Source organism: Petromyzon marinus, chromosome 10 (assembly GCF_048934315.1).
Source record: "Petromyzon marinus isolate PM22_M1 ecotype Great Lakes invasive population chromosome 10, UKy_Petmar_22M1.pri1.0, whole genome shotgun sequence".
NCBI classification, from domain to species: Eukaryota; Metazoa; Chordata; class Hyperoartia; order Petromyzontiformes; family Petromyzontidae; genus Petromyzon; species Petromyzon marinus.
Window position 1 is genome coordinate 3,968,436 of NC_133676.1, and position 71,791 is coordinate 4,040,226.

At 54.3% G+C, this 71,791-nt stretch overlaps 1 protein-coding gene and 2 non-coding genes across 3 annotated transcripts; 1 reads left to right on the plus strand and 2 right to left on the minus strand.

Annotated features, from left to right (window-relative positions):
* Positions 1 to 19,528: 19,528 nt before the first annotated feature.
* Positions 19,529 to 40,792, minus strand: LOC116941084 (uncharacterized). The gene is made up of 7 exons (XM_032951702.2): positions 40,536 to 40,792; positions 36,356 to 38,107; positions 33,867 to 33,996; positions 29,905 to 30,119; positions 24,056 to 24,264; positions 21,244 to 21,422; positions 19,529 to 20,410 (listed from the first exon to the last, which is right to left on the minus strand). Exons 2-7 carry the CDS (start codon positions 37,925 to 37,927, stop codon positions 20,172 to 20,174), a joined length of 2,544 nt encoding a protein of 847 aa, XP_032807593.2. The 5' UTR covers positions 37,928 to 38,107; positions 40,536 to 40,792; the 3' UTR covers positions 19,529 to 20,171.
* An 18,953-nt stretch (positions 40,793 to 59,745) lies between these two features.
* Positions 59,746 to 59,817, minus strand: TRNAA-CGC (transfer RNA alanine (anticodon CGC)). The gene has a single exon. It is a non-coding gene; the product is annotated as a tRNA-Ala (tRNA).
* Positions 59,818 to 60,771: 954 nt separating this feature from the next.
* Positions 60,772 to 60,843, plus strand: TRNAA-UGC (transfer RNA alanine (anticodon UGC)). Its single transcript has one exon. It is a non-coding gene; the product is annotated as a tRNA-Ala (tRNA).
* The last annotated feature ends 10,948 nt before the right edge of the window (positions 60,844 to 71,791 follow it).

A 71,791-nucleotide genomic window follows, 5' to 3' on the forward strand; every position in this document is an offset into this window, starting at 1 on the left:
GTCGCCGTTGTGCTCCGCGACGCGTCTGCGTCAATTACGTTCGCTCGCCGACGGAGAGAGGACAGGAGGCGTTTCCGGGTAATCGCTGTGAATCGACAGGCAGTCCGGCCGAAAGCTGCCGCCACAGACGGACTAGGGAGTGGCGGCGCGGGTTCAGTGGGGCACGCCGCGTGTGCACAAGCGGCGTGCACGCGTGAGCCTCGAGTCGGGTGGCGACGACTCGGCGCGGTGCGGAGTTGCGGCTCCGTCTGGGGAGAATCGCGGTTGCTGTGAAACAATCAACGAAACAATCAACGATACAATCAACAAAACAATCAACGAAACAATCAACGATATTCGTCATCTCGCCCACTCGGTTCCCTGTGTCGCGCGCGCGAGAACCGCGCGCGCGACACAGGCTTTAATGGGCAACGCTTCTCTCTGCCAGGCCATGCGCAACGCGTGATCGGACAAATGGAATATCGCGCACTCCACAATTAACCTTTGCCGCCGGGTATCGCACCTCGGCGCCGGCCATCCCCTTGCCTCCAGAACGCCACGCGGCTCCCTCGCCACGCCGCCCGCCCGCCCGCCCGCCACGGCACTGCGCGCCCCTGCGTTAATGATCCCAAGCGCCATCAATTGCCCAACGAATGCTCGTTAAGAGCCGCGTAATTGGTTAGAGAGAAAGAAAAAAAAACAACGTATATATAAAGCGGTCCAATTAATTCCCCCCCCCCCTCCCAACAGCACTTGTTATTCACATTAGCTAATCACGAGATGATTCGCTGACGTAAAGGTCCGCCGTTGCCCCGAGTTTAGGGGGGTGATTACCCCGGAAAGCGGCGCCGCCTTCGCCACGCGGGCACGGAGCGAGGCCTCGGAAGGACGCTCGAGTGTCATCCATCAGCGCGAAGTACAGGGGGTGGGGGAGTGGGGTGGTGGACGGGAGGAGGCGGGAGGGGGGGCCCCCCTCTTAATTGGGACGAGTAGCGCTGATTACGCCCCACGCGCAGTGGAGCCCGTTGTGTAATCAACAGTGGCGGGGTGCGGTCCGGGGAGAGTCGGGGTGGAGGGAGTTGCAGGCGGCTGTGGTGAGTGAGCCTCTTGCAACGTTCGCACGCGATAATCATTTACTTATTATTCCAGGAAAGCCACGATGAGTCGCATAACTCATTTTTTTTTCAGGAGGTCCTGCCGCTACGGGTTTTTTTTTTCCATTTTAAGATGTTTTTTAATTGAAAAATGTGTTGTTGTTTATTTTACATTTTAAGATGTTCTCAGTCAACGTGGGTGTTCGTACGATAAGTGGGAAGAAACCGGAGTAAGGGGCAACACTCTACCCCACCCCCCGTACAAATGGAAACAGATGGCGATTAGTCCGCTTGCTGTACCGCCCACGACCTGTGGACAGTGCCGGGCTACAGGGCACACGCGCGGCTACCACAGGCACCGTGTCTCTGGCCCCTGTTAGAATCGCGAGCCCGTGGTCTTTAAAAATCCAGGGTTCGATCCCGCATCCCGGGAGGGTGGAGATTTGCCTTGCGCACAACCGCGCGGCGGGAGAGAACTCCGCGCGCTAATGAAGAGGCCCAAGCCAACACCCCGTGGATCCTAACAGAACCCCCGCCCCCCCCACCGCCCCCAGGGAGGAGCCCACAAGCATTGGGCACGGATTCAGAGGTATCCCCTTGGGCCGCACGACAGCACCCCCCCCCTCCATCACAGCCCCCCCCCCCACCTGCCGGCGCAGCGTCCCTGGTGGAAGTGGCCCTCCTCGCCCTCCTCGCCCTCCTCGCCTCCCTCGCTGCTCACTGAGGTCGGAGCTCGCGGACAGCGGCGCTGATGGCGAGAGCCTCCCCCCACCCGCCCGGCGCCGCGTGTGTGTGTCTGTGTGTGTCTGTCTGTGTGTGTGTCTTTGTGTGTATGTCTTTGTGTGTGTCTGTCTTTGTGTGTGTCTGTCTTTGTGTGTGTCTGTCTTTGTGTGTGTCTGTCTTTGTGTGTGTCTGTCTTTGTGTGTGTGTCTGTCTTTGTGTGTGTGTCTGTCTTTGTGTGTGTGTCTGTCTTTGTGTGTGTGTCTGTCTTTGTGTGTGTCTGTCTTTGTGTGTGTGTCTGTCTTTGTGTGTGTGTCTGTCTTTGTGTGTGTCTGTCTTTGTGTGTGTGTCTGTCTTTGTGTGTGTCTGTCTTTGTGTGTGTGTGTCTTTGTGTGTGTGTGTGTGTCTGTGTGTGTCTGTCTGTGTGTCTGTGTGTGTCTGTCTGTGTGTGTGTGTGTGTCTGTGTTAGTGTCTGTCTATGTGTCTGTCTGTGTGTGTCTGTCTATGTGTCTGTCTGTGTGTGTGTCTGTGTGTGTGTGTGTGTGTCTGTGTGTGTCTGTCTGTGTGTCTGTGTGTGTCTGTCTGTGTGTGTGTGTGTCTGTGTTAGTGTCTGTCTATGTGTCTGTCTGTGTGTGTCTGTCTATGTGTCTGTCTGTGTGTGTGTCTGTGTGTGTCTGTGTGTGTGTCTGTGTGTGTGTCTGTGTGTGTGTGAGTGTGTGTGTCTGTGTGTGTGTCTGTGTGTGTCTGTGTTTGTGTCTGTGTGTGTGAGTGTGTGTGTCTTTGTGTGAGTGTGTGTGTCTTTGTGTGTGTGTGTCTTTGTGTGTGTGTGTCTTTGTGTGTGTGTCTGTCTGTGTGTGTGTGTCTGTGTGTGTGTGAGTGTGTGTCTGTGTGAGTGTCTGTCTATGTGTCTGTCTGTGTGTGTCTGTGTGTGTCTGTGTGTGTGTCTGTGTGTGTGTCTGAGGGGGCTAAACGGGCGCGTCACGGGCTAGAGAAGAGATGGAGTGATGTGGTACAGGAGGACGTGGAGCTGAGTGGACTTGTCGATGACTGGTACCAGTGGTGTCAAGATCGCCTCTGTGGAGGAGGCTCGTGAAGGATGCTACTGGGCAGTTGGAGGTAGTCGCCCTCCAACAACAACGGAGGGCGGAGGAGCGACGCTCACAACAACGAGCGGAGCGCCGGGTGGCTAAAGCACAGCAGGTTGGCACAGTAGGGGGCACAGATGGTGCATCAGCCAGTCATCTCAGTCAGTCGACCCGTGGCACCTGGATCTGCCCCATGACCTGCCAGCGGGCGTTCGACACTTCACGTGGCCTCAGGGTGCACATAGCCTGGCACAAGCGTCGTGGTGACGTCACCGCCACTTAGTGGCGAATGGCGGTTGTTCTTGTTGTTGTTGTGTGTGTGTCTGTCTGTGTGAGTGTGTCTATGTGTGTGTGTGTGTCTGTTTGTGTGTGTCTGTGTGTGTGTCTGTGTGTGTGTCTGTGTGAGTGTCTGAGTGTAGCCGTTAGCGTCCTGCGCTACGAACCCGGCGACTCGAATTCGATTCCCGCTCACGGCCACCACCAGCAGTGACGATTATCTGAACCGGTCCCGGGCCTCCCCTCGGTCGACTCGCCTCAAATGAGCTCCTGGTGCGGTGTGTGTAAACATCGCCACTGGGGAGACAAAGGCGGCCCGGCGTGGTGCTTGCCACCCATCCCCTCGTGTGCCGTGCTGGCCTTCATAGGCGCTGCTCCCTTACAGCACTTGCCCCAACAAGTATGTTCATGCTATAGGGAATGGATCTTTGTATAGTATTCCTTTGTCTACAAATATGAGGAGCGATGGCGCAGTGGTCAACGCATTTCGCCATGAGTCCGACGACGCGAGTTGGGTTCCTGCTCACGGCCTGGGTTGGCGATTATCTGAACCATTTCTGGGTCTCCGCTAGGTCGACTCAACCTTCAATATGTACCCGGTGCGTTGTGTAAGCATCGGCACTGGGGAAGCAAAGGCGACTGGGCGTCGTGCTGGACAATCTGCTCCCTCGTGCGCCGACCTTCACAAGTTCTCGCTAACAACACTTGCCGCCAACAGCCTGTGTAGCCTACACGGGGAAATCTGTGTTTTTGGCTGCGTCTATGTACACTTGTGTCTGTGTGTGTGCGCCTGCGCGCGTGTTAAAAAAGATAACATTTTAATAACATCTAAATCAATTTAACATCTATTTCGACCACGTAGTTCGTGAAGCCTTCAATAGCTGTACCGGAGGAATTTCCATCTGGTACAGATACAATGGGAGGCTGATCGATGCCCGGGTGCGGTCAAGGCATGGCTCCCTATTGCTCAACCACGTTATGTATGCCGATGATCTGGTAATTGCTGCTCACTCAGAGAAGTTAGATGCGCTGCTGCTGAACCTGAAGCTTGCCACTAACAGGTGGGGACTTACCATCAGCCCCACCAAAACTAAGCACCTGCCTTGGTATTTTGTACCATCGGACAGTCCACCACCACAACTCCCAATTTGTGATTGGGAGTTGTGGAGAGTCCCCATACCTGGGCAGTGTGCTCATGACCGGCTCCGGTTTGACAGCAAAGGTCTCACTCCGAATCAGTCGAGCGGCAATATCTTTTCATCGGTTGCGTAACGCTGTGTGGAAGCTACCTGGTCTGTCGCTCCACCCGACGCTTCAGGCCTTCTCGGCCAAATACATTCCCTCCCTTTTCTAAGCTTGTGAAACGTAGACTCCCCTAAATGGAACATCTTCGCCAGTTAGAAACATTTAGGCTGGCCTGCCTACGATCCATCCTGTGTTTAACCAGGCTGGATTGTGTGAGGAGCTCACATATCCTTGAAAGATCTGGACAAAATCCCATCGGTGAGCTCTTCCAGCAGGCAAGGCGCGTTGACTGGGTCATAGTGCCTGCATGCCCAGCCACCGCATGCCTAAACAGCTTTTGTTCGGCCGAATCGAGGGGGCTAAACGGGCGCGGCACGGGCTAGAAAAGAGATGGAGTGATTTGTAACAGGAGGATGTGGAGCTGAGTGGACTTGCCGATGACTGGTACCAGCGGTGTCAAGATCCGCCTCTGTTCGAGGAGGCTCGTGAAGGACGCTCATGGGCAGTTGGAGGCAGTCGCCCTCCAACAACAACGGAGGGAGGAGGAGCGACGCTCACAACAACGAGCGGAGCGTCGGGTGGCTAAAGCACAGCAAGTTTGCACAGTAGGAGGCACAGGTGGTGCATTAGCCAGTCATCTCGGTCATCTCAGTCAGTCAACCTGTGGCACCTGGGTCTGCCCCGTGACCTCCTGCCAGCGGGCGTTCGACACTTCACGTGGCCTCAAGGTGCACATAGCCTGGCACAAGCGTCGTGGTGACGTCACAACCACTATGTGACGAATGGCTGTTGTTGTTGTGCGCGCGTGGTATTTTGTGCGATAGCTAAGTGCTTAGGAGAGCGGTAGCGCTCACGCCCAACAAACAACAGTGACGATTATCCAAACCGGTCCTAGGCCTCCCCTAGGTCGACTCAGCCTCAAATGAGGTGTGTAAACATCACCATTGGGGAGACAAAGGCGGCCGGGCGTGTTGTTGGGCACCCATCCCCTTTGTGTGCCGTTCCGACCTTCGTAAGTGTTCGCTAACAGCGTTTGCCCCAACAGTATGTTAAGGCTATACGGGGGATCTTTGTCTTTGTGTATATATGTCCAGATGTGTGCGCATATTTACATGTATGTAGGTCAGTGTGTGTATTTAAAATAGTATATTTTGGGGAGCGGTAGTGTAGCGGTTAGCGCGCTGCGCTACGAACCTGGTGACCCGGGTTCGATTCCCCCTCACGGCCAAAATCAGTGACGATTATTTGAACCGATCCTGGGCCTCCCCTAGGTCGACTCAGCCTCAAATGAGTACCTGGTGCGATGTGTAAACATCGCCACTAGGGAGACAAAGGCGGCCGGGCGTGGTGTTGGCCACCCACCCCCTCGTGTGCCGTGCCGTCCTTTGTAGGTGCTCGCTAACAGCACTTGCCCCTACAGTCTGCTAAGGCTATATGGGGGATCTTTGTCTTGTGTCTGTCTGTGTGTGTGTGTCTGTCTGTGTGTGTCTGTCTGTGTGTGTCTGTGTGTGTGTGTCTGTGTGTGTGTCTGGGTGCAATTCCGTCGTGGACAGTGCTGTGGGGGGAGGGCCAATTCCGATTGGCTCCTCCCCTCATGGCGTCTGTGAGCACCACAGGGGATAAACGGGGGCTCTGGACGGGTGCGAGGGGCTGTGAACCCCTCCACCTTCAAAAATTTACCACTAAACCACGACTGAAATATGTAACTAATAAGCTTGTGCCGGAGGCCCCGGGGGGACCGGCGTCTATGACGTCTCCTGGCCAAACCCCAATTGGCGGAGCCAGGAGATTGAATCTCTACCCTCGGGGCTCCTCCAGAAACAACGAAAAGCCACTTCGTGTTGCCACGTGGAATGTTCAAACGCTCACTGCGGAGGAGAGGCTGCCACTCCTCTGTCGGGAGCTGGACCGGTACCGCCTGGATCTCTGTGGCATTCAGGAGGTCCAGTGGACCGGTTCTGGCTCCTGCCACCATGAGGGGTGGACAGTCCTCTTCTCGGGGCAGCAGACTGCCAAACAACAGGGTGTGGCTCTTCTTTTGAACAAAAGAATGAAGGGGGTGTGGGAGCGTGGCGGTGAGGTGTGGGAAGCTGTAGGCCCCAGGCTACTTTGGGCTCGCCTTCACATCAATCGGAGGCGAGGAATGGTAGTCGTGGTTACTTATGCCCCCACCGAAGGCAAACATCCGTGGAGGGATGCAGGCAAAGCCGATGAGTCAGGTGCCTTCTATGACCTCCTGTCACAGGTGCTGGCTAAAGTGGCCCCTGGGTGACTTCAATGCCCGAGTTGGTCATGATGCTGGCACATGGTCTGGAGTGATTGGAGGGCATGGGCCAGATCAGCTCAATAATAACGGTCGGAGGCTGCTAGATTTTTGTGCAGCCCATGGGCTTGTAATTACCAACACGCTGTTACGGCATCGGCGCATCCACACAACATCATGGATGCATGCCGGGTCCAAGCAAGAACATCTGCTGGACTACACAGTGATGGACCAGCGGATGCGAGCCCATGTCCTTAACACCAGGACCTACCGTGGAGCTGATCTGCCCTCTGACCATCGACTAGTCATCTGCAAGATGCGCCTGCCATTCTTCCATTCCGGTGGTGGGTGTATACCCGGGACCCCATTCCAACCTAACGTGGCCTGGTCTCCGTTATCTAATGAAAGTTGCAAGCGAGAATTTCATCATCGCTTGCGGCTGGGGTTGGCATCGTCCCCCACTCCTCCTGATGTCGAGGGTAAATGGGCGAGGTTTAGGACTGTGACTCATGCAGCTGCAATGGCTGCTTTGGGTACGCGGTCCAGACCTCCCCAGAGACCCTGGCTGACAGAGGAGGTGTTCAGAGAAAAAGCGACAGGCCCACTGTCATCGGCTACAGAATCCCACGTCAGAGAATGAGGAGGCTTACCGCAGCCTTCGCTCGGAGGTTCGGAGAGCCGTGAGGCGCTGCAAGGATGGGTGGTGGTCACGGGTTGCTGAGAAGATGGAGTCTGCCTCAGTGGCCCGCCATCACAAATCTCTATTTAACTCCATCAAAAAAGTAACCTGCAGCGCCACACCTATTACCATTATTTGGGGAAAAAACGGTGGTCCAATCTCCAACCCCCAGGAACAGGTTCACAGATTTGCTGAGCATTTCTGTGAGATCCGGGGGGAGGGGAAATCCCTCAGCCAGGAAAACATCGTGGCACAAAGTGGGGATGACCCTGCTGAGGCTGCAGTGCCTCAAATATTGGAAGAAGTCACCCCCTGTGAGTGGCTGACTGAGGTGCCATCTGTTGAGGAAGTACTGAAGGCGATCCGCAGTCTGAGACCAGGAAAGGCACCGGGTAGAGATGATCTCCCAAGCGAAATGTTGAGGGAGGGTGGCGTTTGTGCACAGACTGCCCGATATGACATCATAACAACAGTCTGGACCAATGGACGGGTTCCGCAGGATTGGAAGGATGCCCTGGCCGTCCCCCTCTTCAAGAAGGGGGACTGCACAGAGTGTAACAACTACAGGGGCATCTCACTCTTCAGTGTGCCGGGAAAGGTCCTGGCAAGGATTATTAAACATCGCCTTGCCAGGCACGCTGGTAAGAGGCTTGCAGAGTCCCAATGCAGTTTCAGGAAAGGGCGGTCCTGCACAAATGCCATATTTTCTGTCAGTCTGCTACAGCAGAGGTTTAGGGAATTCCAACAAGACCTACATCTCTGATTATTGACCTGGTCAAGGCCTATGATACCATCAGTAGGCCTGGGCTCTGGGTTGTTCTTCGTGCTTTTGGAGTCCCTGACCCTCTGCTCACGATCATTAAGGACCTTCATGATGGTGAGCGGGCCCAGGTAAAACAACGTGGTCGGTAGTCAGAGTCATTCCCTGTACACTTTGGGGTGCGACAGGGATGTCCTCTGGCTCCCACATTATTTAACATCTATTTTGACCACGTAGTTCGTGAAGGCTTCCATAGCCGTACCGGGGGAATCTCCATTTGGTACAGATATAATGGGAGGCTGATTGATTCCCGGGTGCGGTCAATGGATGGCTCCCTATTGCTCAACCACGTTATGTATGCCGATGATTTGGTAATAGCTGCTAATTCACAGGAGGAGTTGGAGACGCTGCTGCTGAGACTGGAGTGTGCCACTAAGAGATGGGGCCTTACCATCAGCCCCACCAAAACTAAGCATCTGCCTGGGTTTTTTGTACCATCGGACACTCCACCCCCACAACTCCCAATCGGTGATGGGGCAGTTGTGGAGAGAGTGGAGAGTTTCCCATACCTGGGCAGTCTGATTATGACTGGCTCCAGTTTAACAGCATAGGTCTCACTCCAAATCAGTCGAGTGGCAATATCTTTTCATCGGTTGCGTAACGCTGTGTGGAAGCTACCTGGTCTGTCGCTCCGCACTAAGCTTCAGGTCTTCTCGGCCACGGTCATTCCCTCCCTTTTCTACGCTTGCGAAACGAGGACCCCCCTAATGGAACATCTTTGCAGGTTAGAAACATTTAGGCTAGTCTGCCTACGATCCATCCTGAGTTTAACCAAGCTGGTTGTGTGAGGAGCTCACAAATCTTTGAAAGATCTGGGCAAGGTCCCATCGGTGAGCTCCTCCAGCAGGCAAGGCTGCGTTGGCTGGGTCATGTAGCCCACATGCCCAGCCACCGCATGCCAAAACAGCTTTGGTTTGGCCGGATCGAGGGGGCTAAACGGGCGCGGCACGGGCTAGAGAAGAGATGGAGTGATTTGAAACAGGAGGATGTGGAGCTGAGTGGACTTGCCGATGACTGGTACCAGCGGCGTCAAGATCGCCCTCTGATCGAGGAGGCTCGTGAAGGATGCTCATGGGCAGTTGGAGGCAGTCGCCCTCCAACAACAACGGAGGGAGGAGGAGCGACGCTCACAACAACGAGCGGAGCGTCGGGTGGCTAAAGCACAGCAAGTTGGCACAGTAGGAGGCACAGTAGGGGGCACAGGTGGTGCATTAGCCAGTCATCTCGGTCATCTCAGTCAACCTGTGGCACCTGGGTCTGCCCCGTGACCTCCTGCCAGCGGGCGTTCGACACTTCACGTGGCTTCAAGGTGCACATAGCCTGGCACAAGCATCGTGGTGACGTCACAACCACTATGTGACGAATGGCTGTTGTTGTGCGCGCGTGGTATTTTGTGCGATAGCTAAGTGCTTAGGAGAGCGGTAGCGCTCACGTCCAACAAACAACAGTGACGATTATCTGAACCGGTCCTAGGCCTCCCCTAGGTCGACTCAGCCTCAAATGAGGTGTGTAAACATCACCATTGATGAGACAAAGGCGGCCGGGTGTGTTGTTGGGCACCCACCCGGCCTTCGTAAGTGTTCGCTAGCAGCGCTTGCCCCAACAGTATGTTAAGGCTATACGGGGGATCTTTGTCTTTGTGTATATAATTCCAGATGTGTGCGCATATTTACATGTTTGTAGGTCAGTGTGTGTATTTAAAATAGCATATTTTTTGCATACTCGATAACCGCGAAAGCCTTCGTGTTAAACCTCGATAACCGTTTCGTAAAAAAAACTCCGGGAAACCGGTAAAAACCGGTTAAATAAACATAAAATGTCGTGATGTAATAATAGTCAGCACACTGGCCTTGCCGACCAGAGGTCTCAGCTGTGATTCGATCTCCCGCCGCGGCACTCTGAACAACGAGGCAACTTTCTTAAATCCCTCCGCCTGTGTCCACACCCAGCGGTGGAAAACGACCGCAGCCAGAGTCGCCGCGGTGGGGCAAAGTGGAGGTACGCCTACACCGATAATCACCGAGCTCCAGCCTCTTGCTGGAGCTCCCTCCAGCAAGAGGCCCTCCCGGCAATAAACGAGGACAAATTTACCCGCGCGGTGACTTGAACCGCCGTGCCGTTTGTACGTCGGCGCGCGCGCGCAAAGTCAGCGCATTAATTATACAAAATTCCATTACAAATTCCTCACTTCCAGAACCGTTAACCAATTCTGAAAACGGTTACCGGTTCAGCAGTTGTCGTTCGACAACCCGAGCTCGTGAATGCGCCCGTGCGCAGCTCCACGTTCGCGTCCGCCTCCTCCCTCCCACCCCAGCGCCCTCCCCCCCCCCCCCCGCGGGCCCCTCCCCCCTCGTAACAGACGCCGAGGATTCCCGGGATAAAAACTCAACTCCTGTCCCGGCGGGCACTGCGTTGCGACCCCGAGAGACGGCGAGAATTGGCCACTGATAATAATACGGCTGCTGCTGATGATGCTGCTGCTGATGATGCTGATGATGGTGACGATCTGGCGTCTGTATCTAGGTCCAGTAACGCGTGCTTCCTCGCACGCGTAGATTTTCTCCCGGTGCTCCAGACGTCGTCACACATGTAAGCACACCTATTAATTCATCTTAATATGTAAAGGACAGCAGAGCTTGGAGTTTAGGGCGTGGTTGCTACTCGTCTGTGGTTCCCTGCTCACGCCTCTCTCTCTCTCTGCGAGATTGAGGAGTGGATCATGCGCGGGGTTCCGAGTTTAGATGGCCATTATGTTCGTACAAGATACGCAGTCTCGATAATAAAATGATGATAAACGCCTTCTGTGCACATCTGTAGACTGACTATGCAATGCCCATTTGGCTTTATTTTCTGAATGACTAATTACTCTATTAGTTTTGCCATTGCGTGAGCGCGTTTGCTGCGACACATGGCAATGGGTGTAACGTGTGCGCGCAGATGTGTCCACGTGTAGATGTATCTGCGGGGAGCGGTGGCGCAGTGGTTACGACCCAGGTCTGAGTATCTGGTATCTGGTGTGATGTGTAAACATCAGACAAAAAGCCCCGAGAGACCGCCTCCCCTACCTAGCTCGTCATGTAAACTGAATCTCACAATCGCTGAGTAGGAATCACAGACACGGGCAGGATGGCTGCCAGGCGATGAGCCGACGCCAACAACAATTTGCTCTGCAGTTCTATACGCATTAAGATGTTTTCAGCCAATTCGTGAGCTGCTTACGCGCGGCGGGTGTGGCGGGGTACATGCGTTGCTCACTTCGCGTCTCCACCTCTGTGTGTGTCGTCTGCCCGATAAATATTTAATTAAGCAGCCACCCTCACCGCCGCTGGCTCTGAGAGAGAGACGCATTGACGGCGCGCCGTTAATTAGCCTGAGCCCAGGTCCCCCGGACCCACCACCCCCCCCCCCCCTGCTTACCTGGGGCGCGTTCATTAGCAGCGCGCCACACGCCACGTGCTATGCACAACAGCCCCAAGTATCTCGTACAGAGAACGCGTTGCGTGTGCAGTCTACATAGTGCTGTCAGCATGTGAAGAAAGCCGATCGTGTGAACAGCGCCATCACCCACCCGACTTTGTCTCCCTTAAGGTTCTGACATTGCTCGTCACTGATGTTAGCCGTGGCTGAGAATCGAACTCTGGTCGGGTTTGCTACGTTGTGCGCTAATCACAGCCTCACACGGGTGTGTTGGGGCAAGTGTTGTTAGCGAGGAGCAAGCAGCGCATATGAAGGCTGGCACGGCGCACGAGGGAATGGGTGGCCAACACCACGCCCGGCCGTCTTTGTCTCCCCAGTGATGTTGTTTACACACCACGCGGACCTAGTGAAGGACAGCTAATTGTCGCGAACTGGGTTCGAACTGGGGTCGCCGGGTTCGTAGCGCAGCGCGCTAACCACTACATTGCCGCTCTCCACACACACACACAAAGACAAAGATCCCTCGTGTAGCCTGTAACAGACTGTTGGGGCAAGTGCTGTTAGCGAGCACCTATGAAAGCCGGCGCGGCACACTATGGGGTGGGTGGCCAACACCACGCCCGACCGCCTTTATCTCCCCAGTCAGACCGCACCAGGTACTCATTTGAGGCTGAGTCAGCCTAGGGGAGGCCCAGGACCTGTTCACGTAATCGTCACTGGTGTTGGCCCTGAGCGGGAATCGAACCTGGGTCGCCAGGTTCGTAGCGCACACTACAGCTCCCCACACACACTCACATACACACACACTCACACACTCTCACATACACGCAACACACACACACACACTCTCACATACACGCAACACACACACTCACACACTCTCACATACACGCAACACACACTCTCACATACACGCAACACACACACACTCTCACACACACGCAACACACACACTCACACACTCTCACATACACGCAACACACACACTCTCACATACACGCACACTCGCACACTCTCACATACACGCAACACACACACTCACACACTCTCACATACACACACACTCACACACTCTCACATACACACACACTCACACACTCTCACATACACACACACTCACACACTCTCACATACACGCAACACTCACACACTCTCACACGCAACACACACGTGAGTGAAACGCGACTCATGTCACTCGCACGCCTCTACCTACACAGCGTCTGGTGACGCTGCCGCTGCTGCTGCGTTGGCAGCGATGCACAACAAGCAGGATCAACAACAACGGACACAACACACTCGGCTATAAAAACCCTGCGGCCTTCAAGAGGAAGAAACACAAGCGATGTATTTATCATTGACGACGTTTCAGGTAACGGCCCTTCCTCAAAGCGCACGCGTTACTGCACGCGCTATGACTTGCGCACGGCGCGCGAGACTGCCGAAGGGGAATTACGAAAAGCCGCAACGGCGGCCACGAGACCAATGCCGATGGGAAAGATTGGTCGGGGATGCGGGCAGGGCGATGGATTTCTGCTCGCCGGACGGCACGGGCAGCCGCGCTCTTGTTCGTCAGCCTCCCTGCACGACAGCGCCCACCGACCGAACTTCCCACGATGTGACGGGGATGAGGAGCGCCAATTTGCCGGAACCGTCGCCCGCGCCACAGTCGCTCGTTTCAAGGCCTGCAGAGTCATCGACCGACGTGTTGATGATGCGCGTCTTCGCTATGTGTGTGTCTTGTCAATTGTATGAAAGACGCCACGAGTAACTTCGTTAAAATAATACTAAGTAAGTTTTATGATTATAATAATAATTAAAAAAACAAATTTACTGTCAATGGGCGTAGAAAATTTGAGCTCGACATTTCGGCCGACCGGCCTCTTTCGGGAGACATCGAGGATTTTGTAGGGAGAGAGAAACTACTCTTTGGTTCTTTCGGTAAAGTCACGTCGAAAGAAAATAAGTTTAATAATAGAATACGACGTTTCGATTGCTACACAAGCAATCGTCATCAGGTAGAACTAAATCTGAGAGAGAGACAAAACACAGACACGGAGACACACAGGCACACAAGCAGAGAGAGACACACAGAGAGAGACACACACAACATAGACACACAGACAGACACACAAGCAGAGAGAGACACACACAGAGACAAACAGAGAGAGACACACAACATAGACACACAGACAGACACACAAGCAGAGAGAGACACACAGAGATACACAGCGAGAGACACACAACATAGACACACAGACACACAAGCACAGAGAGACAACACAGGGACACACAGAAAGAGACACACAAAATAGACACACAGACAGACACACAAGCAGAGAGAGACAACAGAGAGAGAGAGACACACAACATAGACACACAGACAGACACACAAGCAGAGAGAGACAACACAGGGACACACAGAAAGAGACACACAACATAGACACATAGAGACACACAAGCAATGAGAGACAACACAGAGACAGAGAGAGAGAGAGACACACAACTTAGACACACAGACAGACACACAACCAGAGAAAGAGCACAGAGACACACACAGAGAGAGAGACACACAACATAGACACACAGACAGACACACAAGCAGAGAGATACAACACAGAGCCACACAGAGAGAGACACACAACATAGACACACAGACAGACACACAAGCAGACAGAGACAACACAGAGACACACACACACAGACACACAACATAGACACACAGACAGACACACAAGCAGAGAGAGACAACACAGAGACACACACAGAGAGAGACACACAACATAGACACAGACAGACACACAAGCAGAGAGAGACAACACAGAGACACACACAGAGAGAGACACACACAGAGAGAGACACAGAACATAGACACACAGACAGACACATAAGCAGAGAGAGAGAGACTCACACAGAGACACAGAGAGAGAGAGAGACACACAACATAGACACACAGACAGACACACAAGCAGATAAAGATAGCACAGAGACACAGAGAGAGAGACACACAACATAGACACACAGACAGACACACACAGAGAGACAACACAGAGAGACAACACAGAGACACACAGAGAGAGACAACACAGAGACACACAGAGAGAGACAACACAGAGAGACAACACAGAGACGCACAGAGAGAGACAACACAGAGACACACAGAGAGAGACAACACAGAGACACAGAGAGAGACAACACAGAGACACACACACAGAGAGAGACAACACAACATAGACACACAGACAGACACACAAGCATAGAAAGACAACACAGAGACACAGAGAGAGAGAGAGACACACAAGCAAAGAGAGACAGCACAGAGACACACACATAGAGAGACAACACAGAGACATACATAGAGAGACAACACAGAGACACACAGAGAGAAAGACACAGAACATAGACACACAGACACACAAGCAGATAGACAACACAGAGACGCACAGAGAGAGACACACAACATAGACACAGACAGACACACAAGCAGAGAGTGACAACACAGAGACACACACACAGATAGACACAGAAAGAGAGACACAGAACATAGACACACAGACAGAGACATAAGCAGAGAGAGAGACTCACACAGAGACACAGAGAGAGAGACACAACATAGACACACAGACAGACACACAAGCAGATACAGATAGCACAGAGACACAGAGAGAGACACACAACATAGACACACAGACAGACACACAAGTAGAGAGAGACAGCACAGAGACACACAGAGAGAGAGGCAACACAGAGAGACAACACAGAGACACACAGAGAGAGACAACACAGAGACACACAGAGAGAAAGACACACAACATAGACACACAGACACACAAGCAGAGAGAGACAACACAGAGACACACAGAGAGAGACACACAACATAGACACACAGACAGACACACAAGCAGAGAGAGACACACAGAGAGATAGACACACAACATAGACACACAACATAGACACACAAGCAGAGAGAGACAGCACAGAGACACAGAGAGAGAGACAACACAGAGACACAGAGAGAGAGACACACACAACATAGATACACAGACAGACACACAAGCAGAGAGACACAACACAGAGACACACAGAGAGAGAGAGACACACAAGCAGAGAGAGACAGCACAGAGACACACACATAGAGAGACAACACAGAGAAACAACACAGAGACACACAGAGAGAGACAACACAGAGACACACATAGAGAGACAACACAGAGACACACAGAGAGAAAGACACACAACATAGACACACAGACAGACACACAAGCAGAGAGAGACACACAACATAGACATACAGACAGACACACAAGCAGAGAGAGACTACACAAAGAGACACAACATAGACACACAGACAGACACACAAGCAGAGAGAAACACACAGAGAGAGACACACACAACATAGACACACAGACAGACACACAGAGAGAGAGACACACAACATAGACACACAGACAGACACAAGCAGAGAGAGACAGCACAGAGACACACAGAGAGAGACAACACAGAGACACACACACAGAGAGACAACACAGAGATACACAGAGATAGACAACACAGAGACACACACATAGATATACAACACAGCGACACATCAAGAGAGACAACACAGCGACACACAGAGAGAGACAAACCAAAGAGTAATTCCTGCAGTCACGAAAGCTTCAAATCGAGAGAGAAACCATCTTTGTTTTTTACTCCGATCTTGTGGCGAGAACGATCGAGGTTGGGTTTGTGTTGATGTTGTTGATAACAACCCCAATCGGCATTGGTGGTAGGGGTGTGGGCAAGGGAGATGATGGGGTGGTGGAGGGAGGGAGAGTGGAGCGATGTCAGATCGCGTGGGAGGCGATATCCATCTCGGCGAGGTGGAGCTGATGTGAAGGGAAAGTGTTTCAGCTCCGAGTCACCACCGTGTTCTGCCCGTGGTAACAGCGGCACGCGGCTCGTTTGACTCACCGCTCCGCCTCGAGATACCGCGGCTGCGAGTTGGAGGTGCAACTCGGTGGAGGGGGGGGGGGGGTGATCGCGACCCCCAGGGATACATTCAGGGGAAGGGGCCTTGCATGACATTTTTTGTATATGTCCACTATTGGTAGCGGGCTTTTGTTTCACGTTCTTGTGTGTGTGTGTGCGGGGACCATCAGTGTGTGTGTGTGTGGCCATCAGTGTGTGTGTGTGTGGGAACCATCAGTGTGTGTGTGTGAACCATCAGTGTGTGTGTGTGGCCATCAGTGTGTGTGAACCATCAGTGTGTGTGTGTGGCCATCAGTGTGTGTGTGTGAACCATCAGTGTGTGTGTGCGGGGACCATCAGTGTGTGTGTGTGTGAACCATCAGTGTGTGTGTGTGTGAACCATCAGTGTGTGCGTGAACCATCAGTGTGTGTGTGTGAACCATCAGTGTGTGTGTGTGTGTGCGGGGACCACCAGTGTGTGTGTGTGGGGCCATCAGTGTGTGTGTGTGGGAACCATCACTGTGTGAGTGTGAACCATCAGTGTGTGTGTGTGGGGACCATCAGTGTGTGTGTGTGTGAGTGTGAACCATCAGTGTGTGTGTGTGTGAACCATCAGTGTGTGTGTGTGGGGACCATCAGTGTGTGTGTGTGAACCATCAGTGTGTGTGTGTGTGGGAACCATCAGTGTGTGTGTGTGTGTGGGAACCATCAGTGTGTGTGTGTGGGAACCATCAGTGTGTGTGTGTGTGGGAACCATCAGTGTGTGTGTGTGAACCATCAATGTGTGTGTGTGTGAACCATCAGTGTGTGTGTGGGAACCATCAGTGTGTGTGTGTGTGAACCATCAGTGTGTGTGTGTGTGAACCATCAATGTGTGTGTGTGAACCATCAGTGTGTGTGTGTGTGAACCATCAGTGTGTGTGTGGGAACCATCAGTGTGTGTGTGTGAACCATCAGTGTGTGTGTGTGAACCATCAGTGTGTGTGTGTGTGTGAACCATCAGTGTGTGTGTGGGAACCATCAGTGTGTGTGTGTGTGAACCATCAATGTGTGTGTGTGAACCATCAGTGTGTGTGTGTGTGAACCATCAGTGTGTGTGTGGGAACCATCAGTGTGTGTGTGTGAACCATCAGTGTGTGTGTGTGAACCATCAGTGTGTGTGTGTGTGTGAACCATCAGTGTGTGTGTGTGTGAACCATCAGTGTGTGTGTGTGTGAACCATCAGTGTGTGTGTGTGTGAACCATCAGTGTGTGTGTGTGAACCATCAGTGTGTGTGTGTGTGAACCATCAGTGTGTGTGTGTGTGAACCATCAGTGTGTGTGTGTGTGTGAACCACCAGTGTGTGTGTGTGTGTGAACCATCAGTGTGTGTGTGTGAACCATCAGTGTGTGTGTGTGTGTGAACCATCAGTGTGTGTGTGTGTGGGGACCATCAGTGTGTGTGTGGGGACCATCAATGTGTGTGTGTGTGTGGGGACCATCAGTGTGTGTGTGTGTGGGGACCATCAGTGTGTGTGTGTGGGGACCATCAGTGTGTGTGTGTGAACCATCAGTGTGTGTGTGTGTGAACCATCAGTGTGTGTGTGTGTGAACCATCAGTGTGTGTGTGGGGACCATCAGTGTGTGTGTGTGAACCATCAGTGTGTGTGTGAACCATCAATGTGTGTGTGAACCATCAGTGTGTGTGTGTGAACCATCAGTGTGTGTGTGTGTGCGGGGACCATCAGTGTGTGTGTGTGGGGCCATCAGTGTGTGTGTGTGAACCATCAGTGTGTGTGTGAACCATCAGTGTGTGTGTGTGTGAACCATCAGTGTGTGTGTGGGAACCATCATGTCACGATCCGTGCCCGCAGGCCCGTGAGTCACTCAGCGGAAGGGGGGCCCCGTTTGTTTATTTATTTATTTATACTCGCGACCGTCCGTCCCTCCATGTGGACGCGACGTCCAGCCAGCCACCCAGCCAGCAAAACGTTCCTTTATAACATACAGCCGTGATAGTCCGTCTGGCGTAACCCCCTTTGGGGGGCCATGCCCACAGGGCGGGGGGGGGGGTGGGGGGGGGTTAATAAATAAATAAATAGCCCCAATCCGCCAAGACGCGAATCGCGGCTCTAAAAAACAGTCTCGGAATCGACTCTGAGCATCATAACAAGGCACTGGAATGTTATATCTTTGAGAATAAATATTTATCTGTGTGTGTGACACCTGTACAATTATACACGCATGACTACACCACACGTATTCCCTGCCCCCTCCGCCCCAGTAAAACCCGCCACGTCATTTACGTCGCTGTAGTAACAGCACGTGCGGCTAACGCTTGCTCAACGTGTGTATATATATTACTATATATCTCGAAGTGTCGTTAATTCCTTAGATAGTAATCCTACTCGTATACAATATATTATATTCATTATGCAAACGAACTCGAAAGGGGTGTTAACATCAGCTCGCGTTGAACAGCAGCGTGACCAGTACGTCTGCGTGCGGTTCTAAACAGGTGACATCACCACCACCATCATCATCATCACCGTCATCATCATCGTCATTATCACTGATGGACCTGACTGCCCGAGACCACGCGGCACCCGTCGGTGTAGTTGAGCAGCCGGATTCTCGGCCGTACAAAAAAATCAAAAATAAACCCATCGCCGAAGTCCCCGCCGCTTTCGTTGCCATCGATTTCACCTCCGTTCGTGGTGAAGGCGACGACAGCGGCACATCTTTCTTTTTTCCACTCAAAACCGGACGAAAATGCCACTTTCGCCAACAACGCGGAGGCCAAGGGCACGGTTCTCGTGAAAGGGCGGCGTATAAATGGGGTAGGAAGGGAGGAGGCCGGCGGGGGACGCGGAACGTCGGCACCCTGCCTCTCTCCACGCCCCAGCAGGCCGTTGTGGCGGTGAGAATGAGGCCGGGCGGCCGACGTGAGAATGGCATGGGGTCTCCAGTCGGGCTGGACTGGGACCTGCCCCCTCCCCCCACCTCGCCCCTCCCCTCCCCGAGGGACCCCCAAAGCCCCATCTAAAAAAAAAAGCGCAGGGTGGTCGCAGGGAGAGTGAGCGAGCGAGCGAGCGTGGGCGACTTCTTTCTATAAGCGCACGGTGTCGCGATACGAAGACCAGCAGCCTCTCCATCACCATCGTAATTGGACGGAGAGTCGCATGTGAGGCGCAGCCGGAAGCAAACCCATCCATCCAGCCCTCTTCAAAAGGACAGGGCGTGGAGCCTAGCGACGAGGCCCGGGACGCCTCGCTCTGAAAGGTCACGGTGTCTCTGGTGGGGGCACTACCGAAGAACCCAACCCTTGCAACCCATCATGTAAAAGGGCGGAGTGTCTCTCGTGGATCCAGTGCCGGCCGTATCGCGGTTGGTATGGGCCCTGGAGTGCAATGAATGGAAATTGGACCATACCCTGAAATAATCTTCGTAGCCCGGCGACTGCGCTCCTGTGGCGCAGCTGCACCGCCTGCGCACTCAGCAACAGCTACGCCACGCTGGGTGTGTCACACCCTCACCTCACCCTCCTTCAACGAGCAGGGTTGTTGCGAGTGGAGCGCCGGTGTAGAGACCCACTCCTGTACAAGGGCAGGGGTGTTTGTTTGTTTGTTTTTGACGACCGGGCCAAAAAAACAAATCACGGCGTCGTCTAAAAGGGCAGCGTGTCGCGGAAGAGTCTCTCGACGACGGGCGGCGCGGGCACGAGCTCCTCGAGCTTGAGGTAGAAGAGCCTCTGCAGGCCCTGCGTGCAGAGCGCGCGCAGCTCCGCGGGAGCCCCCGCGAGGCGCGCGTGCACGGGGCTCCCCGCGCCCACGTGCTCGCGCGCGCTCTGCTGCACGCGCCGCCGCAGCTCCGCCACGCGCTTCGGCTCCCGCAGCTCGCGCCGGTCTGGGGGTGGGGAGGGGGGTAAAGGCGGGGCATAGGGAGATGAGGGGGGAGGTGTTGGTGATGGAGGAGCGAGGGATGAAGGGGCCGTGGGGGGGAGCGAGACGGTGGGGGGGGGGCGTCGTGGTGGGTGGCGGGAGGGATTGGGAGAGGGAGGGAGAGGCGGGGTATGCAGAGGAGAAGGGTCGCGGTTCACAGGGAGGATGAGAGAGAAGAGTTACATTGGGGGGAGAGGTTGGGGGGGGGGGGGGTGGAGCGTGGGGGCAGGGCCACCGAGGAAGAAGGGAAGGGTTGAGCAGGGAGATCGAGCGGTCCTCGAGCCATAGGTAGAAGACAGACAGTGGCATGGAAGGTGAAGATGGAGGGGTCGGTTCGTGGGATCGGGCAAATAAAGCTATGGCGTAGAGAGCTTGCTGGAGACTTCAATGGACATTGAACCCTTTACATGTTCGGGTTACAATCGACCAGAACGTCACTTCTAAGTGTTGGCGTCGCAGGACGTTAATTGGTGTTACCGCAGTCTGGTGCTCTGTTACGACGGGGAGTTAATGACGCGGTGAGTTTCCCAGGTGTAGCGTCTAGGCTGGAGCAGTCACGTGATTAGTAGCCATAGTGAGATGAACACGGGATGTGGTGTGCCGGGTGTGGGACATATTTTCCGGGTCGCCGACCCAGACCTATCCGGATGAAATGAAGCTGCGATCTTTGGTTTACTAGGCTCTGGCTCAATCGCACACGTGAATGTGAAGCTGGACATTACATTCATTATCACATCATCATCATCTTCCCCCGTACCCGACAACCCGGGCCGAAGCGACCGCACGGCCACCGCTCACCCGTGAGCAGCACCGTCATCTCGAGGCAGGCGAATGCCGTGGCGTCGATCTGCAGGGACTGCAGGGACGAGGAGAATTCCAGGATGGGCTCCATCCACTCCCCGAAGGCGCGCAGGCACTGGGAAGGGTGCAGCACCTGCCCCGCGCAGAACACCATGCGGCCCTCTCGGGGTCGCGACCTGCACCAAAGACAAAGATCCCCCGTGTAGTCTTAACAGACTGTAGGGGCAAGTGTTGTTAGCGAGCACCTTTAAAGGCCGGCACGGCACACGAGGGGGTGGGTGGCCAACACCACGCCCGGCCGCCTTTGTCTCCCTAGCGGCGATGTTTACACACCGCACCAGGTACTCATTTGAGGCTGAGTCGACCTAGGGGAGGCCCGGGACCGGTTCAGATAATCGTCACTGGTGTTGGCCGTGAGCGGGAATCGAACCCGGGTTGCCGGGTTCATAGCGCAGCGCGCTAACCGCTACTCTACCGCTCACCACCACCACCACACACCACACACCACAACGCGGCACCACGGTCATCACAACCCATCTCCTTCAACTACACGGGTGGGATTGTCCGCTAGTGCACAGATGTCCCGCTCCTGCCAAGTGGCCCCGTGAGCTTCTGTGAAGCCCCAAGACGATGAAACGCGTTGCCTCTGACAATGAGACAATGAGAATCTGTAGAGCTACTTAAATCTGCCCTGAAAAATCACCTCTTCAAAATTGCATTTTTCGCATATTTTGGTCGGTTACGCTGCTGGCCCTGTATTATTTCTCTGCTGTCCATGCACGGCACATTGGGATCCTTGGACGAAATGCACCTTAAACAATGTACATTTTTTTATTTATTAGGATGTATTATTATTATTTATTGACAGCGTTGTTGGTCATAACGTACTTCATTCCTTCCCTCTTCTGGGTCAGGGCGCGCAGCTCACCAACTTGGAAAAATGTCACCAGCTTCAAATTCTTCTCGACGAGGAACATTATGGGGGGGGGGGGGGTCGACTCAACCCATCATTCTTCCGGGGTCCATGAAGAGGTCAGCAGTGATTGTCCTGGATGAACTCGCCTCCGCCATGGGAATGTGAATTCCCACCCCCCCCCCCAAAAAAACAATTGTCTCAGGGCCCTAAACAGGCATAGAACGTCTCCCGCATGCCCGCTTGAGTGGGGATCCATCCGGAGTCGTGCCACGTGAGGAGGGGGAAACAGAAGCCCCTGAGCGCGGCCTGCGCCTCCAGTCACGGATCGCACGTGGCCGCCTCGCACCGGGGACACGCGCGGACCCCAGCGCTGTGGAGGTGCGGTTGGTGGACCAGGCTGTGAGCCGACACAAGCGTGGGACGGAGAACGCAGTGGGGAGATGTTTACTCCCTCGCCTGGTATACGGGAAGTCGTGGGTTCGATCCCGACCCTGACGCCTCTATATTTGGAGTTTGCGGTGTCTCTCTCCCCCGTGGTCGCGTGGATTTTTTTGTCTGGGTCCTCCGGTTTTTCCCCTCCACATTTGGATTCAACGTCACGCCTTTAGAGTACGCGGCTACTTTATTTTTCCACGTAATAAGCCACTTCGTTGAGCTATCATTTTTGATAGCCAGCTCGCTTCTGAAAACAGAGCTATGAAACTCAGCGGTCCTTACCTGATAAAATAAAACAAAGTTTAATTTCACTAGGTGTTTTCCTGCCGATAACAATTGCCTCGTGAGCGATATCTTGTCGAGTTTCGGAGCTTTCTCGGCGTGCCCCCTCTTGTCACGCCTCCTCTAAAACGTGGGCATCCAATACGGACTTGCCCCCAAACGTCCCCGAGCAATGCAGACCATCCCGAGGGACGCGGGGTGGGGGGGGGTGGTCTTCGAGACGCGGCGGTCGATGCTCACGCGGCCGAAGGAACGCAAGCAAGCACGATGAGCACGTGGCCTCGCCGCCGACTCCGCTGCGTGGCTGCCGCACCACGGCGCGGGACTGTGGAGTCACGTGCTCGGCCGGCGGGGGGCGACGTCATCCGACGTCATCCGACGTCTCGTCGCGCGCGCCCACGAGGCCATCTCGCGACGCCGCGGGTCGCACCCCCACCCGCCCCCCCCCCAATTCAAGGCTTAGCGACTCGTCGGATCATCGGTCGAAGTAATGAAGGGTGCTTCCATTTTCTGTAACACTTATATGGGACGATCGATTTTAATAGAACAGGAGCGGATAATACCCCGTCACGTGATAACAAATGTACGTTCGCAGTTTCAAAAAGTCAAAGAGTCTCACACTTCTTCGCCATCATTGTCAACATCTTCCCCAGGTGGACTCCGGAGCCCGGTGGCGCATTTCCTGTCGTATTGTTGCAAATTCTCCGAAGTGTTACACCAATATTTTGAAGCACCCTTCATTCTTCGAATCGTGGGTGCAAGAGCGAGCCGCGGTGTTTACGAGATAACAAAACGCAACGATTTGAAGCGTTAGGTTGGTTGCGAGTGTTTAAGCTTCGGATTAGCGAAACGAACTCGGCAGCATAATCCGGAGGGCAAACTCGGCAGAGGCGACAGAGCAGGAGCGGACGAAGGCGCGTCCACTCCACCGCCACACACACAGGGAGAGGAGGAGGAGGAGGGGGGGGGGGGGTCACGCAGGTCATTCTGCCCCACTAGGGGACCTTGCCGGCCTCATACCATCTCGGTGAAGAAGCGAGGAAAACTCCAAACGAGTCCAAAAAATAATAATAATAATCAATCCTCGTTTCTAATCGTGACCTAAACCATAATCGCGTTCTTACCGCACGCTCCAAGTATTGTTTACCCTCCCTCCCCCTCCCCTCCCTCGCTCACCTGTAGGCGAGGCGGAGGACGAAGAGCTCGAGGATAGCGGCGTCGAGGAGGATGTCCTGGTCGGGTCTGGCGAGACTCGGGATGCCCGGGAGACGCGAGGCCCACGCGCGGCTCGCCTCCGCCGAGGTGGCGAGCAGCTCGTAGAAGACGCGCACGTGGTCAGCCTCGGCGGCCGGGCCCCCGGGGTCGTGCTCGCCCGCGGGGCTGTACTGCTCCCGGCACACGAACGGAGGACAAGCGTCCAGACGAGACGCGGATGCGCGAGATACATTCACGAGGCTTTGCAGATGCCGGTGGTGTATCGATGCAGATCGATGCGCGCGGTAGGCACGCTCCGACTCGCGCACGGATACGGACGCACGCGCGTGCGTAGGTGCACGTGAGAGATGAAGAGTATCACATACGACATGTATACACACAGACACACACACATCACACACACAGACATACACAGGGACATGAACAGAGTCACATGCAACATGTATACACACAGACACACACATCACACACACAGACATACACAGGGAGATGAACAGAGTCACATGCAACATGTATACACACAGACACACACACATCACACACACAGACATACACGGGGAGATGAACAGAGTCACATGCAACATGTATACACACAGACACACACACATCACACAGAGACATACACAGGGACATGAAGAGAGTCACATACGACATGTATACACACAGACACATATACTTAAGCAGATACAAAAAATACTCAACATACTCGTCAACAACACTGCTTTAAAAGAAATGCATATAACCTGCGACGTTTCGGTCAATAGACCTTTTTCGTGGCACAAAAACCATACAGATGATTACAAATATATACACACACCAACAAAGATCCCCCGTATAACTTTAACAGACTGTTAGGGCAAGTGATATTAGTGAGCACCTATGAAGGCCGGCTCAGCACGCGAGGGGGTGGGTGGCCAACACCACGCCCGGCCGCCTTTGTCTCCCCAATGGCGATGTTTACACATCGCACCAGGTACTTATTTGAGTCTGAGCCGATCTAGGTGAGGCCCTAGGACTGGTACAATATAATCGTCACTGGTGTTGGTCGTGAGCGGGAATCGAACTCAGGTCGCCGGGTTCGTAGCGCAGCACGCTAACCGCTACACTACCGCTCCCCAGACATACACACGCACACACTCACATACAAAGCCAAGACAAAGATCTCTCCTATAGCCTTCAGAGACTGTTGGGGCAAGTGCTGTTAGCGAGCACCTATGAAGGCCGCAACGGTACACGAGGAGGTGGGTGACCAGCACCACGCTCGGCCGCCTTTGTCTTCCTCGTGGCGATGTTTACACAGCGTACCAGGTACTCATTTGAGGCTGATTCGACCTAGGTGTTGGCTCTGAGCGGGAATCGAACTCGGGCCGCCAGGTTCGTAGTGCAGCGCGCTAACCGCTACACTACCGCTCCCCACAACACTCGCATACACACACTCACGCACACTCAGATACACACACACACACATTGAGAGCGGCACGTGTCTCTATTGGGCAATGCTCCGGACTCCAGCCCAGGTCCGCTTGGTACTCGACGAAAGACATGGGTGCAAAGTCGCGGGAAACTGCACGAGGAGACCACTCGAGTTGATTTAGGAAGTCACAATTTCAAACTCAAATTAAAACTAATTTCCCTAAAACTGCTTTTGCCTTTCGTCTGTTTTCCTTCCCCCGGCATCTCCGACTAGCATGGTTGGCTACGTACGGTGCGACAGAAGTTCAACATATATACAGGAATACTCGGAAGGTAAGCCGAAGGTGGACAGAGGAGACGAAAGAAGGAGGGAGACGAAACGCCGCGGTTATTTGGAGAGGGGGAACGCGACAGTTGTATCCACGCCACTGTTTTATTTTCACTCATTTAGGCCAATCTATCCTTAGGCTGCCCGCGGCCACATATGAAGAATATTCATGAATCGGTTCGCCTCGCGTCTCCGAATGCGCCGCGTTCTATACAAATGCCCAATTCGAGGGCTCCGAGGATTGTACAATAACGGCAGCGGATGTGAGGACTTGCTGTCAGGGTCTAAATGCGGCCACATTTCAAGACGCTGCGCGGAACCAGTGGGAATGTTTACGGCAGGGCGAGATGCAGGCGATCAGTCGGAGAGCGAGGGGACAGAGGAAGATATTGAACCGAAAACTAAACTATTTGTTTTTTTTTCATTTTACCAGCCCACTGAGCTGTATAGCTCTTTTTTCAGAAGCGACCTGGCCGCAAATGGCAGCTCAACGAAGTGGCTTGTCACCGTGTGGACATTTAAAGCGGCAAAGTAAGCGAAAAGCGTGTTTCCAAATGTGGAGGGAAACACCGGAGGACCTGGAGCACAATCCACGCGACCACTGGGAGAACGTACAGGCGTCAGGATCGGGACCGAACGCCACGACTTTCTGTACACCAGAAGAGGCCGTGAACATCTTGCCGCCTTCACAGGGGCAAGGAGCCGACAGCACGGAGGGCAGGAAGGGGCGGGGGAGTTCCAGACTCTGAGCAGCAGAGGAGAAAGAGCGACCTCCCATTCAGATAAATGTTGAGCGCGGGGCTTTCGACGGAACTAATTGGGTGCCGTTAGCGAATATGACGCTGAGGAGGTGTAAATCGTTGCGACTCTCCGTCAAGATCGCCATCCTACCCGCCTCGTTCCCGGGATGATGGCAGACCAAAAATAATAGATTTTACTTAACGAGGGGGTCATCCACGTCCCGAAAACCAGTTCTGGTGAATGTTGTTGAGAAATGTAAGATGGCTACATTCTGGCGAATTGCCCGATGATGCTGGATGTATTTACCAGCGAAACGTCGTACTCAAACTGTAAATGTTGTGGATTCACTCTTCAACACACCGGTGGGCTAAAGTAGTGAATTATTTGTCTTTTGTCAACGTGACACTTTTTTTTGCTGATTGGCCGTGTCGGGTGGTGGAGGGTTACGACACATTTATAAATAACGCGATCTAACCCCAAAAACCTTTATTATGAATAATATTGGTCGCGAAAGCCTACGTGTTAAACTGGCTACAGAGACGGCGCTGACGATTGCTGGGTTTGGGGAGAGCGGATATCAACGGGGGCCGAGAGCAAACAGGTCGGTGAAGGAGAGAAGGGAAACGAGAATTGTCTAGGAAGGAGGTGGAGAGTCGGACGGGGGGGGGGGAGGCATCATCACAAGAATCCTCTATTCACCACCACCAACGCCATAATTATCCAACCGCCTGAGTCCTCACCGTCATCACGTAGCCAAGTCACCGCCAGTGACGCCATTGCCATCGTCATCATGTAACTACCGTCAGGGTCATTATCATCGCGATCGAGTCCGCGGGAGCTGAGTGAGCGCCTTTGTCTTCCGCAATTATACGCGGCGAGCGTTTCGATCCCTTACGTCAGCCCCCCCCCCCCCCCCCCCCCCAGAACGCGCTATCGTTGTGCGCTGCTGGCGGAACATTCGGTGCCTTCGAGAGTCCTTCGAAATGTCAGACGTCGGTCGCCTCCCACTCGACGTCCGTCTCTCACGAGCTCCATCTCGTCCTCCCCCCCCCCCCCGAGAGTCCGAGCCAATCGTGGCGAACGTCACCTCGATGAAGCCTCTTAGTCGCGCAGCGCTGCGCTATGATTACACCCACAGTCAACTCGAGTTGAATTCCCGGCCACGGCTACGGCGGCGCTCAGTGGCGGCGAGTGATACAGGGACCGGCTCTGCCTCCACCCCCCAACCGCCCCTCCCCCGCATGGTCAGGATCTGTATTTATTCTGGAGGAATCCGATGAGCTATGAAAGTTATTTTTTCACAGATGTCCACCATGGTCGGCCTGACACCCCTCCGCCCCGACCCTTCCGTTCAGGCTCGGGGTAAAAGTTTGTAAACTTCGAGTGAACGCAAAATGTTCATTTGACTTTCAGGTGACCTTGCTGCGGCCCATAGTTTCAAACGTCAGTCCAGTGACGTCGCTAAATTGGCATTAATTTATGGCACTTTAAATGTTTCTTTTTTATTTTCAAGTGATTATTGACGTTTTAAAAACCTCTTCCTCGGAGCCAGCGGCACATGGTCCTGGTGCGGGTTGGTGATTGGGCGGTTCGGGGCCTTGTCGGGGAAGGTCGGGAGGCAGAACCCGACGAAGAGATCATCGCTCGCCCCACTGGGCGATAACCGTGGCGACGACAGCCCGAGGTGTGTCGGATATCTGCTTCGCCTACGACGCGTTTAGATTCTTCGGCGCTCGCGTATTTTTATTTGTTTCTAATCGCAAATACGTCGTCCAAATGTCAACCCTCGATAGGCGGGGGGCAGCGTCGCGGCGTCCGTCTCGGGCGCCTGGGGCCGCGTGCGCTGTCACCCCGGGGCTGCGCGTGGGCGGTGCGATGGTGTCACGTCGAGAGTTTGCCCGGCCGAAATCTTGCGAGTAGAGAGATACAAGCAACGCGATTTGTGGTGGTGGTGGAGGTTGCGCGAGAGAACGAGCATGCACCGGTACCCGTTTGGCGGCGCTCGAGTGCTGGTGGTGGTGCTGCTGCTGGTGGTGGTGGTTGTGCTCGCTCACAACACTTGCCCCCAAAAAGTATGTTAGGGCTACACGGGGGATCTTTGTATTTGTGAAGCGGCGGTGGGGCAGCGGTCCGTGAATTGCGCGTTACGATCCCACCGACCTCGGTTCGATTCCAGGCCACGGGAGTGATCAGTTCGGCACGCCGTATTTGAACCATTTCCTGGGCCTTCTGCCTAGCTTGACTCGCCATTGACTGGAGAGACAAAGGCGGTCGGGCGTGGTTCTCGCAGCAGCAGGAACATGCGTCGCTGGTTCTAGCTCTCGCTACATCTCGAACCCGGAGACCCCAGTTCGAATCCTGTAAAATCAACATTCGCAACAAATATCTAAACGGGTCCTGGGCCTCCGCTAGGTGGACTCAGCCATCAAATGAGTACTTCGTGCGGTGTGCAAACATCAGCACTGGGTGAGTTAAAGGCTACCAGCCGTGGCGGATCACCCACCTCCTCGGGTGCGTGGCGGTCTTAATGATGTATGAGTGACTATACGAGGAACCGAGAATTTAGTGGCGGTTGGGGATATGAGGTCAAGGCCCCAATAAACGTGTGGAGTGATTGTAGGGAATAACAAAAGCAGCGTGATGGTTTTGACGTGCAGTCGACCGCGCAGTCGTGGTAGCGGTGGACTAATACGCGGGCTGACTGCTTTGACTCGGGGTGGTTTCAGCGGCCGAAGAGGCCGAGCGGGATGACGCTCCGCGCGCGAGAGGGAGAGCACCACGCGTCGGCGTCTTGAACGGAATTCCAAGGTTGATATATACAAAAAATAACACACACACACACACAACGACTCAACGGCTCGCGACTGAGCACTCCGAGCGAGGCGCCGCGAGTCTTTAAGTAACGAGAGGTGTTTTAAAAGTTGTTAGAAAGTAAAGAAGAACGAGTCATAGCCGTTCTCGCTCGGCTCGACCCTCGTTACGTGATCGCTGTTGGGATCATCGTGATATAACCACTGACGCTGACTCCGTCACAGCGGCATAGCCACCATCATCATTATCGTCAATCATCTTACCACCATCATCATGTCATAACCACCACATTCATCATGATTTTCGTCAACTAACCATCGACGTCATCAATATCATTATAAATCATCATTTGCACCAACATCGTCATCTGACCACATCCATCGTCGTCACCATCATACCACCCAGATTACGTCAATCATCTACTCACCGACATCACCATCACGTCATAACTAAGGACATCATCAAGATCACCGTCATCAAGTTCACCATCATCACCAGCGTCGTTGTCGCCGCTCACCATGGAGTAGTCGAGGTGCGCGGCTGCCGGCCACGAGTCGTGGTGAGCCCTCGCCACGCCGCACAGCAGAGCGTTCCCTCCCGAGCCGTGCTGCTGTCCGTGCTGCTGCCCTTCCCCGGGGCTGCCCACTCTGCCGAGTGCCCGCCCTGCCCCCGCGCCCTTGGGCTTGGAGGGGAGGCGGCCTCGCCTGCCCTTAAGGCTGTCGGTGCGAACCACTGCGCGCGCGCACGGAAGAGAAACGCAGACTCCGCCTGAGCGCGAGCGGGCGACCATTGCACGCGGACCCCATGGATTGTTTCAGAATCACGGTGTGGTTGCTGGGCACGGGGCCGCCGCCACCACCACCACCACCACCCAAACAAAAATAACAACCTCAAAACGCCAAAGCGGGCAGCAACGAACAGGACCGCTAAAAGTTCCAATGAGTAAGAGCGAACACGTGTTTTCTTGAAGTGAGCAGAGATTCATATTCTTAGCTCTTTCGGTAAAGTCACGTTGAAGGGAAACAATAAAAAATATATAAAACAATATATTTTATTATTTTATATATATAACAATATATATTTTATTATTTTATTGTTTCCCTTCAGCGTGACTTTACCGAAAGAGCTAAGAATATGAATTACTGCAGTCACGAAAGCTTTAAATCAAAATTTAAGCAGAGATTATCGTCAGAACGTAGGGATACACAACGGCGTGCTGGCGGAAAGCAGATTAGAATTACAAATAATAATACAAATTAATAAGAGGAGGTGTTCGCCCATTCTGTCAGTTTAACGCCGAAAACAGGTGGGAAAAATCTTGAATAACAAACAAATGCAAGTGAATTGCCAAATCGATCCCGTAACGATGGAAAGATCCGATAAAGCGACACGAGTCTCGTCGACTCAGCGCAGACGTCGTCATGCGCGATGATTCCGTTTCAAATGTAAACTGGGAGGTGGACCCACGCGAGTGGAGAAACTCCGAAAGGTCCCGCCGAGGGAATGTTGTCTTCCACGTGACTACTCGTGGACGTATTGAGAGACGAACCGTGACAGCCACGAAGCGAATCGCGATGTGAGATGATCGGCGGTTGTGAAAGTGGAAATTTTACTCCACGCGTCGGTCGTTAAAACACAAAGCAATGCGAGGGACATTTCACGAATCACATCGCCGACTTTGTTGACATGGGGCTAACCGCTCCGTATTCGCAAGTAAGCGGCAATCAGCGCATCAGTTTTGTTATTTGCTTTCGAAAATTGGCCACGCGTAACCGCGATTAACACGCGGCGCCGAGTGATGGTTACTACAAAGATTCCCCGTGTAGCCTTAATAGACTGCAGGGGCAAGTGCTGTTAGCGAGCACCTATGAAGGTCGTCACGGCACACGACGAGGTGGGTGGCCGGCACCACGCCCGACCGCCTTTGTCTCCCGAATGGCGATGTTTACACACCAGGTATTCATTTGAGACTGAGTCGACCTAGGGGAGGCCCAGCATCCGCACAGACAGTGATCGGGAATTGAACTCGAGTCGCCGGTTCGTAGCGCAGCGCACTAACCACTACACTACCGCTCCCCATAATGGTAACTACTGGCAAAACCACACAAAGACAAAGATCCCCCGTATAGCCTTAACAGACTGTAGGAGCAAGTGCTATTAGCGAGCACCTATGAAGGCCGGAACGGTACACGAGGGGGTAGGTGGCCAGCACCACGCCCGATCGCTTTTGTCTCCCCAGTGGCGATGTTTACACACCTCACCAGGTACTCATTTGAAGCTGAGTCGACCTAGGGGAGGCCCAGGACCGGTTCAAACAATCGTCACTGGCGTTGGCCGTGAGGGAGAATCGAACCCGGGTCGCCGAGTTCATAGCGCAGCGCGCTAACCGCTACACTACCGCAAACACACACAGACACACACAAATACACACACAGACACACACAAATACACAGACACACACAAACGCACACAGACACACAAATACACACAGACACACAAATACACAAACACAGACACACACAGACACAGACACAAATACACACACAGACACACACAGACACACACAGACACAAATACACACACAGACACGCACAAATAGACAGACACACACAGACACACACAAACACACACAGACACACACTGACACAAATACACACACACAGACACACAGACACACACAGACACACACAAACACACAGACACACACTGACACAAATACACACATGCACGCACGCGCGCGCGCTGCTTATCTTGAATCTCTACAGCCAGGTTTTGTGTCTCGCGCTCTCCGACACGAGGCAAACAATTCATTATTAGTGCAGAGGGGAACGTTACGGCGAGGAGTGACGCCGCAGCGACGTGGCCGCGAGAGTGATAGTGCCACTGGTTGCATGTTCTTTTGTTGTTGTTGTTGTTATTGTTGTTGTTATTGTTGTTGTTATTGTTGTTGTTATTGTTGTTATTGTTGTTGCAACGAACGAACTTTGTCACTCGCAGGACACAAGTCCAGGGGGTGTGTAACGACGACGATGAGGGAGCTCATTGATTATTTTGCGCTGCGGTTATATTCCCAGCAACACCTGGCCGATCTCGTTGGTTCATTTACAAAAAAAGTTATCCGAACTCAACTTAAACCCCGTTGAAGCGGGGGGGGGGGGTGGGGGGGGGCAGCGTCGCTGCGTCCGCCTCGCGTGGACCTGCACGGCGCAAGGGGAACGCGGCGCGCTGCTGTCACGAGCCGGTTAGGGGCGCTTACAGCTGAAGGCACGCACGCCTTATATACGTGAGTAACACGCGTTACATCCGTGAGTAACACGCGTTACATCCGTGAGTAACACGCGTTACATCCGTGAGTAACACGCGTTACATCCGTGAGTAACACGCGTTACATCCGTGAGTAACACGCACTACATCCGTGAGTAACACGCGTTACATCCGTGAGTAACACGCGTTACATCCGTGAGTAACACGCGTTACATCCGTGAGTAACACGCGTTACATCCGTGAGTAACACGCGTTACATCCGTGAGTAACACGCGTTACATCCGGGAGTATCACGCGTTACATCCGGGAGTAACACGCGCTACATCCGTGAGTAACACGCGCTACATCCGTGGGTAACACGCGTTACATCCGTGAGTAACACGCGTTACATCCGTGAGTAACACGCGTTACATCCGTGAGTAACACGCGTTACATCCGTGAGTAACACGCGCTACATCCGTGAGTAACACGCGTTACATCCGTGAGTAACACGCGTTACATCCGTGAGTAACACGCGTTACATCCGTGAGTAACACGCGTTACATCCGTGAGTAACACGCGCTACATCCGTGAGTAACACGCGTTACATCCGGGAGTAACACGCGTTACATCCGTGAGTAACACGCGTTACATCCGTGAGTAACACGCGTTACATCCGTGAGTAACACGCGTTACATCCGTGAGTAACACGCGTTACATCCGTGAGTAAAACGCGTTACATCCGGGAGTAACACGCGTTACATCCGTGAGTAACACACGTTACATCCGTGAGTAACACGCGTTACATTCGTGAGTAACACGCGTTACATCCGCCCGCGAACACGAGACGTTTCGTTTTCGCGTGAACACCGCCAGCCACTGTGCGAATGCGTGTGGCTTGGAGTCGGCGCCGTGTTGGAGATATTTAACGCGGCGTAGACGACGCCCGTTCACGTGAGGAGCGAACTCCGTGCGTCCTAAGCCCCCCTTCCCCCCTCCTGTGCTACCGCGTGCCCAAACACGTGCAGGCAATACTCGTGTCTCCAGCCGCTCGTGCCCCCCAAATGTCCGTGCGGAGGGATGTTCGTGTGCTTCGCGTGGCCCCAGCGTGCCCCCCCCCCCCACACACACATACACGCGTCTAGAGCCCGTGGCACCCCCGCTCCCCCCGTGCCCCCCCCCCACACACGCGCCTAGAGCCCGTGGCACCTCCGCTCCCCACCGTGCGCCACGCACCTTCTCGGATCATGCCCACGCTGAGGCACTTCTGGAAGCGGCAGAACTGGCAGCGGTTGCGCCTCCGTTTGTCGACGGGGCAGCTCCGGCTGGCGAGGCACACGTACTTGGCGTTCTTCTGCACCGTGCGCTGCGCGACACGGGACGCGGGACACGACACGGGACAACGACGCGAGTTGAGCGGTGCGCAATAAGCTGATGCAAGGGAGGAGCGGTGGCGCAATGGTTAGCGCAACTCTCATGTGTGCGATTTCCTGGCCACGGCTTCATACATCGGTGGCGATTGATGTTCGAACCGGTCCAGCCCGTCCGCCCCTCCACCACCCTCCCCCCAGCCTTCCGTGACCCCAACCCGCGCTGAGGCTAGCGGTGGTGAAGCATGGGCAGGCAAATCCCATGGACGCCTTCGTGGCGCGGGGATGATTTAATCCAGCAGTGGATTGATACAACGGCCGTCGAATTATGATAGTGATATTATGAGTGATATGTGTTGATGTGCATCGGTGAAGCGACACCAGAAACCGTCTTGCGGCTGCCTTTGCTCATGCACATCCAAATCTGCTTGTGTCTTGTTGTTGAATCAATAGAAATATGAAACTTGTCACAAACGTGGCCCAGTCTAAGTTCATAATGAAAAAAAAAGAACAGTTTTTCTTTTAATATGTTTTCCCTAATGATAGTTCCACCATGAATCAGGCCTCGGCGGTTCACCGCTTCTTCTCGGAGGCCGCGGTTAGCGTCGCCTCGTTTCGCGTCGCTTTACCTCTCGTGCTCGACACGAGACAATGAGCGATCTCCAGCACCAATGAACCTGGCAATTCGCCTGCCGGTATACAATTCGGCGCGGCTGTTTACTGGTTCCGTGTGCATATATATACGTATACGTGAGGCTGACTTACAGACGCGACCACGCGAGGGGCTGATGTGGTCAGAAGCGCGCGCGGACGTCTTTGTCTCCCCCATTGCTCGCACTGTGGTACTCGGAGTTTACGGGACGTCGGGTTACTTTCAGATTGCGCTTTCGAAGATGCCACTCTGGGTGCGCGTCGTGCCTAGCAATCGAACCCCGGTTATCGGGATCGTAGCGCAGCGGGCCAACAGCTGTGACACCAACAAATGCACACAGCTAAGACAAATATCTCTCAGACTGTTGGGGAAAGCGCTGTGGGCGAGGGGGTGGGTGGCCAACACCACTCACCCGGCCGCCTCTGTCTCTCCAGGTACTCATTTAAGGCTGGGTCGACCGCTGGCATCAATCCCACACACACGCACACACTCGGGGGAGTACGGGGGTGATTTTGTGATAAATCTTGCTCGAAGTTATCAAGTGAGGACACGCGAACGTAACTCGCAAGTGTAATTAACCCTCTGTGGATCGCATTCAATCGAATTGTTTACGCTTTAGCGGCCACTGGCTTGTTCGCTAAGTAGGCTGTAAGAGAAACAATGCGATTGTTATGTTTATGTCAGAGAAAACGAAAAACAACGTTTCTTGCGACTCCTCTGTACCAGGACAAACCATTCTGTCTAAATGAATGTACGAGGTCTGTGGCAGCGTGTTGTACACTACCCCAGACTCCTGAGTTCAATACCCGGCCTCGAATCACAAGTGACCTGGGTCTTCTCTCCTAAGTCTAGACTTGGAACGTACACCACTGTGTAGTGTGTGGTCATCAGCACAGGAGAGACAAAGGCGGCCGGGCGTGGTGCTCACCACACCATGCTCTTGTGTGCCTTACTTCGTGTCCGCTTACACAACTTGACCCAGCAGTCCCCTAAGATTAATGCAACGACAGTTTGGATTTATGTAGGGTCCAAATGCGCCTGAAAATCGCAAGACGCTGTTCAGATAAACGTGGAATATCTGAATCGGTCCCGGGCCTCCCCTAGGTTGACTCAGCCTGAAATTAGTATTTGGCTCGGTGTGTAAATATTACTACTGGGGAGACAAAGGCGGTTGGGCGTGATATTGGCCACACAACACCCACGTGTACCGTCCCGGGCTTAATAGGTGCTCGCTTACAGCACTTTCGCCTACAATCTGTTCAGGCTATACGGGAAGCTTTGTCTGTATTTTGAATGTGCGTATTCGTGATCTTGCGTGTTGCGTTCATGCGTTTAATGTGTGTTAGTGAGCACCTATGAAGGATCGAAAGGTACACGAGAGGGTGAGTGGCCAGCACCACACCCGACCGCCTTTGTCTCCACAGTAAGAATGTTTACACACAGCACAAGGTACTCATTTAAGGCCGAGTCGACCTAGGGGAGGCCCACGACCGGTTCAGATATTCGTCGCTGGTGTTGACCGCGAGCGAGAATCGAACTCGGGTGTCCGGCTCCGTAGCGCAGAGCGCGCAAACCGCTCCCCTTGCCCTAAAAAAAAAACCTCAGCAAATTCTATCAGGGGGGATCTTTGTCTTTGTGCTGCGCGCGCTTCCTGCACGCGACCACCACCACCCCACCCCCTGCGCCGCCGCCCACGCGCTCACCTTGAAGAAGCCCTTGCACCCCTCACACGTGCGCACCCCGTAGTGCTGGCACGCCGCGTTATCCCCGCACACGGCGCACATTCCCTCGCTGGGCGGCGGAGACGTGGGCGTCGGGAAGCGCCGCGCGGCGAAGCGGCCCGGCGAGTCGACGTCTTCGTAGCGCTGAGACATCAGCTGCTGCTGCTGCTGATGTTGGTGCTGCTGCTGCTGCTGCTGCGAAGCTTGTGATTGTGGCCCCAGACCCCGCGGGTAGTCGGTGGGAGACGGAGCGAGCGGCATCCCACCCACCCCGTGGACCCCACCTCTGCCCATGCCCGAGTCCGAACGCTGCGCTCTGCTCGTCATGGCGAGGTCGAAGTTGTCGCCGCCGGACATGACGGCGGGCAGGGGACCACCCGCGAACGACATCGCCATCTCCCTGCCGACGCCCACGTCGCTCGTGCCCTCCGCGTACCCTGCGTGAGCCGCTCTCGCCCCGGCCCGCGACGCATCCCCGCCCGGGGACCCCCGGCTGAGCCGCTGCTGCTGCTGCTGGGAGTTGAGGGAGTCGGAGAAGGTCGAGTACCCGGGACCGGGCGAGGAGGACGAGGCGACCTGAAGACCGCGGTGCGCGTCCGGGTCACCCGGGACCGCGAACCCTGGCTGTAGGGGTTCTGCCGAGGGGAACCCGGCACGGGGCTCGCCCGCCGGAGCTCGGTGGAAGCAGCCGACGTAGCTGGAGAAGCGGGGACCTCCATCCGCGCTCGGCGGCGCGTCCCGCCCGGGCAGGTAGAACTTGTAGGGCACAGGGGACGAGGAGGATGGAGGCTGCAAGGATTTGTACTTGGAAGCGGGCAGCGCCTTCACGCCGAGCTCCGTGAGGCTGGTGATGGTGTAGTCTCTCGGGAAGGGCAGCGCGCCCAGGGCTGCCCCCACATCCCATGTTCTCTGCAGCAGCTGCGGATGCTGCTGCTGCTCCTGTTGCATGTCGGTGTAAGCGGCCGGCGGGGTGTGCGGCGGAGACGCTTTGAAGTATTCCCGCGCCCCAGCGGCTCCGTTGAGCTGCTGCTGATGCTCCTGGTGCTGCTGCTGCTGTTGCTGCTGGTGGTGCTCGTGACTCGGGTGTGGGTACGCTGCGCCGTGCAGCAGGCAGGACATCATGGGCTGCACCTCTGCCTTCACGGGTGCGGGCTGCCGCTGGTCTGTATTCTCTTCGTCCTGTTGCGCGTTCTGGTACTCATGCTGCTGCTGCTGGTGGTGCTGGTGATGATGATTCTGGTGCTGGTGGTGCTGGTGGAACGCGCATGAGTCGGAGGGCTTTCCCCCGTAGCCCGGGTCGGCGTTCGCGAGTTCCATGTTAAAGCGGACAAACTCTGGGGTGCCTAGACGGGGGCTCAGGTCCAACGGCTGCAACTCGAGAGCCTGGCCTTGTGCGTGCACGCAGGCTTGATAGGACAAGGACGATGACGATGATGATGAGGAGGATGATGATGATGAAGAGGATGAGGCCGCGCGGCGCTCTGGAACCTGCATGAGACGCGAGGAGGAGAGCGCACTTTGCATCAGGTGCAGCTCAGGGCATGCAGCGCTCATGGTTGGGAAAGGGGGTCCAGGTCCCCCTTCGTCCCCCTCGAGTCCGCGTCCTCTCGTCCCGAGACACACCCCTGCGATGTCTTCCGTTGGAGCTGGCAGCTGGGGCTCGTCGTGTGTGGGGGGGGGGGGTGGGTGCGAGGGAGCTGCACGGGGCTCAGAGTAGAGCAGGGAGACACGAGGCTGGGAAGACAAAGGCGGACGCCGCGGTTACTCCACCACGCTGAACTCTTTTACTTGAATATGTCCACGCGATTTTGCGTGCGTTTTACATCGGCCGTCGAACTCGAAATTATTCTAGGGAGCGTGATTCTGTCAGCCTGTAATTCGAAATGTTTCGTAAAAATGTTTCGTCACCTTCGTCGTTGCAGACAATATGATGATAACACCAATAATAAGGCGAACGATTATAATAACGTTACACCCCTTTGTCCACTCGCATCTGGACCAAGGCGTCCTCAGGACCGGCACACAGTCGACACTGGGATCCGTTCGTCAACTCGGCTCTTCGTTACTGGGATCCACACGAGCAGGCGCCCGCATCGAGAGCTGCTACGCTGCTCCTGATCAGCCCGTGTGCTCACCTCAGCGGCTGGACCGCGCTCGAACACAACAACGGCAGATGCGCGCACACGTTCCATAAATTGCAGATCAAAGAATCGCCCAACTGCGACTGTGGAGAAGTCCATTCCATCAAGCACATCACCGACGAATGCCACATCCACGCACACCCCGGCGGTGTCTGTGAAATCCACACTACGTCAACCACCTCCTTGGACTGGATGAGGAATCTTTGCATTCATTTATGACGATGATTAAGAAGAAAATAAAAATTGTTGCTTTTCACCAATGCCATGCGAAAGAAGACGAAGCGGCTCGTGTGTACAACGCACCCTACGACCATTTCCCTCGATGCTCATCCTTTATCATCATATTATTATGATTATGATCACGACTACAACCTATACTTTAGTATCACATCAACCGTTGCCGTTAACAAACAAACAAACAACAAAATCCATCTCATCTCCATCGAGTCCCATAATTCACTCGCCCGTGCCTCTCTCTCGCGGGCAGCATTGAACGCACCGTGGGCACGGCGACACGGCACGGTACCGTCTCGCGGCACGGAGACCGCGCGAGCTTCCACTCGTGGGCGAGAGAGTGCGGGAGTCTCCGGAGACGTCATTGGAGGCACCGGTCTCACGCCGGCCTTCACGCGTCGCACGCCGGCGAGCGCCGTGCCTGTCTCGCCTCTGTCGGGGTTTTTTTTTTTCAGAACCAAACTTCGGTTGTTTCTCGTTGGCGTGCGTGCGTGTGGGGGGGGGGGGGGGGGGGTGAGCGGTGGTGCAGCGGTTAGCGCGCTGCGCTATAAAACCCGGCCACCCGAGTTCGATTCCCGTTGGCGAATATCTCAGGCCTCCCCTCGGTCGACTCAGCCTCAATTGAGTACCTGGTGCGGTGTGTAAACATCGCCACTCGGGAGACAAAGGCGGACCGCGCGTGGTGCTGACCACCCACCTCCTCGTGCGCTTTGGCGGTTTTCATAGGTGCTTGCTAACAGCACTCGCCCCAACAGTCTGTTAAGGCTACCGGGGGGTCTTTGTGTGCGTGTGTATGTGCGTGTGCGTGCGTGCATTGTCCGGCAAATTTGCTCCTATTCACGGTTACAGATAACAATCAGTGGCAAGTGTGATCTGATCCTGAGCCCCCCCCCCCCCAAGTCGACTCAACCTTCAATGAGAACCAACTTAGTTGCGGCGCGTAAATATCAGCACGGGGTGGGGTGGAGGTGAGTTTCTTTCGGACTGCTTTTTGTGTTTAGTTTGTTGTCCTTCCCCGGCACCTCCGATTAGCACGGTCGGCTACGTACGGTGCGTAAGAAGTCCAACATGACATCTCTGTTTAGTCCTGATCGACAGTAATAGGTGCTCGCAAACAGCACTTGCCGTGGCAGTCGCGGAGAGAGAGGTACATTTGAGAAATATACGCCTGTCATTTCTGGTATTCTCTCTGAGACTCGATATCACTCATTAAAGTAAATGCGATTATCGTGTAATAATATAAGCAACACTCCGTTACATAACAAATGACTCTCGTCGAGCCCCAGCTATTCCTCCGATCTGTATAATGTAACCATGTTTTATTTGCGATCTGTCATCACGCTTCTCGATACGAAAGTTTGAAAGGAAACAGAGAAACGCGTCTATATACAAACACAGACAAAAGATCACTCGCAAAGCCCGAACAGACGGTTGGGGCAAGTGCTGTTCGCGAGCACCTATGAAAGCCGGCACGGCATACGAAAGGGTGGGTAGCCAACACCACGCCCGGCCGCCTTTGTCTCCCCAGCGGCGATGTTTACAGACCGCACCAGGTACTCATTTCAGGCTGAGTCGACCTAGGGTAGGCCCATGACCGGTTCAGATAATCGTCACTGGGTGTTGGCTGTGATCGGGAATCGAACTCGGGTCGCCAAGTTCAAAGCGCAGCGCGCTAACCGCTACACTACCGCTCCCCAAAGACAAACACACATACGCACATACAAAAACACAGACATACGCACACAGGTTATAATCCCGCGCTCGTCCTCAGGACAATCGACACGCACCTGTAAGTGGAACTCCACACTCGCTGGATGTTGATAATAAGGCCCCTATCTCTTACTCCCCCTTCACGCCGATCTCCTTCACGGGACGCTCTGACTCGGCAGGGGCTCTAACCCCACGTGCTCGCCGCCGGGCCGGAGCGTCTCAACAGCAGCAGCGCGCACGAGGAGGCTCGATAAATAGCGCCGCGCGGAGTGCGTGACAACCTCCAGAGGAGGTCCCGTCACGCATCTGGGCCACCCTCCTCCCTCCCCTTCCACTACCCTCCCTCCCTCCCCCTTCACACACGCAATCCAGCAGAATAAAGGAGCACCCCCACCCCATCGCTCCCCGCCCCGCGCGCCTGCACCGCCCACTCGCGACCCATTCATTCGGCGCACGCCCACACACTTCGTGTGCGCACGACGCGCGCGCGTCACAGGGCCGAGCTAAGCGCGCGCGCGTGCGTGCGTGCGGGGAGGAAGGGGGCGCGTTTGGGCTCGCGGCGCCGCAGCAATTGAAGCGAGGGAGGTGGGAGGCCTCCTGCCTGGGCGGGTGCCGTGCGACTCGAGGGTTGCGACGGGGCGGTCGCAACCCCCCCCAACCCCCCCCCCCCCCCCCCGCCGTGTTCGCGCTCTACCCCGGCTCTCTCTCTCGTGCGGCTCCCGTGCGATTCGCATGCGGAGCCTTGAGCGATCTTCGTACGAACAACCGGATTTTCCTGCACGCGGCTCCTCTCCACTCCCAAAAGCCGCTTTGAACTCAAAACTCCAAGCTATCAATTTCCCGCCCAGGATTGGAATCCGCGGTCTCTGTCCGGGCGCCCACGCAACGAGCCGCTCGTTCACACGGCCGAGGGCGCGGAGTAAACCGCGTTCCGAGTGTCGAGGGTTTTTTTTATTTTCCCCACGTCAGCTGCGTGCGATCTTTCTCTTGACTTCGGCTGCAGAGAGAGAGAGAGTGAGCGAGTGGTGGTCTTCACGACCAGCGTTCGCTAATTCCAGCTGATCTTGCGCGCTGCCGGCACCGTCAGGACTTCGGGAGACCTTGGCCCTGTCACTGAACACAGGAGTATTTAAAAAAAAAGCCGAGTCGGTGAGAATAAAAAAAACAGCAGCAGCATCAACAACAACTGAACACACCTCATGCGAGCCACGCCCGCGGTTTTCTCTAGCGAGAGACTTCCATGTTGATATTAACGAGGCAATGGGGTCACGGTCACGTCTGAGCGACGTTACGATGTTCCTGCCCTGCCACTGGACACAGCCGGCATCCCAAAGCATTCATCCGCACGTGGCTCATCCACGTAAAATCAGCACCCCCCCCCCTCCACCCAATCCAAATCCCCCCCTCCCCACACCACCTCCCTGCACCCCCCACCAGCCCGCCGCTGTTATCACTTCACTCGTGCGTCCTTTCAGATGGAGGCGCCAAACGCTCGCCCTCCTCGGCCGGCGATGGGAGCGCCTAGAGGTCACCGCTTTAAGCGAGGGCCTTTAATGACCGCGCGCGTGTTTGCACGGACCACTGTCACCGAAGGCGCAGTGCGGAATGTTCGCAACGGCTTCGGCTTCAGGCCGTAAGAGTTTTCCAAGTCACCATCGTCGAGTCGATCACGGACGCCCTGACGAGATTCGTCACCGGCACCGTCATGATAATGGCGAGGCACCATCGCAGTCGACATCTTCTTCATCGACAGAAGAGCAGCAGCATTAGAATAGAAGCACTGTCGACAGCGACTGTATCTGCACCGTAGACAGTCCCGTTGCCATCACCAGCACCGCCAACATCACCTTCATCGTCGTCGTCATCACCATCATCACTAACATTACGACCAGAATGTTCCTCACCACCATCAGCACAATCATCGATATCAGCGCCACCATCATTACTATCACCAACATCATCGTCGTCATCACCGTCATCATTCAGCAAATGGGGCAGACGTCTCTCGCCCCTCGCTGCGTCGGGCCCCATTCGGATGAGTGACAATCGCTCTGGCGACAGAGGCGAGGCCCACAACGTAAGTCACGGAATCCTCTAACAGACTCACATTCCCCCGATTCATCATGGCCCCTCCTCCCCCCGCCCTCCTCACCGCCACACCCCCCCCCGCCCATACGCACACAGACGACCCTCATCCACCTCCTGTCTCCCGAAGCGCAAACAGAGGTGTGGCGGGAGGCTGGGTGTTGGGAGGGGAGTGCTGGGTGTTGGGGTGGGGAGTGCTGGGTGTTGGGAGGGGAGTGCTGGGTGTTGGGAGGGGAGTGCTGGGTGTTGGAGGGGAGTGCTGGGTGTTCGAGGGGAGTGCTGGGTGTTGGAGGGGAGTGCTGGGTGTTGGGGTGGGAAGTGCTGGGTGTTGGGAGGGGAGTGCTGGGAGGGGAGTGCTGAGTGCCGGGTGCTGGGATGAGAGCGCTAAGAGAGGAGTGGTAGGTTGTGGGATGAATGGAGTGCTGGGTGTTGGGGTGGGAGTGCTGGGTGCTGGGAAGGTGAGTGCTGGGTGTTGGGGTGGGAGTGCTGGGTGTTGGAGGGGAGTGCTGGGTGTTGGAGGGGAGTGCTGGGTGCTGGGAAGGTGAGTGATGGGTGTTGGGGTGGAGGTGCTGGGTGTTGGGGTGGAGGTGCTGGGTGTTGGAGGGGAGTGCTGGGTGCTGGGAAGGTGAGTGCTGGGTGTTGGGGTGGAGGTGTTGGGTGTTGGGGTGGAGGTGCTGGGTGTTGGAGGGGAGTGCTGGGTGTTGGAGGGGAGTGCTGGGATGGGAGTGCTGGGTGTTGGAGGGGAGTGCTGGGATGGGAGTGCTGGGTGTTGGATGGGAGTGCTGGGTGTTGGGGTGGAGGTGCTGGGTGTTGGAGGTGAGTGCTGGGTGTTGGAGGGGAATGCTGGGTGTTGGGGTGGAGGTGCTGGGTGTTGGAGGGGAGTGCTGGGTGTTGGATGGGAGTGCTGGGTGTTGGGGTGGAGGTGCTGGGTGTTGGAGGTGAGTGCTGGGTGTTGGAGGGGAATGCTGGGTGTTGGGGTGGAGGTGCTGGGTGTTGGGGTGGAGGTGCTGGGTGTTGGGGTGGAGGTGCTGGGTGTTGGGGTGGAGGTGCTGGGTGTTGGAGGGGAATGCTGGGTGTTGGGGTGGAGGTGCTGGGTGTTGGGGTGGAGGTGCTGGGTGTTGGAGGGGAATGCTGGGTGTTGGGGTGGAGGTGCTGGGTGTTGGGGTGGAGGTGCTGGGTGTTGGGGTGGAGGTGCTGGGTGTTGGAGGGGAGTGCTGGGTGTTGGAGGGGAATGCTGGGTGTTGGGGTGGAGGTGCTGGGTGTTGGGGTGGAGGTGCTGGGTGTTGGAGGGGAATGCTGGGTGTTGGGGTGGAGGTGCTGGGTGTTGGGGTGGAGGTGCTGGGTGTTGGAGGGGAATGCTGGGTGTTGGGGTGGAGGTGCTGGGTGTTGGGGTGGAGGTGCTGGGTGTTGGGGTGGAGGTGCTGGGTGTTGGAGGGGAGTGCTGGGTGTTGGAGGGGAATGCTGGGTGTTGGGGTGGAGGTGCTGGGTGTTGGGGTGGAGGTGCTGGGTGTTGGGGTGGAGGTGCTGGGTGTTGGAGGGGAATGCTGGGTGTTGGGGTGGAGGTGCTGGGTGTTGGGGTGGAGGTGCTGGGTGTTGGAGGGGAATGCTGGGTGTTGGGGTGGAGGTGCTGGGTGTTGGGGTGGAGGTGCTGGGTGTTGGGGTGGAGGTGCTGGGTGTTGGAGGGGAGTGCTGGGTGTTGGAGGGGAATGCTGGGTGTTGGGGTGGAGGTGCTGGGTGTTGGGGTGGAGGTGCTGGGTGTTGGGGTGGAGGTGCTGGGTGTTGGAGGGGAATGCTGGGTGTTGGGGTGGAGGTGCTGGGTGTTGGGGTGGAGGTGCTGGGTGTTGGGGTGGAGGTGCTGGGTGTTGGAGGGGAGTGCTGGGTCTTGGAGGGGAGTGCTGGGTGTTGGGGGTGGGAGTGCTGGGTGTTGGGGTGGGAGTGCTGGGTGTTGGGGTGGAGGTGCTGGGTGTTGGGGTGGAGGTGCTGGGTGTTGGAGGGGAGTGCTGGGTGTTGGAGGTGGGAGTGCTGGGTGTTGGGGTGGGAGTGCTGGGTGTTGGGGTGGAGGTGCTGGGTGTTGGAGGGGAGTGCTGGGAAGGTGAGTGCTGGGTGTTGGGGTGGAGGTGCTGGGTGTTGGGGTGGAGGTGCTGGGTGTTGGGGTGGAGGTGCTGGGTGTTGGGATGGGAGTGCTGGGTGTTGGGATGGGAGTGCTGGGTGTTGGGGTGGAGGTGCTGGGTGTTGGGGTGGAGGTGCTGGGTGTTGGGGTGGAGGTGCTGGGTGTTGGGGTGGAGGTGCTGGGTGTTGGGGTGGAGGTGCTGGGTGTTGGGGTGGAGGTGCTGGGTGTTGGGGTGGAGGTGCTGGGTGTTGGGAGGGGAGTGCTGGGTGTTGGAGGGGAGTGCTGGGTGTTGGGAGTGAATGCTGAGTGTTGGGGTGGAGGTGCTGGGTGTTGGGATGGGAGTGCTGGGTGTTGGGGTGGAGGTGCTGGGTGTTGGGGTGGAGGTGCTGGGTGTTGGGGTGGAGGTGCTGGGTGTTGGAGTGGAGGTGCTGGGTGTTGGGGTGGAGGTGCTGGGTGTTGGGGTGGAGGTGCTGGGTGTTGGGATGGGAGTGCTGGGTTGTGGGATGAAGGAGGAGAGTGCAGGGCACTCGTGGGGAGTTCCTCTCGGGATGCCCCCTCCCCCCATTCCCCCACGCCACTGACCCCCCCCCCCTCCACCACCCACCAGGCGCTCGTTAAGCGCGGATTTAAAGCGTGAGAATTGAATGCATGAACAGATGGGCTGGCGGCCGCGCGCATACATACATACATAGATGAATAAATTAGTGGATTGAATCAAATATCTCATTAATAGATTTACAATTACAGGGTTTCGGTTATATAACAAACGCGCTGCTGCTGATACAACACACACACGCCTACACACATTGCTATTCTCGGCCCCATTTCTAACAGTGAAGCGTCCTTGCCTATAACCATCCTGTTCGTTCACCTGCATTGTTGCAAGCAAGCAGCCTGGCCCTGCCGATGAAACAACAAATGACGAAACCGGTCCCAGAATTTTGCTTGCGCTGAATCAATGCTGCTGAAATGATGGACTCCCAGTACCGCTGATGGGATGTGTGAAACGTAATTGGATTTGTTTCCATGGAAGCACAGCTATGCGAAGGAGACGAACGGTCTGATTGCGTGTCGTAGGTGCACTGGAGGTGTAAGGGTGCAAACTCCTGGACATCTGTGAACAAGAGCTTCATAGCTCATCGGATTCCTCCTCCAGTCCAAAAAAAAGATTCTGATTCTGATCGTTGCCACTCGATAAAAAAAGCAGTTGTATATATTGCACATTATCAAATGTAGGGATCTCTAGTGTATAGACGGTGTTTCACTTGAATCCAAACCGTACAATACATATATGGGTAGAACATCGGGGTTTTTTTTGTTGTTGCTTTTCTAACATGTGCGATTGGATGGATGTACGATGAGATATAAGAACCGCTCGTCATCGATTCGTCGATGCATCGTCACAGCCCCTTGTCACCTTGTGGGGGGGCTTCTCAAACGCCTTCGCTCCACTGCACCCGCTCTCGAGCTGGCTCCGTCTCCACACCGCACCGCTCGCTCCTACTGCGCCCTGCACGACGGAGGAGAGGGGAGTCAAAAGGGCCGGGGTTTGGGGGGGGGCGAGGACTGGCGGCTGCCCGCGCGTCGCTGCTGTGCCAATGGAGAGGGGAGGGCCGGGATGTTTTCGGGGCTGGGGCTGGATCGGCCACTGAACGGCACGGGGGAGAGTTCATCTGTCCAAGCTTGTGAAGCGTCTGTGATTGCCTGCGATTCCGAAAACCGCGGCACGCGTGGGGCTTTTGCCGCACGCCGCTTGCGAAGCTCCGGCCTCGCGTATGCCCTGCGTGCACGGTAGTCAAGGTGCGTCACTGAACTTTACGCATCGCTTGAGCCTATGGGGGTTTTACGCGAGCGCTCAGAGGTCATCTGTGATCACAAGACGCTTGCGGCTATTTTAGTCGCACCGCTGTTTGCGTTTTGGGTTCTACACGATGCGTCTATTTATGACGCGCCTTCTATGCCACACGTGGACACAATCGTTTGGCGTTTGCCCTCTCTGGCCGCTATATGCGCCGTGAAGAAGGGCCATTGCCCGAAACGTCGCCTATCATATATATTTTTTTCTTTTTTAAGCCAGCTTTATTGACAAATGTGTTAAGTTGGGTTTGTTTTTTTTTCTCCTTTATTTGTGTGCCAGTATTAATATAAACGTATACCGTGTAAGAATGTGGAATTATTTTTTTCCATTAGGGCCTCTTAATGCGATGAGTGCTGCTCTTTTGACGCCGGGCACACGGATATTTGCGATCGCTGCTCATTTTCCGCAATGGGTTGACGGGCCCGGGAGATGCGATGCCCTCTCTACCGGCCGTGAATCTGCACCTGGTTGGGTAAAAAAAAGACCACCACCTGGGCGAACGTTTGTAAGATTCTTCGCGAGAAGAGAGACCAATTTGACGGTATTACCTAATCGTCCACCATGGTAATGATACCACTTTCGTGAATTTCCCCTGTAACTTACACCGCTTTAAATGTTGACGGAAGGGAGCGACTCAAGGTGATGTGCGTGTGTATGTGTGTGAGCGCGCGCGCGCGTTATCGGCACCACGGGCGCGCTGGACCGGTCACTCGCCCAGTGCAGGCGCCTGTGTGTGAGTGGGGAGCGGTAGTGCAGTGGTTTGCGCACTGTTCCACGAACCTGGCGTCCCGAGTTCGTTTCCTGCGCACGAGGTATAACGATGACAAAGAGGTGAACCAGTCCTGGGCCTTGCCTACGTCGACTCCGCCTTAAATGAGTGCCTCCGGCAGGCGGTGTGTAAACATCAGCGCTGGGGAGACAAAGACGGCCGAGCGTGGTGCTGGCCAGCCACCCCTCCGTGTACCGCGATGGCCTTCATGGGTGATCGCTAACACCACTTGCTCAAACAGTCTGTTAAAGCTATACGGAGGATCTTTGATCTTTGTCGAGAAGGTATCACAACATCCACGGGGGATAGAGCTCAGAGTCAGTACAAACGGACTAACAAACAACCTAGCTGTATTTCTATGTTTCTGGCCACCTCGCAGGCCAGCAAGATTCACAAATGTCTGCATGATCCACGAACCCTCGCCTCCAATGCGCTCGATCAGAGGCGTGGACCAGTACGGCCAGAATATTTATTGAGCAAAGCTCAGACAGGTGAACCTGCAGACAGGTAAACAGGTGAACCTCCAGACAGGTAAACAGGTGAACCTCCAGACACATAAGCAGGTGTACCTCCAGACAGGTAAACAGGTGAACCTCCAGACAGGTAAACAGGTGAACCTCCAGACAGGTAAACAGGTGAACCTTCAGACAGGAAGACAGGTGAACCTTCAGACAGGTAAACAGGTGAACCTCCAGACACGTAAGCAGGTGAACCTCCAGACAGGTAAACAGGTGAACCTCCAGACAGGTAAACAGGTGAACCTCCAGACAGGAAGACAGGTGAACCTCCAGACACGTAAGCAGGTAAACCTCCAGACAGGAAAACAGGTGAACCTTCAGACAGGAAAACAGGTGAACCTTCAGACAGGTAAACAGGTGAACCTCCAGACACGTAAGCAGGTGAACCTCCAGACAGGAAAACAGGTGAACCTCCAGACAGGTAAACAGGTGAACCTCCAGACAGGTAAACAGGTGAACCTCCAGACAGGTAAACAGGTGAACCTGCAGACAGGTAAACAGGTGAACCTCCAGACAGGTAAACAGGTGAACCTCCAGATAGGTAAACAGGTGAACCTCCAGACAGGTAAACAGATTAACCTGCAGGCAGGTAAACAGGTGAACCTCCAGACAGGTAAACAGGTAAATCTCCAGACAGGTAAACAGGTAACCCTACAGAAAGGTGACACTCGCACCCATCAGAACACCGCGAAACATAGCATTACTCACTCCGTCTTCTCTCCACGAAGCGTCCGGGCCCGTAGCTCACACAGGGGGTTGACATCAAGGGTGAGAGGGCACGGTGAGGGAAGTGGAGACTTCTGCTGCTCACTGCACGCTCGGGGAAGGGAGTGACGTGAGCGATTAACATTATTTTTGACAGCTTTCGTGCGTCGGGTGTGCGTGTACAAGTGCGTGTATGAGTGTCTCAGTGAGTGCGTAGGTGTGCCAGTGCGTGTATGGGTGTGTCAGTGAGTGCGTAGGTGTGCCAGTGCGTGTATGGGTGCCTCAGTGAGTGCGTAGGTGTGCCAGTGCGTGTATGGGTGTGTCAGTGAGTGCGTAGGTGTGCCAGTGCGTGTATGGGTGTCTCAGTGAGTGCGTAGGTGTGCCAGTGCGTGTATGGGTGTCTCAGTGTGTGCGTAGGTGTGCTAGTGCGTGTATGGGTGTGTCAATGTGTGCGTAGGTGTGCTAGTGCGTGGACGGGTGTATCAGTGTCTGAGTAGGTGTGCTAGTGCGTGTATGAGTGTGTCAGTGTGTGCGTAGGTGTGCGTCTGCTACAGCAGAGGTGTAGGGAATTCCAACAAGACGTACATCTCTGCTTTATTGACCTGGTCAATGCCTATGATACCATCAGTAGGCCTGGGCTCTGGGTTGTTCTTCGTGCTTTCGGAGTCTTTGACCCACTGCTCACGATCATTAAGGACCTTCATGATGGTGAGCGGGCCCGGGTTAAACTACGTGGCCGGGAGTCGGAGCCATTCCCTGTTTACTTTGGGGTGCGACAGGGATGTCCTCTGGCTCCCACATTATTTAACATCTATTGCGACCACGTAGTTCGTGAAGTCTTCAATAGCTGTACCGGAGGAATTTCCATCTGGTACAGATACAAAGGGAGGCTGATCGATGCCCGGGTGCGGTCAAGGGATGGCTCCCTATTGCTCAACCATGTTATGTATGCCGATGATCTGGTAATTGCTGCTCACTCAGAGGAGTAGTTGGAGGCGCTGCTGAACCTGGAGCTTGCCACTAAGAGGTGGAGCCTTACCATCAACCCCACCAAAACTAAGCACCTGCCTTAGTATGGTTTACCATTGGACACTCCGCCCCCACAACTCCTAATTGGTGATGGGGCAGTTGTGGAGAGAGTGGAGAGTTTCCCAGCAGAGGTCTCACTCCGAATCAGTCGAGCGGCATTATTTTTTTTCATCGGTTGCATAATGCTGTGTGGAAGCTACCTGGTTTGTCGCTCCGCACGAAGCTTCAGGTCTTCTCGGTCACAGTCATTCCCTCCCTTCTCTAAGCTTGCGAAACGTGGACTCCCATAATGGAACATCTTCGCCGGTTAGAAACATTTAGGCTGGCCTGCCTACGATCCATCTTGGGTTTAACCAGGCTGGATTGTGTGAGGAACTCACATATCCTTGAAAGATCTGGACAAAGTCCTATCGGTGAGCTCCTCCGGCAGGCAAGGCTGCGTTGGCTGGGTCATGTAGCCCGCATGCCCAGCCACCGCATGCCTAAACAGCTTTTGTTCGGCCGGATCGAGGGGGCTAAACAGGCGCGGCACGGGCTAGAGAAGAGATGGAGTAATGTGGTACAGCAGGATGTGGAGCTGAGTGGACTTGCCAATGACTGGTACGGTACCAGCGGTGTCAATATCGACCTCTGTGGAAGAGGCTCGTGAAGGACGCTACTGGGCAGTTAGAGGCAGTCGCCCTCCAACAACAACGGAGGGGGGAGGAGCGACGCTCACAACAACGAGCGGAGCGCCGGGTGGCTAAAGCACAGCCAGTTGGCACAGTAGGGGGCACAGGTTGTGCATCAGTCAGTCATCTCAGTCAGTCGAGCTGTGGCACCTGGGTCTGCCCCGTGACCTCCTGCCAGCGGGCGTTCGACACTTCACGTAAGCTCAACGTGCACATAGCCTGGCACAAGCGTCGTGGTGACGTCACCGCCACTTAGTGGCGAATGGCGGTTGTTGTTGTAGGTGTGCCAGTGCGTGTATGGGTGTCTCAGTGCGTGTGTGGGTGTCTCAGTGAGTGCGTAGGGGTGCCAGTGCGTGTATGGGTGTGTCAGTGTGTGTGTAGGTGTGCCACTGCGTGTACAGGTGTGCCAGTGAGTGAGTAGGTCTGCCAGTGTGTTCATATGGGCACACACTGTGGGTGTCGAATATGTGCATAAATGTACACACATTGATTTAGCACATTGCAAAACGAATCCCAGCGATGAGAGTCAAGTTCCTGGTCACGGATTACGTTGGTAACGATTATCTGAACCCTCTAGGTCAACTCACCCTTGACATGAGTACCTGGTGCGGTGTTTGAATATTAGTACTGGGGAAACAAAGGCTGACGAGTTTGGGGGCTGACCTCCCTCCGTGTGCCGAATTGACCGTCATTGGTGCTCGCTATGGGAGGGATATCTGCCATTATGTGTGTGTGTGCGGGTCGTGTGTTGCGTACCTGTGTGTAGGTGTCTACGTGTATGCATGTGTGGTGAGAGGTAGCGTGGTGGTTAGCGTGCTGCGCTATAAACCCCGCAAAACCTGAGTTCGCTTCCCACTCACGGCCAACATCATTGGGCGAATGTCTAAACCGGTTCTGGGAACCCTCGGGGGCGATTCGACCTTAACTGAGCGCTTGGTGCCGGGTACAAAGGCGGAGGCTGCATGGCCACGCCGCCACCTCGTGAACCATGCCGCCCTTGGTATGCGTGTGTGGTGTGCGTGCCTCTCCCTTTGCACGTGCGTAATAAGACGTGCGCGCGTGTGTTTGCGAGCATCTGCGTGGGACACATCACAGGCAGGGCCGAGTACATCAAAAGTAAAATGCGCTGGCGATTTCGCTCTCACCGGGGGCGACTGCGCTTCGCGTGATATTGCCGTCGTGTGATCCTTATTTTTGTTGCTACATTTATTCTCGGCCGCCAACACTTACAGCAGGGATTTCGTGCGTCGCATTCGGACACCTCCCCCCCCCCGCCCGTTTTCCTGCCCCTCGGAGGTGTCGGCTGGCCGCGCACCCTTTCGACTTCTCCACGCCGTGATGAAGCAGGGACAAATCCCTTCCCGAGGTGTCTTCTTCTGCCGCGGTCGCACCGCTTTCAGGGGTCACTGAGCCCCCCCCCCACCACCACCACGCCGCCCCCCTCTCTTCCTTACTAATGAGCTCCTTCAGCTACAGCGCCTGCCCACTGTGGCTGAAGCACGGGCTTTAGGGCCGCTATCTATCGCGCCGAGACCGCATCCCACACGGAGGCCCCTTTCTCGCCCACTCGTCCAACAAAGGGTGACGCGGGGAGTGTTTGTTTTTGTTTTGTTTTTCCGCCACAGAGACCTCGGGAAAATAACGCCCGCCTCTTGTTGGGACCCGCGACTGGCGGGCTCAGAGAGCGTTGCCGTTTTGTAAAGGCCGCTTCGCAGATACGATCTCGCGATCGCCTAGCGCGCCATCGCTTCCGCTCGTGTCCCCTCCTGCGTCGCCAGGAGTAAGCGGCAGGGCTACCCGCCGACACGAGACTCGTACACGGCCCGCACTGCAGTCCTTCAACAAGAGACAATTTGAGACTCGAGTTGCTTAACCTCTCCTTTGTGTAGTTTTGTTCAACGCCGCTATAAAGTGAAATCCTCGCAGAATGGAGCTGTCGAAGCCACGCAATAATTATTTTCTTGCGTGCGGTAAGGGCAGTATGGTCAGGTGCGAGATGCCAATGTCGAGATCTGCTGGACACGACGAGAGGGCTTGTATTGTTTTATATTTTATTATTTTATTGTTTCCCTTCAACGTGACTTTACCGAAAGAGCTAAGAATATGAATATAAAGTTCGTGTCGTTTTTCTTGTTCTCCTTCGTTGAAGGAGCGCAGACTAAAGCGGTATACACTATGGCCCAGAGTTTGGGTTTCATGGCCACAATCGCAACACTGTGGCTTGTCGTAAAATGTTCCATTCACAAAGGAGATGGGCGCATGGCCTGGTGATGGTGACACCACCGGTGTCTTCGAGGATTAATTTTAAGGACAAGAGGGGATGCGATGAGTTTTGCGTCTGGAATGAATTGTTTATTCTGGACAACCGCGTTATTCTACTCTCTTCTCCAGCAGTATTCGTCCCGATCCGAGTGAAATTCTAGGATGGTGACAGCAGCGCGAGACGTACGAGTAACCCAACTAATCATCATCACCGTCATTTCCGTCATTGGCCCTGGGGGAGCCGCTCTCTCTCTCTCTCGCTCGCTCTCAGCGCCGGCCCCGCGCGCCCTTCCCTAGCGCCGCGTGGGAGGAGGCGGCGATTCTGACAAAACGTGAGCGCCGGGTGCGGGTTCTCTCTCTCTCTCGACACGCTCTGCCGTCACGCTCTCTCGCCGGGCTCTCCCCCAGAACAACACGCGGAACAATGGTCCCGGTGGACGGTGCGAGAGAGACGTCGCCCGCGCGCGATGTGTCAACTCCTTCCCATGACCTGCGTGGGATCGCGACCGCCAACACGGACGCTTTTCATTCAGCTCCACTCACTCATGGCGTCACTCACTTGTAAGAGCTGTATTATTAATATTTTGTTATTATTATCATCATCATCATCGTTCGACCCAGATCGCTATCGCGCCCGTGCTGACCGCGCCTCCGATCAATGTGCGCCCTGCCGTGCGCAATCACAGCTCAAAGCTGCCCGACGGTGGGAGGCTAAAGCCGCGCGGCGATCTCAAAAGGGGAAGCGGGGGCGTGTGGCGTGCGGAGACCCCGATAACCATAGGGCCCCGAGCGAGGGGTTCGCCACGAGCTGCGTGGGCGGACAGAACCCCCCACCCCCCACCCTCCTCCCCGGCACCTGAGGTGTCCCTAAGTTCACGCGAAGACAACGACGGAGCGTGCCGGGGCTGGCGAGACAAAGGGGGCCCTGCCCTGGCAGGGCCGTGATAATTTTTTGGTCATAAATGAACGTATCCCTGTGATTAATCGTCAACAGCCATGATCGATCGACTGCTGGATGAAGGCCTCCCGAAGCAATCCGCCGTCTCTCGTGGTCCTGCGATTTTTTTTCCCCCACTAGTAGTTTTTTTCTGTGAGTCCATCAACCTAAACGCACCGATATCGTTGCATTTAAGAAACTAAGCAGGTTTCAGCCTGGTTTTGTTTAGCTTTACTTGGATGAGCGACCACCGGGATTTGCCCGGGGGTTGGAGGCGTGAGGCCACGAGGTGGCGAGAATATGGCGGTGGCGAGCTCCGGTTTCTGCAGTTTTTTCTCGCACATACCGATCACTCATTGACCATATATACCTATCCAGAAATCTTATGAAAACGAAATGGGCCATGGGACTTGTTGAGACTCTCATAGAGGTCAGTTCAACACGTAGGCTTTCGCGACCAATATTATTCACAACACAGGTTTTTGATTTTGCTCGCAAGTGACGACATTACATTAATCCCTCTATTTAAGACCGAAACAAGAGGATTTTTTTTCCACAACTCTGGCTGTCACCTGATGATGCGAGTTGTAAATACTGGCGAAACTTCGTACTCGAATTGTAAATGTTGTGGGTTACTTTACAACACACCGGTGTGCTGAACTAGTCACGAATTTTTGTTTTTGTTTATGTGACATACCCATTTGGATGTATATTTACGCGATCTAACCTAAAAACCTCTATTATGGACTTCCATTGGTGAATAATTGGCATCAATATCATCATCATTATCAATACCGTAAATGTGAGATTCAAGGCAAGTAATTCACGCCATTTATTTGCGGAGGGAGAGAGTCGAAGGCGTTGGAGAGGTCTGGTGACATCAATGGCTTCGGCAGTTGTCACACCGGGCGTGGCGCCGCGTGCACGTGAACCAGCGCTGTCGGAGTCAAGGGTTGGTGGGATCGCCTTGAGATTTTGTGCAACTGCCAACCCCCCTGGTCTGCGACGTGGTCACAAGATGGCAGTGTATCGTATAGCAAGTGGGTTCTTGAATCCATCTGTGCGTATCCCTCGTTTAAATTGATTGCAAAAACGCATCCCAATTACAAGATTCGGCGAAGATAAAGTCGTGGGAGTTCAGGGAGGCTTTTTTTCCTAGATACATATATACAACAGTATTATAATTAGATTCATGAACGTGGAGAGAAATGTGTATCAAGTAATACGACCCATTCGGCTGCAGTGTTACCTACTCGAGACAACGCAAGCGGCACATTTTAAAAGTTGTCATCGGTTTCACCGACAAAACGCAGACCTGACAGACCGGCATATCTGTATGATAGACCCGCAGACCTCTAAAAGAAACCTGTAGCCTCGTCTAACAGACCCGCAAGCTTGTGTCACAGAACCTGCAGACCAGTTTAACAAAACCTGTAGTCTCGTCTAACAGACCCACAAAGTTGTATACGCCAGGGCACGCGAACACTCGAGCGTCAAGGCAAAAAAAAACAGAAATCCGTGTTTTTCTTTCACAAAACAGGCAGGTGACTGGTACAACCGTTCCAGTGAGCGGACGCATTCATCCACGGGTCTCGCGTTCGAGATGCCTCCCGCTCGAGCCGTCTAATTGAAGGGTGCCGTGGCTCGTCCCACGAAAAGCGCTCGACAAATGGACGCACTTAGCAGCAGCACAATGCCTTGGCTCGCACTCAACGCGAGCACAAACTACCCTCGCGATTCTGTTTAAAAAAAAAAACCGCGTCCCCACTGCCATCAGCTGCGACCCCGAAACCCGGCTCTTTTGTGCCGGGCCAGAAGCAGCAACAGCAGCGCCAAACAGCTGCATGGAACCCTGCTGCTGCTGTTGCGGCTGCCAGGGCACGCGGACACGGGCCGTGATGCCTCGGGCCTGTGCTGCGCGTTGCGAGCCCCTGGTTCACGTGATTGTCACAGGCGGAGTCTTCACCTGCGCCGAGTCGACTGGGTTGGAAGCTAGCGACCCCAGGTGGAACAAATATATATACAGTATATAAACTATTTTTTTGTTTTATTGTTTTCTTTCCAATACATTGTTTTATTTGTGTCTGTGTAGGATCTTTCGATCATTACACTCGTAAGTGAACAATCAATATGTTATATATATTGCCAATTACATGGCGTCACTAATACAGCAATGAGTTTCGTGTTCACACTCTATAATGATGATAATAATAATATTTTTAATCCAGGAAGTCACACTGAGTCCTGCATCGGGTTTTTAAGATTATTCAGACAATTAATGAGTTGCATATTATGCACCTGGGAGCAAACCGGAGCACCTGGAGAATAACCAACGCGCGCGAGGGGGCAACCCTCAATCCCCGTACAGATTGAAACAGATGGCTGCGTTCTCCCGGCGAGCCATGGTATGGCACTTCCTGGACGCTCACGGGAAGGGAGTTTCGGAACATTCGCGCGTTAATCCACCAACCCTTTAACTGATCCCAACGATGCCACACTCGTCGTTCACTTTGCGCTAACACGGCAGTCCGTGCACAGTGTTTATCGCGTGCTCGCGCGCATGCGTGTGTGTGTATACACGTGACTGTGTGGGCAAGGCGCACGTTGGCATTTGGACAATGGTGCGTTCTGTTGCGCTGAACTTTCGCATTTCACAGCTGACTGCATTCTCAACCCACTCTGTGGCACGCGGACGCGTGCATGCGCCGGAGGGGGGGGGGGGCGAAAAATGGGGGGGGGGGGCAGGGGGGAAAAAAGGGGGAGGGGGTTGCTGCACGAGTCGACAAAACTGCAATAAACGCTGGCGAGGGTTGCAGATGTGTGAGACGTTAACGGCGAGCGACAGGAGACCTTTCAGCGCGCCTCGCGAACATTAGGGCGCTACGAGCTGGGCGGCCACCGCAGTCGTGGCCAGGAGCGTGCTCCCTCGCGCCGCACGGAATCAACGGAACGTCGCGGAGTCGCCGCTCGCTGCACAGCTGCGACAAATTCGGCTTCCACCAATCGGAAGTGGGTTTCGGAGCCCGTGGACGTAGCCACGTGCGTGGTAATGTGCGAGGCGTAGCCATGCGTGGGATCAAGGGTGCGTGTAGGGTTGGGGGTTTGGCGAGGTTACGTTGACCGATTGCACTCCGGCGCTGTCTTGTGTTTTTTTATTGAAGAGAAGCGCCGCTCTGCACTGCGGTACGCAGACGGCGGCCTCGGCACAGGTCGAGGATCAGAAACAATTTTACGCGGGGAGAATCGTTACGAACAACACAGCCCTGAATGCGAGACATCGGGATCACGAGAAGGCACGGTCCTACGAATAGAACGTAGCTGTTTATCCGAAACGTTTGATGGGATCCCTGTGACTTGGGATCTCGCTTTTTTGGGGGGCTGGTATGGCCCTGGTACAAAGTAAGGAAATTTTGGCCCCGTGTCCGCCTCCCTCGCCTCTGCCCCCCCCCTCCTCGCGCCCCGTGCCTCTCTTCGTAGCCCCGGATCTGGGGCCCCTCCGGTCCATGTGCCCCGTTGCAGTTCAACCGCCTGCACACACTCGATAATAGCAAACCCCGCTGTGCTTCCTCGTCACAATCGCTTTCTGGATGCTGAACCCGCGGTTTCTTGAAAGACGGGAAGAAGAACAAACAAAACAAGACTCGCTTCCAGGATGTGCCGATGACCCCCTCACTGGGAATTAAGACAAAGGCAGAGGCAGCATGAGCAGGGTGTGGATTGAGCGCACGACTCTGCCTGGCTAATTTTGCGAAAGCTTGCGGCGACAATATCAATGTGCGCTTCGTTAGCTTTAGAATGGAATTTAAGTAACTGTGTACTCTTTAGGACTGAAGATAGTTGACCAATTTGGAGCGTTTAAAGGCCCGTGCTAATTTTGCTTTGGGTCACCGTCACGGGATGAGAATCGCATGATCAATCCACTGCTGGATTAGCGTGACAGAAATTTATAGTCAGTGCTGGTTGGTGAAGATGCGAAGCATACAATCTTGCAGCACGGCCCTCTGATGTACCCAACGTCACCCCGCAGCAGCCTATGACAACCTGTTATCCATGATAGTCACCCATCCAAACACTATTCAGGTTCAATCCTGCTTAGTTTCCAAGATTTGACAAGACGAGATCGAGCGGATTCCTCCCGGGGTTATTCGATCATAGGCCGCGCTTAATTTATCATAGAATATTTTTTTTCCGGCGGGGTCCTCAACACCCTCCCCCCCTCTCCCCTCTCCCCCCGATTCCGAATTATTTTCAGGAGCTCAGCCGCGGACAGCTCCCGCTGTGATTAATTCCTGGCCATAAAGGCATCGTATACATGTTGAACTTCGTTCGCATCTGTTGCGTCGCCGACCGGGCTAATCGGAGGTGCATCGCATCATTGGTAGGCGATGATTGCGTCGCCTGCCCAGGTAAACGTACAGGCGCCCTGGGGGAGGTCGGGCGGTGAGCGCAAACTGAACTGTGCTGATGCCTCCTCCTGCCACGTGTCCTGCAGGAACGCTCCCCGAGGCTCTCGCTTCTCTCATGGGCTGCGACAGCCTCCTCCAATCACTGCCCGCGCGCGGAACGTACCGAAGGCCGAGCGCGCTAATTGCTCGACTAATTATTAAAGACACTTGAATTGCTTTAAGCGCTCAAAAGTGAAAGCCTGCAGCTGGCGGTGACACAAGCAGGGATATGTAGTTTATACATAATCTCCCGCCCCGGGGCATGAAGGTGTTTTCTGCCAAATGAGCCCCCTCACCCCCACCCCTCTCTTAAAGAGTCGTGGAACTGACGAGAGCGGTGATTAATGCTGAAGACGACTCAAGGGCGTTGTGTTGGTCACGAACGCCTGACCTCCCCATTGCAATGCATGCATGTTGAACTTTTCTCGCACCAATGTCACGACGACGCAAGTCCGCAGCTCTCTTGCAGAGGCGAACAGAGGACGCAATTAGCCCCTAGGCAGTGGCAGAGTGGAGGGGAATGGGCCCAAAGGGTCCATCTCACCTCTAGCTGATGAGACCCAGATCGTCGAAACCGTTACAGAGTTTGCGTGCTTAATCGAATGTTGCCACTCATGTGCCCCCCACCACCCCCCCCCCCCCCCCCGGGGTGTCTGGGCAGAAAGTCAAGTTCAGGCTAAATAGTTGACCGCACCCACCACATTTCGCCATCGCTTCCTTCCTCCTGCCAGATCTCACAGTCAACGGTCTTCGCCACTAATGTCGGTGGTGTGATCGTTATCATCAGCTACGGTCCATCCACTGCTGGATGAATGCCTCCTGACCTCTAAGACTCAAGGTTTTAGCCATCTGATGGGGTTTTGCTGCAGCTGGGTGTGGATGGAGCCAACGGGGTTGTTTAGGGTTGCAGTACCCAACTCGTCCACCACGAGGGTCGAATGTTGACTTCACGGTTGGTGCGTGATGAGAGTCGTTCGCGGATTCGTCGATGACCTCGAGCCCAATAATACTTCAAGCACGCGAGCGAAGGCGGGCAGAATAGACGTGGGAGCATATAAACTACGGTACAACTCTCCGTGCTCTACTGCCCTCTGCTGCTGCCCAACACGTAGGACTCTCCAAGCTGAAACCTGCTGAGCCACTGAGTTCTGGTGGAGTCCGTGCACGGCTTATTTTATTCGCAGGGACGATGAATGTCTGCGATTGAGCCGGGAATGAAAGCCACAAGCCATAGCCAGCGCGATTGTGGCCATGAAGCCCCCCCCTCCCCCTGGAGCGCGTAATGAACCCATTGCGGTCTGCGCTCCGGGTTCAAGGAAGCAGGAGGAGGAGGAGGAAGAGCGAATCGACAGAAAGTGCTCAAGCCCTCCCTCTTCGTCGTGGCGAGCAGACCTCGGGCAATCGCATCTGGCTCCTTGAACCATATTCCTTGTCGCCATGCGCCAGAAGAGATACGGTGATGGTAGCCATCCTGGTGACGTTTAGGTCATGGTGTTAACGCTGGATTATGAGCCAAACGAGCATTTGCTGCAGAGTTGCTGTGTTTGAAACAAAAAAAATGTATTGGTTGGTTACGCTTTAGGAAGTGAACCCCTCCCTTTGTCGAGTCGAGCGCCTCTCGTGGCACAATCAACGAACAAAGTTGTTTTTAAATTCTTCTTTGGTTCTTTCGGTAAAGTCACGTAGAAGGGAAGCAATACAATAATACCGAAAGAACCAAGAATATGAATCCCTGCAGTCACGAAAGCTTTAAATAAAAAAAAAGTTGTTTTATTTTTTTCACCTACGTGACTTTACCGAAATAAGCAAAGAGCAATGGATCCTTGCAGTCACGAAATGCTTGAAATTTTTTAAAGTAAAAAAAATAAACGTTCATGCATTAAAATAATAAACAGGCGTGGAGATGCCGGGGATTGAACCCGGGGCCTCACACATGCGAAGCGTGCGCTCTACCACTGAGCTACATCCCCAGCACGGGGATTGGCGGCGCTGCGGAGCCATATCAAAGCGAGCCCCTGCCCGGTCAACCGTTCAATTTGTTTGGAAGATTGTTGTTCATCATGTAGGGGTGGGTTTTGTTTGGGTTAGATCGTGTAAATATAAATGTGTCGTCAAACCCACCACCAGCCGACACAGAACACGGCGATTCGTGACTAGTACAGCACACCGGTTGTGCTTGGAGTGCAAATCCACAACATTAACGATTGTTATTGAAAGTTTAACAGATGCGTTACACGTTACCTTTGAATCGAGACACACCGCTCTCGAGTTTGCAAAGTATTTAAAATGTAATTCTCATCAGGCAACCAAAGGTCTAAAGAAGTGCTGCAGCCTCCTAACTCTACTTACCCACCCTCTCGACTCGCCTCTCGAACCACGTGCTATGAAGAGGGGTCATTGCCCGAAACGTCGGCTGTTATATACATATTGGGGTTTTTTTGCTTTTAAGGCCACACGAAGAGTCGCCTGTTGAAGCTAGTTGTAATTACTGGCGAAACGTCGTACTCAGATTGTAAATGTTGTGGTTTGGCTCTCTAACACACAACCGGTGTGTGTGTACTAGTGACGAATTGGCCACGTTCTGTTTACGTGACAACCCTTACTAGTTGGCTGTGTCGGGTGGTGGCGGGTTTTAACGACACATTTATACATTTACGCGATCTGACCCACAAACCTCTATGATGCACACGAAGAGTTTTATTAAGGAATGAGAAGTTTGAGTCAATTACGTTCCATTACATAAAACAGCGCCCGGTTCGTCTCAGATCGCATCTCGAAGCGGAGTGTGTGTCCCAGCGGTATTAAATACATACTTGAATGAATCTTTCGTTTATCGACTTTACATTAATCACCGTGTGCCAAGCGTGGAAGTGATCTGCTCGTTTTTATTGATATAGGAACGCGCCGCGAGTTTCCACGTGGCGGGGGATGTAGCTCAGTGGTAGAGCGCATGCTTTGCATGTATGAGGCCCCGGGTTCAATCCCCGGCATCTCCACAGGATCTTTTTATTTCTTTCAACGACTGATGTTCATTGCTCTTACCGTGCGCGTGTGTATTTCGACGGATTTAAAATCGCGCATATTCTTAGTTTTTTTTTTAGTAGTGTGTGGTGGTCAGTTACCGAACTTAAATTCAGGCATTGAAGGGGGCCATCAGCACGCCGTGTGGCCGAACGTAAAACTGGGCCGGCGCGGGTATTTTTAGCTTGAATGAGCACAGGTGTACGCGGTACATTGGCTGCGGTAAGCTCTTCATCATCATCATCATATATACAGGAGGGCAGTGGAACGCGCGCGAGAGAGCGAGGCGTATGGAGCAAGGAGGTCGCGGGCCGTGTGGGTGCGGGGCCGGAGAGATCCCCCCTCCCTCCCTCGGCTGTCTGTGTTCGTGCGTTGCGCGCCATCCGCGCCGCCGCCGCCGCCGCCGGTTTCGAACTTCTGAAAGTCTCCAAAATTAAGGTCGGTAAGGCAATACGCGCGGGGTTTTCCAGCGCGGGCCACATGAAGGCTGTCGGGTTTCCGCAGACTTTTGTTTTATATTTTAATCATATCCGGCTACATCCGCGACGCACCTACACGAACGCGCTCTCTAATCATCATCATCATCATTCCCCGTCGTGGGTTCAACCGGAGCCGTTTCGCTCCCTCGTGCGCGCCGCGTAACCCGGCAACTGTCTCGGCTCACTCCCAACCCGACCCCCCCCTCTCCTCCCGCCAGCTCCAAGCACGCGGGGATCAGCGCGCAACCCGCAGTGGGAGGTCTCCGGGAACCTCGCGGAGAGAGGGAGGGAGAGGGCCAGGCGCATTATACTCCGTCATGGATACACGGAGCCCACCACCACCACCCAATTCGCGAGTAGAACAGGAGCTTAAACTGTTTGAAATCGAATATAACCCCACTCAACGATATTTCCTGATTTGATTTAAAACAAAGCATATTTATTTATTGTAACCGCTTGCTTTGGATGGAGGGGACAAAACATGGGACGCGCGTGCACGGAGAGAGTGCATGTTGGGTATCTACCTGGTAAGGGTCGCGGTTGAAGCGACAGCGCACTGGGCACAATGAACTTGGTGACCCGAGTTCCAATCTTGGCCACGGTTCAGATATCACCGGCGAGTGATACCTGAATAGAGCCTGGGCCCCGTTTCTTTTTCCACCATCAAATCCCCGTGCTGACATGCGTGGCGAAGTACTGTGGTCTGATATCGACCACGATCCGCAGCGGAGTGTGGTGGCCTACATCCAGCAGTGGATTGACAAAAGGGCTGTACTACATATGAGTGCATCTATCTTGGTCTCGGGTGTAACTCATTAAGACCGGGAGAGATACGATGTATCCGTGCGTGTGATTTCGCATGCGTACATTTACATTTTGTAACTTGCAGACCCGCCCATACTGGACATCTGTGAAAAAGAGCTTCATAGCTCATCGCATTTATCCTGCAACCTAAATAAAGATTCTGACAATTTAATTCTGTCCGTGAATTAAAAGGTGAGATTATGCTTTGCTCATATGATGTGATCAGAATCAGAATCAGAAAGGGTTTTATTCGCCATGTAAGTTCACACCGACACGGAATTTACTTATTTTTTTATTCTTTTCTGATTCTCATATGATGTGATACATTTCTTACTATAAATCGATACATTTAGTGACGATGTTCCATATAGCACAGGAGCAATATCTGCATTATCAACATACACAGAACATAACTTCATATGTTGTACATATTTACTTTACAGCGTGGTATATTATTATAAATAACACGGTAGGTTGCATCGGAAGTGCTGAGTCAAATCAATGATTCGGCTACCAATGAAATCAGCGCCTTCACCAGCCCGCTCTGAGCAGGCCTCCTGCCTTTGACCAAATAGTGCTCACGACCCGCATGGCGTGGGCAGGCCCCCTCATCCAGCAGCGGATTGATAAACAAGGGCTGCACGCACGTGCTTAAGTGGTGCTCGCCTGAGTGAAAAAATGGGCAATGGCGTGGACTAAAGCCACGTGGACCGAAGCCACGCCACTCGCTCGCCACGCAGCGCCACGCTGGAGGATGAGGAGGAGAAAGGGGGTGGGGGGTGGCGTTTATTTTCATGTCCGTCGCGGGGGCTCTCAATGCCTCATCCATCCCCACCGCCACGGGGCTGTTTACAGACCCCGTCACCTCGACGATAAGCAGGTGCCCGAGGCCACCGGTGGCGAGCGACTCGTGTGAAGAGACAGGTGACGGAGTCAGGTCAAGGGGTCACCGCAACCCGTGCCGTTGATGCCACCACGCCACCACCTCCCCATCGATTCCTTTCTACTCCGTCTGCTTATCCGCAGACCTCCAGGTTCTGCAGCTATTCTCTCATGATCATCTGACTTGAGATATTCCCCGTGTGTACGCATTTAAGGCGTCCTTCAAGGACCACTATTACGATTTAATAATGAGCATCAGCATGCGACTTTATTTTTCTCGCTTGTTACACGGTTGACAAATCCTTCAAGGACTGTTCTTACAGCCTCGACACCACCATTTGGCTGCAGCTCTTCCCCTTGGCCGCCTACTTCGAGGTGCCGCTCCAATGCCCGTTCTCAGGAAGCTGCCCCCCTCCATCCTGAACGCGCGTGTCCCACCCATCACAATCGCAGTCACGTCTGCAATTCTCTCTTCACGCCACATCGTGTCCTGAACCGTGGCAAGTGCAGGTGACGCGTGTGCGCGGGATTTAATTGACAATTGTAACCAACTTTGTGAAGCTTTCAACTGCAATAACGATGATGACGACGACGATGATGCTCCTGTTGACTAATGCGTGCCAGTGATGAGCTCTTCTGCTCTACTGGTCTCCTGAGAAAATAAAATCGTGGTGTTTATGCCACAGTCCGGTGGAAGAACGCCCAATGATGCCACTCCCTCGGCGTCATTGCAGTGCTGCTATTATGTATGAATGTTGAACTTCTTTCGCACCGTACCTAGCCAACCGTGCTTATCGGAGGTGCGTGGAAGGACAACAAAGTTCTGGAGGCGTGTCAAGGCGGCCACATACTTAGGAGCGATACACACACATCGAACGGACTTGGAAGAGAGGATGAATTGATTTGAGATGTTTTTTTTTTAAATAATTATTATCTGGAAATGTAAGATACTGCAAAGTACAGAGAGGGGGAAGAGATGAAATTATGGTTAGACGTGCGGAGAAAGATATTTCATCGATAAGATATAATCTTGATTTGAAGCTTTCGTGACTGCAGGAATACATACTCTTTGGTTCTTTCGGTAAAGTCACGTAGGTATAAAATAATATTAATCACGACGTTTCGGGCGCAACACAAGCGTCCGTCATCAGGTGGTAAAGCAGATAAGATATAGACACGTGTTCTTCTTCGGGAAGAGCAGCGGAAGGTCTTGAGTCTAGACTTCAACAGGCGGACCCAGCCTACATCCCGGGCGGATGTAATTCCAGAGCGCGCTTGCAGCTTCGGAGAAGAAGCGACCTCACATTGAGTGGAGGTCGACTGGAGGTTTCAATTGGACACCTTGCACGTGTTGCCTAAACGATTCAACATTGAAGACTTGGGGTGGATTATGTGACCGAGTGTGGAGCAAATGTGTGTGTGTGTGCGTGCATGTGTGAGTGTGTAGGGGCGTGTACTTGCGTAGTGGTTAGCGCACTGCATTTATAACCAAGCTTACAGGCGTTAACGGTTATAATCAGTGGCGAGTAAACGTTTAAGTGGTCCCGGGCCTCGACTATACCTTAAATGAGTACCTGGTGCAATGCGTAAACATCAACACTGGGGCCACTATCGACCGAGCGTGGTGTTGGTCACCCGCCCCCTTGTGCGCCGTGTTGGCCTTCAGAGCTTCTGGCTAACAGCACTTGCCCCGACAGTCTTGTTAAAGGCTACACGGGAGTTCTTTGCCTTTGTGTTCTGCATGTATATGCTAAGGCGTTGATGGATGCGCTGCATTCCAACCCGGCCTCCCGTGGTGCCGCTCATCGCTGGGACGTAAACACGAGATAAAGACTGGCCCCGTAGCCCCTCGCCGCGTGTTGTGAAGCGCACACATAAAGACAAAGAGTCCCCGTGATGCCTTATACATACAAACGTATACAAAGATCCCCCTTAACAGACTGTTGGGGCAAGTTATGTTACTCGAGTACCTATGAAAACCGGCACGGTACACGAGGGGGGTGAGGGGGGGAGAGGCGGTGGCCAACAGCACCCGCGGTCGCCTTTGTCTCCCCGGTGTTGATATTTACACGTGCCACCAGCCACCCATTTGAGGCCGAGTCGACAATAAGGGCTGGCCCAGGACCGGTTCAGATATTCGCAACCCTGAGCGGGAATGGAACTCGCTTCTCCGGGTTCGTAGGGCAATGGGCTACACTACCACTCCCCCCATACATACAGTACATACACGCGTCCATGCACACGCGTACGCACATGCAAAATCGCGTATACATACACACATAGGGCCTACACACGAGCACTCACATGCCTAGTTAATTATTACACACGCGTTCCCAGGCCGGCCGCTCCAATGCATTCATTCACGCAACGTATAAGCGAACTCCGAAACAATCTTCATCATCATGGTCATCACGTCATCGTCTCGACCAACAAAACCATCACGGCCATCATCAGTATCGTCCTCGCACAACGTGCACCATCAGCCACTCTGAGGATGAAGAGCGAGGGACTCCGTCTCGTCCGCAGTGGCTCGGGCTTCTTGCTGCACTCGAGAGATGCGTCGCGTGAGGCGCGTGGGGTCTCGCCTGGACAGGAGAAGAAGCAAGTAGGCATCAGCCACGAAACGTCGCGCCTTGTTCGCAAAGCCGCGTGGGGGGCGGGGTGTGGGCGGGGTTGGAGGCCACACGGTCGTGGCCCCTCACTTGTTTGCGAAGCAAAAGTCGCGGACGCATGCAAATATCCCAAAAGCGCCAGCGGCTTTACACGTTTTTGATTGACTGGAGGCCTAATTACGAGAGTGAGGTCCGTCTGCTGTGCCCAGGAGCGAGCCTCGCCCTGTCCCGGCCGCCGCATTAGCATAATGCCCTTAATGATGCTCGCTGTGCGCGGCGCGGTGGCGATATTTAAATGAGGCTGTCGGGAGCGGTTAGGGCCGCGCGGCTCCGGGCCCCCGGCTAAGGCGCCGCGACACGCGGACACTTACTGTTGGAGGGCGAGGCGAGGCCCCTGAGACATCGTTACCCCGCCACGGAACGCTGTTAGCATGCGCGCCGCCCGGCTTCTCGTTTGCACTCATTAATTAGATATTAGAGGTCAGATTCTCCAGTTTCTGACCAAACACGCGCGGAGCCAGCCCGCTCTGCTCCCCCACCCCGCGCGCTTCTGTTTTCATCCCTCTGTGTGTGTGCGTTTTCATCCGCGCGTTGCGTCCTTGCCATGAGTGCGTGCGCGTCGTGGGGAGCGGTGGCGCAGTGGTTAGCACACTGCGCTACGAACTCGCTCATGGGCAATAACAGTGTCGAATATTTGAAACGGTTCTGGGCCTCCCCTAGGTCAGCTCAACCTTCAAATGAATACCTGGCGCGGTGTGTAAACATCACATACCCCACGGTGTGCCGTTCCGGCCTCCATAGGTGCTCGCTAACAGCTCTCCCCCGAACAGCTGTTAAAGGCTATCGGGGGGATCTTTGTCTTTGTGCGTGCACCTAGCCTGATATCACTGTCCCCTTATTAGCCAGCTGTTGTTGTGGGTGGTGGCGGTGGTGGTGGAGGGTGGTGGTGGTGAGCGGTGGCGCCGCGTGTTTAGCAATCATGTGGCACAATCAGCGTGAGGTAGCGCGTATTCATACCCGAGCTGATCTTATCTCGCCACGGGGCTCTCGAGCTGTGGCCATCACAACAGACAAATACATCCCAGCCCTTGCGTCAGTCCACCGCTGGATGTAAGTCGCTCAACACACTCCGTGCGGATAGTGAGGCTTATTTGGACCACGCTTAACACTTGGTTTGTACGTTGAACTTCTTTCGCACAGTGCGTAGCCAAAACGGGGCTCGATGAAGCTGGTGCCAGTGATCATCCGCCACTGAGGTCAGCCGAACAAAATACACGGCAATGAATATCAAGATTGGAAAATGTGAATGGTACGAGGAGCAGGTATCGAACGTTATCATACTTTCTATCGCCTTTAGCGTCACACGCCACACGGCTCACCGATGGTGGAGGTGACACATTATGAGCGCGTGTTAAGTACGACACTTGAAGCGATGTGGATCATTAGGCTGCCCCTTGAGTAAAACCTATCAGCCTTAAAGTGCCGTGATTCAATCCTCCGAATTCGTTCATTTTTGGTGCTCCAATTGTTTTGTAAAAAAAATACTCATCCGTAAATATTATCATAATTCAAATGTTTAATGTGCAATCCATCCTAGGATCCCAATGCCAGATTTCCTGCTTCTAGCCCTTCTTGAGCATCACCATCAATTGCCGGAGATTTGTTTTTATTTTTCTTGTGTATCTGCTGCTCTAACTGTGTAAAAGTCACGTGTAAAAGCATTCGCTCAATTGTTTTTAACAAAACACGCAATAATCTATGAGGAATCGGATCACCATCGAGGTCTATAAACTCCGTTCAAGCGCGCGAATATAATTAGCTGGCTCAAACTGAATGCGCTCCATGCTAATTCTGTGGTAACATCATCACCACCTGTACCGGAGCAAGTGGCGGCTGGTGGCCCGTTGTTTTGGTGGAAGGCGGCCACAAAATGTCCATGTATGGGATCCGATCACCACCAACGTCACCACAGCGACATTGGCAAGACGAACAGATGAGATGCCAGCAGTCACTCACTCTCTTGCCCCTTAACTCACCACCGTGCCCCCCCCCCAAATCTCCACCGCCCCCCCCCCCCCTTTCCCCCTTTTTACCCTCTCATCATTCATCTTCAGAGCAGCCAAGGTGGGTCTTGCATTTGCATTCATGAGGCTCAGAAGAACTCTCATGAGCCCGGGCGAAACAAATCGCGAACAAAACGAAACGTGGGGAGAGAGAGAGAGAGAGGGAGAAAGTTCGGCTCGCGTGCCTTGCCTCGCATCTCGTTATGGCTAATTAGGGCGGAATGGGTCGCGGTGAGCGAGTAATGCGTTGCAAAGCGAACGCGATCTCGACTGTCCATACCGACCGCTGTGCGCGAGTTTCCGTAAACTTAATCTCGCCCAGCACGCAGCGTCGCTTTAAATATGAATTCAGCAGCGCAGCCTGCACACGCACACAGCACGTGCCCCGGAAGAGGAGCCGTGCACGAGTGGACACGGAACGATTAAGCGAGCGGCTTTGGAATGAGCAATGAGTGAGTAGCGAGGCTATCGAGCGTGCAGGCGGTGCAACTGCACGGGGACCCACGGGCCAAGGTGGGGGGGATGGGGGGAGTGGTTGGTGGATCAGACACGTTTAAAGTGTATTCTGTTTAACCGGGTGAAAACTCCAGAGACCGTACTAGTCTCATTTGCAAGAGTGACCTGGGGCATGAGTCTGGCAGTAAGGGGGCGATACCAGCTCTGAGTGATCCCACGTTTGTGTGATTTGCTGGCCTACGCTGGGCTACGAAGTGGAGAGGGCAGGGCCCGACTCACGCGGCCGTTGGCGAGGAGTTTCTAGTTATTGCCCGTGTTGTGTTTTGGCGAAAAGTCGCCCTTGTCTCCAGCATCACCAATGGGGGGGCTAAAGGGCCGAGGTAGTGAGATGGGAATCTGGCAATGTGTGTACGCGCGGTGTGTGTACGCGCGGTGTGAGTACGCGCGGTGCGCCGTGCAGAGAGAAACGCTCCCCTCGCGACGGGGCTTGGCCCCAAGTGATAGCACGGAGATAATAAAAACTTTAATATTCGGAAATATATTTTACGAGATCTCATCGTAGACATCGCTTCATCATCAACAGATATCTCATTATGAGTTCATCAGACGCATCCCATCAGAACCATCACTTCATCACGCACACCACATTCGAGCTCTAATAATTAATCAGCCATTACCGAATCGGATATATCTCATCATGAAATACATCTCATCAGAGCTATCATCAAAGACATCATTTCATCATCGACCCAATGTGACCGGGGCTCCATCGCACAACCGCCCCGATCAAAGCCCCCCCCCCCCCCCCCCCCGCGTAATTGAGTGAAATCGCGCGTCCTCGTCGTCTCGTCTGATCTCCGCTCACTCGCCCGTGTATCGCGCGCTACGCTCCAGCTCTGCGTGCGCGGTGTGGGAGCGCAGACCCGGGGGATCGGGCGGAGGCGGGTGGGAGCCACCCTCCCCCTCCTCCTCCCCTTCCCTCTCCTCCCCGTACCCCCGCTCCCCGTGCCCCCGATAAACGCGCCGCTTTGATTCACAGATGTTTGATTCGTCCACCCGCAACCTTGGGCCCGCGCGTCGGACCGGGCCGGGTCGGATCTGCCTCCGTTCGCCCGCTCGCCGCGTGATTGACAGCAGCACTGCGCGCGCCGAGTTCCCATGGAGACTCATTAATAGGATGATTAGGCGATGTTGGAGGTGGGGCTGGTTGGCGTCGGGGAAGTGTCCGGGGTGCGGGGTGGGGGGACCCGAGTTAGGGGGCGGTTGGCGGAAGGATTTAAGCCGGGCTCGCCCCCCCCCCCCTCCTCCGCCCCCCCCCCCCATCCTCCCCACCAACTCCCCCACCCAAAGCCAGCCCGAACTCCTTCACGAAATAAAAATTGTTTGCCGTGCGCTTACGCCGGCTGTCAAGTGGCCCCTTCAACTCCGCGCGACGTCAGATTGCGCCACGCTGAGCCGCCGGAGTCTGGCGGTGGGTCCCGCTGCGATCGTAGCGGCCACTTCGTGGGGATTCACGCGAGGTGTGAGTCGCTCGCAGGAGCTGGCGCCCTGCGCGCAGCATCAGCGTCATAGTCCATCGCGCTGTTTCTCTGCAATGTTTAGCGGATCCAGCAATGCGCGTACATACATACGAACAAAGACATATCTCCCCGTATAGCCATATCAGACTGTTGGGGCAAGTGCTGTTTGCGAGCACCTATGGAAGGCCGGTACAGCACACGAGGCCAGCACCTCGCCCGGCCGCCACTTTCTCCCAAATGGCGACGTTTACACACCGCACCAGGTCCTCGTTTGAGGCTGAGTCGACCTAGCGGAGGCCCAGGACTGGTTCAGATAATCGTCACTGGTGCTGGCTGTGAGCGGGAATCGAACTCGGGTCGCCGGGTTCATAGCGCAGCGCGTGAAGCGTTGTCCCGGAGCGATTAGAAACGAATCACAAAAATTTCACCTCTTCCGCGGCTCAATGCGAGCACTTGGAGAACAATAAGAATCATCATCACGTCGATTTGCAATGCACCGCACAGTTTTCGCTGGCTCTCTGAGAGAGCGAAAGACTCACGAAGGCATCCACGCGATGAGCCGGCTCCAACAATTACCGAAGCTCTGTGCTCCTCTATATATTCAGGTGTTATCGGCCACTGAATGAGTGCTTATACGTGGGAGGAAAACCCACGCATGCGTGGGGAAAACACTCTATCCCCATACAGGCGGAAGAGGTGGAGCTCACATTTTCGCTGTATCGCCGTCTGGCGAGCGAAGGCTTTGGGCTCTCTCGCTGCCTCCACAGTGCTGAGTTCCAGACCACGTGGCTACGTGCCGAGGGGGAGGGAGGGGGGAATCGGGCAGGGTGAAGGGAAGCAGAAATGAGAGCGAAGTCTTGTTTGGTAAAAAAAAACTTTCTGTACGGTGTTATTAAATGTTGAGATTGTGTTTATTGCGAGTTCCCGCAAGTCGATGGTAGGGCTCACGTTACGTGCGTCCCGAGCATCAATATGCACGCATGTAATGTATCCTCCTGGTTATGTATTGTTACGCTGCGCGAGACCTCATTACCATATAATTAGTAACGCTCATGACGGTCTGTTCCACGGTGACGGAATTTAGGGCGATGGCACGCAGCGCCAGATCATCGTGCCGCACGTCACTCGCGGGAGTTTGGTGGCTTACCGATGAATGTCCCTGCACACGTGGGCGATGCTAATCGGAGCCCCCAATCCCATCACCACCCTCTCCAATCCCTTACCACCGAGTCGCCCTTCGCACGCGCTGAACGCATTATCTGGCGACGCTGCTGCTGCTGCTGCTGCTGCTCAAGTTGGCAGTGGTGAATGAGCGCCTTGAACGCAAACAAAAAACATACTCAACTCGTTCGGCCATGAAATAAATAAGTAAACGTTTTACATCTATGCATAAATACATGATACGGCGCTTCGTAATAGAGGTTTTTAGGTTAGATGGCGCAAAAATGAATGTGCCGTTAGACCCGCCACCACCCGACACAGCCAATTAGTAAGGTTTGTCACGTAAAGAAAACGCGCCAATTCGTTACTGGCACAGCACACCGGTGTGTTGGATGGTGGCGGGTTTAACGACACATATATTAACGCGATCTAACCCAACACCCTCTATTATAGATAACGAGCCTTTTGCCCGTCCAAGGACGGGTGTATTGCAGTAAATCTGAAACTTGCAAGCGAAAAGCAGACCGCGACGTGATACTCATTGCATCAATTCGTGTGCAATTTGTAAGGCCGCGGTGACACAGACCTATTTAATTTTAATGTTATAATCCCTTGTTCATCACGACGTCCTTTTTACTTTGATGTCTCAACAACAGCGTTACGGAGATCACGTGATGACGTGAAGGTTCTGCCTTTGTAGTGAGGGTTGTGAGTTGACGCTGAGTAGGGGGTAGGAGTCGCCTCGCCCCCCCCCCCCCCCATGTGGAGTGACGTCACCCGCTAATTATTATTAATTGTTGGGGGGGGATGTCCATTTGGAAGACGTCACCTCTTCATTATTATTAATTAGGGGGGCCGTTCGATGTGGAGTGACGTCACCTGCTCATGATTATTAATGAGGGGGGGGGATCCACGTGAAGGACGTCACCTGTTGATGATTATTAAT

Bases quoted from the DNA above. Each gene is read 5' to 3' on its own strand.
- LOC116941084 (XM_032951702.2), bottom strand. From the start codon at position 37,927: ATGAGCGCTGCATGCCCTGAGCTGCACCTGATGCAAAGTGCGCTCTCC. The intron at 33,997-36,355 runs GTGAGCGCGTGG...CGTGTCGCGCAG, and splicing joins GGTGCAAGGGCTTCTTCAAG to CGCACGGTGCAGAAGAACGC. The intron at 30,120-33,866 runs GTGCGTGGCGCA...GCGCGCGCGCAG, and splicing joins CGTGGGCATGATCCGAGAAG to TGGTTCGCACCGACAGCCTT.